Source organism: Pogona vitticeps, chromosome 3, assembly GCF_051106095.1.
Source record: "Pogona vitticeps strain Pit_001003342236 chromosome 3, PviZW2.1, whole genome shotgun sequence".
Lineage (NCBI taxonomy): Eukaryota > Metazoa > Chordata > Lepidosauria > Squamata > Agamidae > Pogona > Pogona vitticeps.
Genome location: NC_135785.1, coordinates 36076861 through 36143108, shown reverse-complemented (window position 1 = coordinate 36143108; position 66248 = coordinate 36076861). Strand labels below are relative to the sequence as shown.

Here is a 66248-nt window from a genome sequence, read left to right as displayed (position 1 = left end):
TAATCGGTTTTCAATGCATTGTAGGTCAATGGAGACTCGACCTACAGACTTTTCGACCTGCAGCCACCGTTCCAATATGGATTAATTCCGTAAGTAGAGGGTCCACTGTATTTGAATAAATGTAGATGGTTGTACATGGGAAAAAAATAAAACATCCCCTGAAAATAAGCCTTAATGCGTTTTTGGAGCAAAAATTAATATAAGATCCTATCTTATTTTCGGGAAAACATGGTATATATAAATGCCAGAAATATGGGAAACAAGAGCAGAAAATCATAGCTCCAGAAGTTAAACACAGCTTGATACGGTCCTCTGAAGATGCTGGCCACAGAGACTGGCGAAACGTCAGGAAGAACAACCTTCAGAAGACGGCCAAAAAACCACGAAAAACCACCACAGCTTGATACTGATAACTGAAACTTGATGGGATAATTCTCATAACTGGAATACAGGAACTGAAGGATTTAGATTGTTCAAAAAGAACAGAAAGAAGGGAAAAGGTGGTAAAATCACACTATATGTCAAATATATATACTGTATTTCTGCACAGAAATACAGGAGGATGGGTTTCTGGATTAATATAATTGGGGTGAAAAATAAAAGGAACAAGGTAGTTGGTGTCTACTACCGACCACCCAATCTAGGAGAACATGTAGATGAAACCTCTAAAAAATAAATTGCAAGCAATTCAGAGAGAAACAATGTAATATTAATGGGAGATTTCAATTATCCTGATTTCTGTTGGAGGCAAATTCTGCCAAACATGGCCCCCCTAAGAAATTCCTGACTTGTGTGGCTGATAATTTTTTCCTACAAAAAGTGAAGGAAGATGCTAGAGGATTAACTACTCTGGACATCCAACTGAGATGACGTGGTGGACAAAGTGCCATTAAGAACTCTAGGGGAAAGTAACCATGTTCTACTGGAGTTCATGATTTAAAAACAAAATCAAAGTGCAGCCACATGTATATGCTGGATTTTGGGAAAGCCAGTTTTAATAAACTTAGGATAAAAAGTAAGGTCTCACAGCAGGAGATCCTAACATGTAAATGAGTCCAAGATGGTGTGAATTTTTTACAAAGGAATTTTTAAAGGCACAACTACAAACCATTCCAGCAAGAAAAAAGAAGGTGGAATGCAGTAAAAAAGACCACTGAGGCTTTACAAAAAACTGAGAGGATGTTGGGGGGGGGGGAGTGGGAAGGACACATATATGAAGTGGAAGAGAAGGCCACGCCACACAAGCATACAGAAAATTAGCAAAGAATTGGAGGGGTGGTGTTAGGATGGCAAAAGTTGAGATTGTGCTGAGGTTAGCAAGAGTTGCTAAAAGCAACAAGAAAGCATTTTTCAGGTACATGTGTAGCAAAAGACAGAAGAAATAGTTCACCTACTCAGTGGGAAAGTGGGAAATGACAACACAGAAAAGGCAGAAGTGCTCAATTTCTACTTTAACTCTGACTGTTCCCAAAAGAGAATCTATGACCCTCTAGTCCAGGCTTGTCCAACCTGCGGCCCGAGGCCTGCATGCGGCCCAGGTCGGCTCATAATGTGGCCCAGTGCAATTTTTTATTTTAAAAGAAATTCCAAAGTTTCAAGTTACACTGCTGGTGCTTGCGGCCGGAATGCGGCTGGGGCACGTCACAACGGGGGGGGGGGGAGAGGGAGTGAAGGAAGGAGTGGGAGGGGAGGGGAGAGGAGAGGGGGGCTGTGTGACTGCATTGTGCCGTCCCCGTCAATAGGTGGACCCCCTCCCGGCCCCATAAAGCCACCGGAGTCGAAGCTGGCAGCCTCTGCTGTCTGAGATCGCAGCTGCCGGTAAGCGCGATTGGAGCGGGGCTGCGGAGGATGGCTAGGGTTCCCCCCCCCAATGAGGCCCAAACCAAATTTATGTGCGGCCCAAACCAAATTTTCATCTTCTAATGTGGCCCAGGGAAGATGAAAGGTTGGACACCCCTGCTCTAGTCAAATATGAAGTACAAATGGAGGGGGCAGGACTGATGCTAGAAATTGATAAACAGATAGTATAAGAATATCATATTAGTTTGAACAAGTTCAAATTTCTAGGGCCTGTCAAACTGCATCTATGAGACTGAAGGAACTGTCTGACGAGGTCTCAGAACCACTATTATTTTACTGAAATCATGGAGGGTGGATGAAATGCCAGATGATTGGAGAAGGCCTAACATTGTCCCTTTCTGCAAAAACAAGTACTGTAACCTGGAAACTACAGACCAGTCAGTCTGGCATCAATTGAAGGGAAAATTCTGGAGCAGATTAAAGAGGTCACTTTGCAGGCACCTTGAAAACAATGCTCTAATAACTAGAAGCCAATATGGGTTTGTCAAGAACAAATTGTGCCAGACTAATCTCATTTTTTGATTGGGCTACTTCCCTGGGAAATGGTGAGAATGCTGTAGATGATAATAATAATATACTTTATTACGATCAACAGATCAGATGTGAATAACACAGAACAACCACACAAGAATAAACAGAATCAATACAACTATAATATACATTATGTGCGGCAGACTCTTAGGGAAACAAATTCCATAAATGTTAGGAGCATACCCCTACCCCCAGTTCATACATATTCATATATGCATACATATATGTATATATCTACAGGATTAAGGCACCATTTCTGCTGCACAGAAACTGGCCACTTTAATCATTACTGATGGGCATTGGTCTGCCAGCAGATAACATGTATAGTACTCATCATCTCTACCGGGAATGCTTTGCAAAATTGGACGAATAAAAGTGTCACGGATACCAGTATAGAAGGAGCAATACAACAGAACATGACCAACCATCTCCACCACACCGGCCTTACAAGAACATAAGTGCTCTTCATAGGGAATGTTCTTGTATCTACCTTCCAGCAGGACTGAAGGAAGTACATTAAACTTTGCTAATGTAAAAGCTTTTCTATATTTTGGAAGGGTCAGAATATTCAAATAGCTAGCAGGTAAAAATGCCTTACCATAATCTCTAAAGCCAGGATGGGTCATAGCTATGCCGACATGGTGTTGCACCTCATTGTCTGTGATGCGCTGGTGTAGCTCCTGTTTTGCTTTTATATGGCCCATTAACAAAATAGCACTTCTCGAGAGGCCCAAATTATTTAATTTCTCATTCATAGATCTTTTCCATCTGGACTGAAACTTATCAGTTAGCACTAGGGGAGCCAACCCCACAGGGGTGAAGAACATTTTTAGCCAAAAATTCAGTTTAAGTATCCATGCCCGAGACTGTATCAATATCTGGCCTGTTTCTAGTCATAAAAGTGCATTTGACACACAACTCGGGAGTCCTAGGATAGTTCTCAGAAATTTCATTTGAGTGGACTCCATTGCAATAAAATTTCTGTAACTACACCATTGTGCACCATATAACATCTGTGCTAACACCTTGGCATTGAAAACCTGTATGGCTGATGGTATATGCTGACCTCCTTTTGCAAAGAAAAAACATATGAGTGACTTAATATTTCTTTGAACATTTGCAATAGTGTTGGATGATTGAGCCTTCCAAGATCCTGAGGACTGGAAGATCACACCCAGATATTTATAAGATTTAACTTGCTCAATTGGATGGTCATTTATTTGCCATTTATGTGTGATCCATTTCCTAGTAAAGACTTTTGATTTATCATAATTAATTACTAACTCCTCAGTTTTACAATAATTGCCCAGGGCCCTTAATAACTGCCGTAAGCCAACACAGGTTAATGTGTGAAGTACAACATCATCTGCATATAAAAGAGTAGATAGATGTCTATCTGCTAGTTTAGGGGATGAAAGTTGGTTCCAGATAAATTCTTGACAAAGGAGTTAATATAGATGTTGAACAAAGTGGGAGCCAATACACGGCCTTGTTTGATGCCAGCATATTTGGGGATGGCCTTGGTGACGTGACCTGCCCTGTTACATCTCACCTTCAACCTGGTTTTTGCATAGAGGCAGCGGATCAGGAGCAGGAGCCGCCTATCAATGTTGGTTGTCTCCAACTTTGTAGATGTAATATATCTCGACTTCAGCAAAGCTTTGGACAAAATGCCCCATGATATCCTGATTAACAACATAATTAGGTGTGGGCTAAATAGAACAACTGTCAGGTGGATGCAAAGTTGGTTACAGAATGGTACTCAGAGAGTGCTTATCAATGGCTCCTTCTCAAACGGGAAGGTGGTAACTTTAAGTGGGATTCCACAAGGCTCAATCATGGGCCAGGTGCTCTTCCAAATTTTTATTAATAACTTGGATAAGGAGATGCAGGGAACACTTACCAAATCTGCAGATGACACAAAAACTGAGCGGAATAGCTAAATATCATGGAAGATGGAAAAAAAAAACCTCACAAAGATCTGGTAGGCTCAAGCACTGGGCTGAACACAACAGAATGAAATTTAACAGGGATAAGTGCAAAGTTCTAAACCTGAGGGGGGGGGAACACCCAGTCACAAGATGGGGGATACAGTACTTGGCTCAGTAACACAATATGCGAGAAGGATCTTGGAATTATAGTAGACTAGAAGTTGAATATGAGCCAACAGTGCAATGAGGATGCAAAAAAGGCCAATACTATTTTAGACTGCATTAAAAGAATTATAGTCTCCAAATCCTTTGAAGTTTCCTTCTATTGGCACTGGTTACGCCTCATCTTGAGTACTGTGTCTAGAACTGTGAACAAGTATTTTAAGAAGGATGTCAACAAACTGGAGCAAGTTTAGGAGAGGGGAGGAGCCACGAGCAGCGAAAACAGGGGGATCCCAGAGCTCTGGATTCTCCTGGGTTTTACTCTGAGACAGAGGACCCCCCCCCAAGAGAAGGAGGGGGCGAGCTCCATGGGAGAGTGGAGCCTGATTGCAAGCGGGGGCTTCAGAACCACCAAATCGCAGATGGCAGTCTGTTTTCAGAAGAGTTCCTTTCCTGCAATGCGACCTGTCTCGTGAGTCGCCATTTTATGGTGAGTTAGCTGTTCGGGGGGGAGGCATCGAGACTTATTTGTCTGACTGCAGAACGAAGAGAAATGGACTGCTGCTAAACCACAGCAAGTAACAATTATAAATCAATTATTGGTAACCTGATGAGAAGGTCTCAAGCGGCATTAACTCTAACGCCCTGATGATTGAAGTCTTTTCCACCTACGCCACAGTGCAGAAACGAAACCAACTGCTTTTCTTCTTTCTCCCTTCTGAACCCTCCCCCTAGAGAAACTGGCTTCTCAGAACTCTAAATAACTTCTCACAATTTAACCTAAGTGACTCTATATCGGGCACAAGGCACAGGCGCCTAATTACCCCACTACAAGACTTTAAGTGTGGATTAGCCAATAAATCACTTGGGGAATTTGAGCAATTAACCTGTCGATGACTACGGACATGGAAGGAGGGGGAGAATTACCATCGGAACTCATGATGCACTACTTTAAAGAACTTCTTCAAGAATTCCAAATGAACATTGTTGACCATTTTAAAAAACAAATTAATGAGTTTAGAATAGATCTGGACATGGCTCTCCCTGCTCAGCGAGGAAAGATCGACTGCAAAGATAAAGAACCTAGACAAATTTTGTTGGAGCAACCTTTGAGGCGAGAGGGGGAGGTCGCTTCTCAGCAGGACGGAACCATTAAGAAGCAGCTGCTGTCGTCAGAGACAGGCGAGGAGAAGAGAGACATTCCTTTTTTTCAAAAGATGCCAAAAAAAGATGAAAGGGGGGGCAGGGAAGGGGGTATGATTGTCAAGATTGTTTTGGTAAGAGAAAATTTAAAGAAAGGGAATTGGGCGAAGCTGTGGGCAGAACTTCACGACCAGGGACCATATACTATCCTATTCCAAAATTATATCACTGGCTGTACTGGGAGAAAATTAGTTAACTGTTTTGAGGATGTTTTGGATAAATATTATAGATGGCATTTCAAAACTGGGAAAATATTTTGTTTTGTATAATACTCTGTATAATATTTGACTGAAAGACTAATCCCAGGTTCATGACATTGGAGTTGATAAATAAAAATTAGAAAGAAAGAAGTTACTTGCTGAAGAAATAATAGAAATCAATTGATTGAAGATATAAAAGCAAATTCGGCTAGATATGAATTTTGAGGCTAGACGATGATGAATAATAATCTTAGGTGCATTGCTTGGAGGCAAATATATGGGAATATCAAATATGTGTGAACTATAAGAATGCTTAGGCTTACAATGATTAGAGTCAGAGGGATGGTATGCAGATGAGGGAATTTATAATACCTTTCTATAGAGTTAGGATGTTTAGACACTCTGTTAGATATATTAGATATATAAGATAGGGATGTGGAATATAGCATGTATAGATGCAAATGGATATATTATTTCTGCAGTTAGAAGTTTTATATAATAGCTAAGCTGGTATGGGAAATGCCTCCCCATGGTGTGTTTTGTTTAGTTTTGTATTGTTTTGTTTGTTTGTCTGTGTTACTGATTTGTAGGTATTTCTGGTTTGTCTTTTGGTTCCTGCTTTGTATTTTGTCTTTGTAGGTATATATGTTATAAAAAAATAATAAAATATATAATTAAAAAAAAAAAAAACAAACTGGAGCAAGTTTAGAGGAGGGCAACAAAGGTCATCAAGGAATTGGAAACCAGCACTCTTCAAAAATTTTAAGATTGTCATGCAGAGGAGGGGAAAGGTTTGTTCTCAAACCAAAGTGCAGGGCACATAATAACGGGCTGAAGTTAAAGGAAACTAGATTTCAGTTAACTATCAGGAAAAATGGCCTGCCTGTTAGAGCAATACGACAAAGAAACCAATTGCCTCAGATGGTGAGTGCTGCAATGCTGGAGGTATTTCCAACAAAATTACACAACAGTCTATCAGATACACTTTGATTTGGATTCCTGCATTCAGTAGGTGGTTTGACTCAAATAGCTTACATGATACTAAATTATGTGAAAGACAAGACATTGGAGAAAGTAGTAAAATTTTATTCCATATCATATCTGATTTGCCCACAAGATGGTGCTGTAACCATTTTTTAAAACTCCCAGATCAAATCTCAGAAAACGTTATTTACTACAAAGCAAGTTAGACAATATTATTTATTAAGTCAGTTTAAAATATATACAATCTGCCAGCTTTCTTGAATCAAAGTCCACTTGCTCAAGCCTTGTACAACCAACTATCATGAACTTTTGGGAATTTTGATTTCTCTGCATTAGCAACAAGACACCAGCGCAAGCCTGAGGAAGTGGACATTGATCCATGAAGGCTAGCAGATTACATGTTATTTAAGGGTCTGACTACACTAGCAGCAGCAGGGAGCAATCTAGTGCAGGCTGCTTATGAACCAAAATTATCCCACCCCCACATGAGAAAAGCAGCAGTCCCTTAACAGGGGCCAGAAATGTGAGGATGGGGCCACTCTGGGGGAGAGCAAGTGTGCTCTAGCAAAGACGTGTGATCGCCCTCTTTAAGAGTGCATCAGCCCCTCCCTGCAGTGCTCCAAACAGCAGGCTAAACAGTCCTATAGTCAGCCTCTAAAACAGTGTGACATCAGTTTGCACCTCATTTGAAAGATGTATTTGAATTTTACATTTTATAGATTTAAATACAATGCAAGAGACTTCAAGGCCAGGTTCCTATATATACTAGCAGTATCAGTATGGATGGGTTCAGAGTGTTTAATTTATTTTATTTATTTATTTATTTATTTTATTTCTATCCCGCCTATCTGGTCTTATTAAGACGGCAACTCAATGGTCCTGAGACGCTAACAAGCGACAAAAAGCTGAACCATCTTCAAGCAGACTTCTGCTAACAAAATATGTTAGATATGGGGAATAACAGGATCGTTTGGAATAACTATCATACAGAATCTCTGCACCAATTAGTATAAGCTCTCTCCATGTTGTGCTTAACATAATTTCTTATTTGAAGAATGAAACACATAGCACTCTATTTAGAAACATGGTAGTTAGTGGCAGGTGAATAAGTCCACAAACCTAAAGGTCACCATAACAAAAAAAGGAGATTAAGCGAAAAAGAAAAAACAAAACAAAAAAGTATAATTAGAACCCATGTGGGAAAGTCAGTAACATTAGAATTTGGCCTGGAAATCCAACTTCTAGTGTTTTAACACCTGAATTCACTGGGTAGTTAATGACAAAGGTTCCCTTAGGCTTAATTTTCACTTGTAGAATGGACCCACTAGCTTATGTAATGTTGTTAGGTTAAACTATAAAGTAAACATTTCTAGAACTTTAATTTAAATGTGTGTCCATGTTTCAGTTTAAAACCAAGTGTTCCTGGCAATAACTGTGTACTTGCACATTGTGAGTTTGGAGACTAGTCTTCCTTTCACTCTCATTTGCAATTTGTAACATAATTTTCTAAGCCAATTTCACTTGGGCTGGCATTTGGTAGCTGATGTAATACAGCTGCTATTTAATGAGCCCAGATCCTCAGAAAAATCCAGATAAAATTTTAAATAGACCCCCAGCAATACATTGCACACAGCGTGCAGTTGTAATCAAGTAATATGACATGTTCAATTATCAAATCCTATGCTACTCTGAAAGTAGTTCAGTGCCCTCTCAATGGCTCACCTGTTCTGCTTCCGATGTTCCCATTCCAAGTGTCATGAAGCAACTGGCAGACAAGTGTAATGATCTTACAAATTCTTTTTACCTACCAGGCTAATCAACACTGTATGCCTTCTTCTATTGTGCCTTGAATGCATATGGAGGAAAGTGGGAAGAACCACCAAATACTTTAAATGAATATAACCATTAGAAGGCTGTAACATTTGAAATCTGTGTTGAAAGTCAACCTTTTTCTGTTAAACACGATACATTATTGATCCTTCCACACTGTTGGCTACCATGAAGACTGCACATGAAGTTTCTTTCATTTTATATGGAAGATAGAAAACACTAGCCTTTCGTAGTACACATCCCTACCGTAAGAGACAATATGCCTTATGAACATGTGAAATTTGGAGGAGACTCCACCCAGAAAACACCTTGTCTGGTTATAGAATCTTAGTAAGGTCAGACTGATGAGCACTTGCAAAGGAAACCACAAGGGAATATCAATTATCTCCAGCTAAACCTGGGAAACCATCCTACCTGAATCCCTGTAAAAAGTCAACCCAGTGAGAGCTGACAATACTGAACAAGAGGGAACAATTGTCTGACTTAGTATAATACAGCAATTTCCTAATGATCCTAGCATATCTCAAGAACTACAAGTAAAGTATTGTGTCTCAGCTGGAACTGTTAAAGATTCATTTAGCAAACAGAGAAGATGTCTCCTTTTCAGAGTATACACAAAATCAACAGAGCCAACAGCCTGCAAAACTCAGTGGTTTGTTATTTTATAAAAAATGCTTCAATGTCCAAGTAACAGAAATTTCTTCCACAGTTAACATGGTACTACATTAGTCATGTATGAGTCTACAGATTGTTTTTAACGTACACATGGGTTACAGGGAGAGATGACAAGACATGATTTTTCAGTAGTTATACTACAATTCGGAACATTTCAGAATACTGTATTGACTGAACAGAGGTATTCTACACTGCACGTCATTTTTGCAGGAGTTGATTACCACTTAGGCAAGCACAGCACAATTCCATCAGAACTTCCACTCAGCAGCTCAGTTCATATTTAACTATCTGAAATATTTGCCACCAAGATTACTTTGACACTATGCTTTTTTCATCTGTTCATAATGCTTTTTATTTTTCTCCTTTGTACAAAAAATATAAAATTTAAATCCATAGAAAGTGTAGACTAGCAAGGACAAGTTTACATTACACCAATGCAAACGCGTTAATCGGGACATTAGTTGTTTAAATCTTAGCATACATGCACAATATAAAATAAATTGGCTAAAGCATTAAATTTATTTCTAAAGGCAATGCCTCATCAGATTACTCCACTGGCAATAGCAGTAGTAGAAGGGCATGTACAAACCAAACAAAAATCAAACTTGTCCCTTTAGTTCCAACTCTGGTTAAAGACTTCTCAAATCACAGAACAAAATACTTGGAACAAAATTTTAAAAATTATTAGCACAGGGGTCTAAATCAGTAGTTTTTAAGAATCTTAAACTGGTTTGAAGAAGGCATTTAACTTTTCACAAAGAACCCCAGACATATTTAACTCCTTTTCAAAACCTAATTCACCAACCACACTCAAAAGCTAGTTCCTAGCCAAAGAATAGTGTACAAAAATATATAACAGAACAAGGGCATCAATCTTTAAAGTTGCTTCAGAAGGAAAAAATCTTCTCACGTTCAAGGTTTGTTGACTTGTCCCATAAACAAAACTGCACCTGAATAAGAAATAATGTTATTGGACATATTATATAAATTCACAAATATCTGATTTTTTAACAAAATAAAACAAACCTCCAATACAGTGAGGTTAGAAAACTTTAAATTAGACAGCAAGTTTTAACCAGATCCTCAAAAGGCAGAGAAATCTGCATCAGCACAACTACTTTATCTGCCCTCAAGGGTTATGGTGCTGCTGCTGTCAAACTGTAACCCAGCCTCAGGTTTAATCTTCCACAATACTCCATCTAGTATCTTTCTGGAGCATTGTGAAAGGAGCTACCACAAAATTTATAGAAGAAGTTTAGAAACCATTGGGCAAAACATACCTTTTCATAAGGTGTTTGGGGAGGGGTGTGCTTAGTAAAGCAATCAGTATCTTGTTAATAAATGACAATTTGCTGCCATGACTCACATAATTTCCCTTGTACAAGTATAAATTACCAGTTCTGGCCAATTGCTAAATTAATGTTTCCTAAGTAAGCATACACAATGTTTCAAGGAAATTTAAGCACTTTTAAAGTTCTAATATTTCAGGTGGAAAGCACACAATTAAACAGCAAATATCCAATGCAGATTAAAAGTGGTTAATATTTTCTGGCTAAAATCCTGCTCCCAAAAGTTACATGGTAAATTTACTTATTCAATTTATTTAAAATATTTTTACCCTGCCTTTCTCTTTAAAAAGAACCAAAGGCAGCTTACATAGTTAAAAAGACAATATCTGAAATCTAAAAACAGTAAGTTCTACAAATATTTTTTTAAAAATAAACATTACATCAAAACATTAAGATAAAAAGATTAATAAAATAGATTTTAAAACAACAAAAATACAAAACCTCCCATTTAAAAAGCCTTATTAGACAGACCACCACTAAAGAAAAGCCTGGCTGACAAGAAATGACTCTTCAGGCAGGTGTAAGAAAAAGATGTACAGCTGATGATGGAAATTAAGTATCTTCTACTTCCGCCTCAAGACACCCACCACTCCTGCACAATCCCTTTCATTATCAGGAGCCCATGGGGGGGACAACACAGGACATAGGGAGGAAGTTTTTAATTACTGAAAATTACTACTGGCAGTAAAGTACTTTCACAGCTACATTAAAAAACCATTTTAATGAACAACCAAATTAAGTAGATTTTAGGACAAAATCATCATGACCCTGAAACCCAGACTATTTCACCTATAACTCACTACTAGAAAAAAAAGTTTCTATGAAGTATGTATTCAGAATACATTCTGAATTAAAATGTCAATGCTATGAAGTACTATCAAAGGTATCCTTACATTGTTTGGTGACTTCCTGAATGTTTCAGTCTGGCTATATAAAGTGTGCTACTTTTAAGTCTAGTTTCTCATTTGAAAAAATATAACCCCTGAAGCCCATCTTTTCTAAGAAGCATTTTGCCATTCACTGAAGCACTGCTAGAAAATCTACTGAAAGTATGACACTTCTATATATTGATGATTATGGCATTTTAAAAATATTCTGTTTTTTCACACGTGTTGTTTTCAACCTGCCTTTTGCAAGGAGTAGGGAGCAAACAGAGATAAGATGACTGCATATAGATTTAATTAAGATGTTGTAGTACTCCAATCGCCTTCTGAATCATTTTCCCTAAGCAGTTAGCTTATGCTAGGCCTAGAATATCAATTAGAGGAAAAGCAGAGCTGAGAAGTAGAGCAAAGGAAAAAGATGGGTGTTTTGACAAATGGCCAGCAACCTTCTTCAGAATCGCATAATGTTCCTTTGATGTCCTAAGCTGCTCATGTCTGGGAAATGATGCCAGAAGTCTTCTCCTTCCACAGTGCTGGCACTTCTACCTCCAGCATACATCATACATGTAGATGAGCTAATCAATATGCTGGTGAAACAGAGGGGCTATTAATTGCTGGCAACAACCTCTGAGTGTTGAAATCCTGCACAGCTGCACACTGCTCTTCATTTTAAGGGAAGAAATGGCATATGCACAATATAGAACTGAGGTCTTTCACACCCGTATTTTGTAGAACAAGACAGCAAATTTGAAATGTTTATTTCTAGCTTCAGGCATCTGTCTCCTGGGAAATGCTGTTTGCATTTATCCATTCTAAAAAGAACAAAGTCAACAAGAAACTAAGCAACACTGTTTACCTGTAGGATTGTGTCGTATGAAGAATACAAACGGTCTATCTACTACGAACCAAGGGGGTGACGACCTGGCTATTAAAATTGCAGCTTGGAAAAACAAAAACAGAATCATCAGTCACTTTACACTGATAAACTAGTACCAACTGAATCAGAGAGTTTAATACATTTATTCTCCAAGCAACATTTAATTCCTTATTACAAAGACTAAACATGTTATTCTTGGAATACTGTATATTGTAATCAGGTAAAATGACCTGGCAAATGACGCCAACCATAATGTATCCTTTCTTAGATTAGCGTCCAACCTTCATTGCTTTAGGCTGATTTTTCTTTATTGAAAAGTACATATAAATTAGACTTCAGGGACACGGTGATTCATGAGTGCTTTTCTGAAGTCTGTCAAATTATTCTGGCTTGCAGTAACAATTTGATTGTGGCTAGTAGTCCGCTGCTAGTTCCAAATAGTGCAACCCATTGAGGCAATGAGATTTACTTAAGTGTTTACTTACAAGTCAGCAATTGATTTACGTGTTTAATCTTAGTTGGGACTAAATCAGTTTACTAGCACATGTTTTAAAATTGATTAAATAGAGAAAACAAAAATAATGCTAGACTTTTTATGTATTACTGCTGGTTTGGACGAAACAATCAAATACTCACTGGTTGCTGCAGAAGCTTTGGTTCCATCTTCACTAACTTCAATTTTTGTTTTTTGCAAGATCTGTGATACATGAATGCTTTCTGTTCCTGTTGAAGTTGAACATAATAGATCCACATGTTATATTCCTCAGAGAAGCAAATTCACTTCACTTTTAAAAAGCCAAAGCAATATGAAACTGATACAAAGCCTGATTTTAAGTAGTTACTGCTATTAAAGATATATTTTAAAGTATCACAATGCTAAAAACAATGAAATATACTACTCCAGTGTGATATCCCAAAGAAAGTACAAGAACAAATTGAAATACATACTAGAATATAAGAAAGGAATTGAAAGGAAACATCATAAAAAAATAATGAAAGCAATCAGTAGAATGAAAATTATGTCTAAAAGGCTGCAGGAAACTATATATATAAATATTTCTTTCAGACCTCTGGTGCTAAGAACAAAAACAGCAGGGTGGCCTGTCTGAGAGTATGGCATATAAGTAATATTATGCACTATCTACTGGATCATCACTATCTATATAAAGGGTGGACAACCTGTGCTCTTACAGATGTAACCATTCTATTTTACTACTGGCTATGCTTTTGAATTGTGGTGCTGGAGGAGGCTCTTGAGAGTCCCCTGGACTACAAGGAGAACAAACCTATCCATTCTAAAGGAAACAACTCTGAGTGCTCACTGGAAAGACACATCCTGAAGCTGAGGCTCCAGTACTTTGGCCATCTCATGAGAAGAAAAGACTCCCTGGAAAAGACCCTGATGTTAGGAAAGTGTGAGGAAAAGAGGAGAAGGAGACGACAGAGGATGAGATGGTTGGACAGTGTCATGGAAGCTACCAACATGAATTTGACCCAACTCCGGGAGGTAGTGGAAGACAGGAGGACCTGGCGTGCTCTGGTCCATGGGGTCACGAAGAGTCGGACATGACTAAATAACAACAATGCTAGCTAGAGCTGATGGGTATATGGCAGCTGTAGCCAAAGAAAATCTAGGTGGCTACAAGTTGCTGTCCCCAATTTACAAACTGGTGATGCACAAATTATTTTGCAGAAGCCATGAGATATTTCTTCACCAAGAATTATTCTTATAATGTGTTAAGAATTATTAGTGTAAAGCCTTGTATCAGGGCAAACTATAGGCTGACAGCCTATAATTTCTTAGTTCCCTTCCCCTGGGGGACCCATTTTTAAGGACTGATATCACATGTACTACCTTCCAATCTTTCTGTGTTAAAAAGAAGTTTTTGTCCAACTCTGCCTTACAAAGCTGGGGAAGGATGAAGTTAGTTAAGCATACTTCTTGTGCCTTCTTAAGTTACTGCAGTGGCAACATCACTGCTTTTAATGCAGAGAACACAAACTTCCATCCAATTTATTAAGTGCTACAAACCTCCTGGCATGCAGTGCCAATGTTTTTCAGCTGCTACTACAATAAACAAAGCATTGCATACATCATTGTGAGCAAAGGGTGCATTATTTCTCAAAAACAAGCTTTCTTTTTTTCATTTCACAGGAAAGAAAAACAAACTCAAGTACAGTGTTTCAAACCACCTATATATAAAACACATACTTTGATGGATTTCTATTAAGATGAACCTATAATGTCACTACTTTTAAGTATTTTTTACTTATGTGAGGGAAACAAGATTTCAAATGCAGTATCTTGATTACATGCATAAAACCAACTACCTAATATTGTAGGGGCAAGCATCTTTAGAAACATCTTTCCCTTCATGACAAAGAAAGATTATTTACGAAAAACTGAAGTATACTGCCACACTGGTCAATATGTTTTATTAAACTGTTACTTAAAGGTTGGCAAAGGTTGGCAACAGTGACCCCTTTTGGCCTATATAATAAGCCCTAGTCAGCAAAGTTTGAGGGATTACAACAATTGTAGGTAAAAATATTTAGAGGGCCACAACTGTCCATTCCCAATTCCAACCCACAAATCCAGGATTTAAAAATATCCATGTATCTGTTCTAAGCACCAGTTCGTGTACAATATTTTAGCATGCTCTACTTATAATGGGTAAAATCTTGATAATCCAACTGCAAATCTATGGTTCTAGGACACCATATGCAAAAAATAGAACTCACTTGTTATTTTTGCAAAGTTTGCCTTTGACTGATCAAACATATCTCGAATGCCAAGTTCTTTTAGAGGTTCTTTTAAATCGGTTTCTGCTTCTGCTGTAAACCTGGTGGGCACAACAGAAAATCACTCAGTCAAAAATTCATAATTTTTTCATTCAGAGTTTCCCTGTATCAGATGGAATGAGAAAAACGGCACATACTTTGGTAAAATAACCTGTACTCTCTTTTGTACCATAGTTGTCATCCAGCTCTGTATAGTCTTCGTGCTAATGTGAGGAATAATAGCAGACAAAGGAGTTGTACTTTCTGTGGGCAGAGCAATCAACATGCTGATACTTTCACCATGATACGGCAACTCAATAACATTGTACCACAAATCATTAGGAGTACTTGTTGTACCTAAAAGGGGGAGAGGGAGAGAGAGAAGGGAAGAGGGGAAAATATATAAGATATAACAAATCATTTAGCTTTGATTTAATAGCAAGCTGGTTAATGACTCTAGAATAAATATTTGTTAAATCAAATTTGATTGCTGTAAAGAAAGAGAACTGAGTTTCCAAAGCTTTTCTGTTGCCAGATTTCCAGTTGATTCTACACCACAGCTCTCCACAACCATAGGGAGAAAAAGAAAATTAGGGATTCAGAAGGACACTGCAGGAAGGACAGACAGAAATAATGTTTTCCCTTTCCTTCTCCCACTTTACAACCTCCTACAGGGTCCTAACTTGTTTCTGTTCCTTTTTTATGTAGCTGCTTACCTGCCCTCCATTTCATTCTGCAGTGAAGAATACCAAGCCACAGAGGATAGCATCTCCCCTTTTGTCCAGTCTCTGTGGCTGGCTTCTTCAGAGGACTGGAGCAGGAACTCTGTCCTACTCCAATCCTCTGAAGATGCCGACCACAGAGACTGGCGAAACGTCAGGAAGAACAACCTTCAGAACACGGCCAAAGAGCCCGAAAAACCCACAACAACCATTAGATCCCGGCCGTGAAAGCCTTCTCGAATACAAAATCAGAAATGTTCTGAAACCTGTCAAGCTATGCCAACTGTCTCTATGAAGTTTTCAAAGAAAACAGGACAGCTTCTTCCCATGAATCAGATATTCTGAGAACACCAAAAAAGTTTATAGGGCACTCAGCAAGTGTCACAGACATTTTACTAAGTCAGCAACAAAAAGTCTGAGATAAGCTGAGTGACTGCACAACTAAGACTTCATGTTGCATGCAACCTATATCTTGCTATACAGCAATCAGTTCTATGGTCAATGAGCATACTCAGACCACACTAGTCTTGTTTTGTGTGGGTGATCCCTTTTGATCATTAAATTTTGGCAATTTGTAGACTTTGATATAACTCTCTTGTGTCTCAAGAGTCCTCTTTTAGTTCCACAGCTGTCAGGCATAGCAAATGGCTTTTCCTTTGTTCCAAGGATACAATAGCATACAAGGAACTGTTGTGTTGCTTTGTCTTGGTCAGATTTAGAGTTAATACTATAAGGAGATTGTAACTGTCCTAAGATAATGAGTAGGAATTACATCTTCAATAGGATCATCAGAGTAGAAAGGGATTCACAGGGAACATCTATTCTTGACTTTCCTTTTAGTTGGCTTTAAACACTCAGCCAATTTAGATTCCTGCAGGAACTCTGCAAAAGATGTCAACTGGCTTGGCTAAGGCAATGCACAAATATTCAAATTGCTTTGGTTGTTTGTTTTTGCTGAAATATACTAATATGGTAACCTCTCTGAAAATTGTTAAACACAACTGTGCCAAATGTATAATAAACATGCTACCAAACCAGGCATATTCCAATAGCTTAACTGGAAATTCAACACTATACTAATAACAATTACACGTAAGTGCTTTACTGACCATCAAAATTAGCACATTAATGAAACCTATATAAAATATTAATGGAAAAACTAAGTTGGTTTCCATACTGGTTTCTCTATATTATGAAAGTGGTACTTTCTACAGAATGATGGCAAGTTTTTTTCCCACTGGAACTCAGTGTGTGTGCTGCTTACAGATGCCTGCTCAGCACTGCTTGCATCTGGCACAGGTAAACAAAGCATTGATTCCAGCCAATGGTCTGTTTACTGTGGACATGCAAAGCCAGCAGCAACCAGCAGGCCAGGTCCCTCAACAAGGTGGAGAAATAATCAATGCTATGTTCTATGGTTTCTTTCTCTTGGTTGCTGTGGGGAAAAACAAGCAAAAGTACCGGCTGCTGCCAGGTCCACACATCATGCTAAACAAGCCAGACTCAAGGTCTATGTTTGTTTAGCCATTTCCACTAGAAACACAAGGATCCGGAACCATGCACCAATCTATATGATAAAGCAAAGCTTTCTAGCTTGCTGTGATGTGCACAGTAAGGTGGTTTTTCCATATATTTCTTTATCTTTCTTTGATAATCATTGTGAATAATCATTGTGATAATCAGTGAAACAGCTTGTATCTGTCCAAACAATCAATATTTAAAAATGGTTGTACATTGACTGAAATCCCTTTGCCATAAGTTGCACTGCATTAGACTAGTAACGTGTCAGCCATGGCAATTTTTCAGAAAGAAAATATTTCAGATTTCTCCCCTGAAAGTTCCAGGGCTCCCACAGAAACCCTTTCATAGTCAAGAAGATGCTGGGGGCTGTAGGATGTTGGGGGGAGTCTTTAATTACCCAAAATCACCACAATCAGGATGACTTTACCAAACTTTTATCTATTAATGCCTTACAAATCACTCATTAATTTTCTATATTTGTTTAACACATACTATGTAATCGGGGCTCTCCCTCAATCTACCATAAATACTTGCCACTTTTCTTCAGAAATGTGAAAAGCTCAGATTTGTCAGTACTATACTCCTGTGAAGAATGAAAATGCCAAACTCTGCTTGTTGATATTCACAAGGCAACTTACATTTTGCATGGGGAAACAGACAGTGTAGTCTCACTCAGAATGAATTCTGAATGCAAAAAAAATTGGGTGTCTACAAGTTTGGCATCCTCCATTTCTTTCATCTGCCTTCTTCAGTAAAGGGGAAGCAACAGACAGGGGAAGATGGTGCTTTAAGAGTGAATTCCACTACAAAGCAAACTGTAACAGCAAAATCTACCAAAGGAAGGAAATATGTTCATCATTACTGCAGTATCTTCTCAGTGAGATAACTGTTGAATCCATGATTGTGGTTATTAAGAGTACTGAAACCTTCTCTCGCCCAACCATCATTTGTCCTAAAGGCCTCTCCTAGGAACTTGCACCAGTTATGACTAGGCATTAGCCATATTTACAGTTCCTCCTCCTCCTTCTCTGTCTCTTTCTCATACATACACTTACTTCCATGTATAGTTCATGGTACCTTCATCTGATGCATAGTTGTAACAAATAAGAAACATTAACTGCCAATGGTTCATTCTGCAAATCAATATTAAGGATACCATATGAATCATATGTCAATCAGTAACAAACCTGTTTGCCACTGTTAACTACAATAAACTCCGGAAGAATGGAATATATATGCAACATCTAGAAAACTTATTTCCAAGCAACTATGTTGCGGTTTAAGCCCTCTTCTAAAAGATATCAAGTCATCCAGCTATTAGGTTCCATTTTTACCATAGCTATATTCAGTATTTTTTCACCTAATGATTTAATATAGAAGTTAATTATTTCATAAAATACATCCCCACGTAAATATGTTTGCTAGAATGTAACAAATCTAGAAAGAAAATTCTACATTTCTACAGATTAACACCATGCTTGAACATACCACATCTGAACACTGACAACTGAGCCAGCATAGGCACTTGGTAGGTCTTTCCATCAGCTCCATTAAATGCTCTGTTTTTTGTGTTTTCTGGCTGAAAACGTGACTTCCATAATCCCTTGAAATACACTGCATTTACCAACACTAATCTGGTCAGATCACTATCAATAGCATCTGGAGATAGGACACTGTCAATCATACCTGAAAACAACAAGAGAGAAACCTATTCATTATCAGACCAAAAAAAAATCCTAAATCAATAGGAGGCAGGAAAGAGTAAAATGTAATTTGATTGCAAGCTGCATTTTTTAAAAAATTGAAGCAACTTTTACAGGAAGGCAGCCACATACACCAACCTCCAAACCTTGATGGCCTGTATCCATTCCCACACCCAAAAGTCCTTCCCTTTAAAAAAACCATTACAAAAATGAGGAGTTACTCTCCTTTTCTATAGACCTTTTGTATTACTGTTGCATTTGATATTTTTCCATAGCAGCACATAATGTAATATTAAGTAATTCATTGAAACACTGAACTGCTGGATAACTCAGGTTATTTAATTCCCCATTGTGCTTTCCTGTAGTTCTAAGATTATTATTATTATTAAACTTACAAGCAGGAAGTCAGCAAGCTACAGAGGTGTTCTTTCCTTTCCCTACATACTTCTCACATACTATTTTACCTACCAGCCACTCATATAGTTTTTCTCTGACATATATAATTAAATAGCAATCAACAGAGAAAACTTAAAAGAAAAGCACAGTGCTAGGACCTGCATGTTGATACAGTTGACAGAAGGTCTTTTAGAATGGAGATTATAATCTTGGCCAACATATCCACAAGGGAATTATCAGTATTCTATTATTATACAGCATATAGTTAGGGAAGGTGTTCCATAAGAACATAAAAACATAACACTGCTAGATCAGGCCAAGGGCCCATCTAGTCCAGCTGCCTGTATCTCACATTCGCCCCACCAGATGCCTCTAGGAGCACACAAGATACCTGTCTCCCCTCCATACAGAGCATGTTGCCATAGTCTCTCAAGGCTGAAGGATTCCCCTCCCCTGCATGTGGCATTTGGAGGTACCTTCCTTTAAAGCCTGGAGATTATACATCCCCATTATGGCTTGTAACCTGTCTCAATCATGTCCCCCCTCAGGCACCTTTTCTCTAGACTAAAGAACCCCAAACACTGTAGACTTTCCTCATAAGGGAGGTGCCCCAGCCCAGTCATCATTTTAGTTGCTCTCTTCTGCACCTTTTCCAGCTCCACTATGCCTTTTTTCACAAGTTTAGACAATAAAAGTTTGCTTTAATTGGAACATTTCAGCTTAGTTTTATGTACAGTACTGAAAAATAAGTAGACATGACCTAGGAAAAACTAAAAGCAATCCAAATGTTTTCCATTTTTTTAAAATTTTGATTTTTTAAGAATCTGGAACGTCTCATTAAGGCATTACAAGAGGAACAGAAGAAACAGAGTGGTAATAATAAGGGCATCAGGATTACATGTCAGAGGAAGAAATATTGCTAGACCTAAGAGATTTATACTACTCTGCACTATTAATGTCCATAGTATTCTACAGAACAAATCAAAACAGTCAATACTTTGCTCCAAGTGACTTATTACATTTAGTCCTATAGAAGAAAAGAAGGAAGGTTAACAAGTAGGAGAAGAACAAGAAAGGGAGGGGTAACAAGCAGAAATGCAAGCCAGCTGCTTTATCATCACATACCCTTTGTTTCATTTTTAACCCACTGATTTATAGTATCGCTGACTGTGTGCCGGTCCCCGAAGTCAATGTTCTTGACACTGCACTGAAATACTTCATTGTTTCTGGATACAAAAGGCACTTCCATTTTCAAGCCTGTCTTTGCAAAGACTGCATTTGCAATTGTCACAACATCTTTATTCTTCTTTGAGACTATGGCTTTGTTTATCTTCTTCAGTACTTTACCAACTCCTAATACAAGAGGTAAGCAAAAACCAATGAGCTTTTTTAAAATCACATTTGAGTGGCTGAAATCCAGTAGTAATTAATAACCAAAGCAGAGCCATTGCATCAGTGGGGATCTTTTGAATCAATTCCTCTGCAAATTCCACTGATTCAATGGGCAAGAAGTACAAAATAAAAAGCACAAAGCAAGGAAAAAAAGATGTTGTAGCACCTTAAAGATTAACTATTATATATTAATGTAAGTTTCTGTGGAACAAGCTTGCTTTTTCAGACATCACAGTGAAAATACAAAGACTACATGGTAAAACATTCATGCAGATATCTAAGATAAAGGGACAATGCAGTCAATGGGGCTACTCTAGTCACAACTTACTACTGATTTCAGCCAAGAAGCCATACGTTACAGATCAGTAACTTTGTCACTCTATTGCAGCAAAACAGAGAGGACTACAGCACCTTAAAGATTTTTTAAAAATCATTATGGCATAAGCACTCATTGACTAGAGCCCAACTCATCAGATGCATGGAATTTTGTCCTAAGTAGAACAATGATATGATGCATAGTTATTTAAAGAAAAGTTTCAATTATACCTAAGAACCTACTCTTAAGTAATATATATGGGATGTTTTATAGATAAGGTCTTAAAAATGAGAACGGTTTTATAATTGAATTTGAAATATGGATTGGAAAGTATAAGATAAAAAAGAATGACAGGGTCCAAGGGAATGGAGAGATTACTAACCACAGATATTCTGGAAAAATGGTGATATTGTTTTCTTTTAGTGGGCGATTTCCCTTTTTAACATAACTGTGTTTACCCTTTCATTCTCTGGAACTGTACCTTTTCCCTGTCCTTACCTATCCCCCCACCCCCTTTTATCCACAGCCCAACTCCTAGTCTCATTGAAAATTAATAAAATATTTTTTTAAAAAAGAGAACCTCTCTCAAGTAAATGTTCTTATGGGTTTATTTATTTGTATGTTTGTTTCATTTATATGCTACCTGATTTATAAACACACACTACTCTGGGCAATATACAGGGTAAAACATGAGTCACCCTACCTCCCCACCTAGGTTCCACTCCCTTATCACATAATCACAAAAACAAGGAAATATTAGACATTGTGATATTTTTGGCATTCTTTTGAAATCTGTACCTGTAAATTATCAAGTACTGTTAATAACCTCTTTTATTATTGTATCTATTTCTGATTTGAATTGGTTGTGATGGCTGGGTCTATACATCACAGTTACATTTTTATGGTTAGGAGAGGTTTTAGATTTGCTCATTAGACACAGTAAGTACTGGAGAAAATGTTGTTTTATTGTTTCTTCTAGGTTTGTGTGGATCCCATTTTATGTACTGTAGTTTGTTTTTTGTTGGGACTGATATACTGTTTCCCCTCTTGTTTAGCATTATGATACATCCCAACCAAAACCATAACACTTTGTAGCCATTTTACAACTGGAAGAACTGACATTGCTATCTTCTAATGTTTCAGTCTCTTCTGCAGTGTTTAAGCACTGTATTAAACTAAGAGACTGGACCAACGCACTTAACCAATAGGGAATTGCTGGGAAGATGAACCATCCTTGGGAAAGTCACTAAAATTTAATTTGAAAATAGGGCCAGAATAAAAAGTTACAGTTCTACTGGGCCCTGCTCCTTCAACTAGTTATCAACAAACTACTCCTACTCCTACAGCATCGTTCCCTCTTAGGCATCCTAAAGCTTGCTCTGAAGTTCTTGGAAACCATCTGAAGTAGAAGTTTAACAGCAGTGTGGGCTGAAACAGAAAGGAAAGATCAATCTCAATTCTACCAGCACCGAATTCTGTGTTACACCATTGGATCTTGGTACAGTGATGTGCCTACGGATTTGGTTTCAACACCACACAGCCTTGCAAATAAAATTCTGGAATCACGTAACAAACCAATAAAAAAGACCTTTGCATTATCCCCAATGTTCTAACTAGAGGTCTTCAAATCTTGAGACTTGATACGGTTGTGGTATTTTAATTGTTGTTAACTGCCCAGAGTAGTGCCCTGGCACTAGATGGGCAGGATTAAATAAATAAATAAATAAATAAATAAATAAATAAATAAATAAATAAATAAATAAATAAATAAACAAACAAACAAACAAACAAACAAACAAACAAACAAACGCACGCACGCACGCACGCATACATTTTCATAAGAACTACTGCCATGCAACCATGAATGTGTTCTGCTATCCAGAAATCTAATAAAATATGCTTAAACTTTTCTGTATGAGCTGGATTATTTGAACAGAGCCAAACAGATAAAATGCTGTGGTACTGGAGGTTACTCCATTAAAAAATTCAAATATTCACAGCTAAGAGAAAGCCTCTCATATGAGTAACTTACTTATTCCTAAAAGAAAAAAGCAGGCAATGGGATAGCATACTTGCTACACACAGTATTTTAACTTCTGTAAGTATGGAGAAATGTTCCCAATCTTTTTTTTAAAGTTTCAGTTGAATGAACTAGTTTACAGTTCTGCGTGTACTCTAAGATGAATTCAGATGTGCTAGCACTTGCAAAGCACACTCAGCATGCTAAGGGAAGCAACAAGGTCCAGGAAACTCCTGCCATGAGAGTATTTCTGGCTGGGGAATAAAATGTTGATACCTGCCAACTTCAGGAGGAGAGCGTAGGAAAAAGCAAGATCCTGAGCACAAATGAAGAACTCTGGAAAGGCTACATAACCATAGTAAGGAATTCAAAACAATAAAGAAGCAAGCAAGAAGGATGCGGCTTGAATTTTTTACTATATACAGGGCTTTTTAAATTGAACAGCATCTGAATACACACATCAGTCACACAAAGAGGACCTTTTTATGCTTGCCACAGAACCCTGACAATGAAAATGAATACTACTTGCTTTGGAAGCTTACTGTGTTTAGCTTCAATGTACTGTAACCACTGATGCTTTCTGATATGAGAGATAGAGCTTCACTGCCACCTATTTAATATGCACTAGACCAAGATAACTGCTTAATGTTCTCAAATACAGTAGTCACTGTTCTGAATAAAGATTCCACTTTGTGCAATTACAGAAAATTGCAATATAATTGAGATTTATTTCAGAGATTGATCAAGATCTCAAAGCTTGCCAACAAAGCAGAAGAACTGACCATTTACACTGTATCTCATGACTGTTGTCAGCTGCTTCTTTGTCTTCCCATCGGCTCCAAGCTGAAGCATTCCAAGTACTGATGCAATTCCATGTGGAGAAACCACAACATTATCCTTAGGTCTGGTTTTGACCAGCTGATTGAAAACTTGGATCCCAATGTCTGATCCCAGTTCTTCAAGAGACAGCGGATTTGGTGGGAAACACATACACGTTGAAGCCAAGGCAGCAAAGAGAAGAGAGAAATGCCAGTTCATGGTTCAATCCAAGACAATCTAAAAAGGAGAAAGTAAAGTTAATGAATGGTTGGAATCACTGCTGTTTTCCACCACATTTATTTGTAATTGGTTACCTTGGTTAAATATAATATTTAAAGTGACTTGCTGTGACATGTAGCTCCACACATATTCAAATTAAATACTCTGTTTCACCATGTAAAAGAAAAATGAAGCAAAACACACACAAACAAAAACCAAAGCCTCATGGCATCCTTAAGAGTTAACAATGTACTTCAATGAGCTTTTGTGGATTACAGCCCACTTCCTGAGGATATGAGATCATATCCTCTCACAGTATGACATGCTGTGGACAAGATCCCAGAAGTAAATAAAATAAGATTCCGTACACTTGCCATTTAGAAAGTAATGCAGAATCTGAGGCCAGAAAAGGCTCTTAGGGTTCCATATGATAACATCTGCCAACATACATCTCATTGTTTTAGCACATGGGGAATGGGTTCCTCTTATAACAGTTATTTGGAACTTCTGGCTGTTCAGATATTTTGTACTTCAGTTTCCATAATCTTTTACAGCTGACCATGCAGAATTGGGCAATGCAGTTACATATACAAAACCCATTACTGCCTTATATATTAATTATAGCCCCAAATCTTACTGCCAGTGTAACTCCCACGGTATAGCTTGTGGCAGTGGTCTGTAAGTTACGAGATCTGTACATGCATTATTTGCTGCATAGAGAGTTGCATGAATGGGTTCACAACAGATAACATCCACATTCACTTTGCTTGTGAAAAGTTATAGTATGCTATCTGCATTAACCTTGTTATTGGATTTTAGCCTATGTAAGAAGTGTGTGAGAAAGAAATACTTAAAGTAGCAGTCTAGTTTTGGAAACCCTAATTTGCTTGCTAAGTCAGGCTTAGGTATTAGTCAAAGCCTAACCAGGTTTTACAATATTGTTGCTTCGTCTCAAATCCAAGAAAAAGTAAAACATTGTTTTACTCATAGTTATACAAACTACAAGATAAGGAGTAAATAAGATGGTAAGAGTTTACATATACCTTCTACTGTTAAGAGTTTCTGAATGTAACTTTTTTGACTATAACTGCCCATGCTGTATACAGTATTCCAGAAGCTGTTGTTTCTCCAAGCAATTTTACTACCCCCATCGCTAATGTACATTGAAAAGTTATAGCATTAGTCTTCGATATGCTGTGCTTGTGGCCAATCATTTTACACATCTGAACAATGTATGGTGCATTCCTGGACATTTTTAAGAGGAAGTTTCTGCCTTGGTACAATTTATCAGGCGAACAAAAGGCTCCTTGTTTTCTCCCAGATCATCTGGTTATCCCACATACAAACACTTAACTAGAAAAGGAGACAGTACAGTGGTAGAACAAAGAAAGGTTAGGACTGAAAAAGTTTCTAACAGTAGCTTGTCTCCTTTTCTCCTAGATTTCTGTACAACTGCAGAGGAGCGGGCAGAAAAATGCATCATCCCTTGGACTTCCAAATGCTGCAGATGTACAAACATATTAACATTCTTAGTCTACAAATGATGTAATCAAAATACTAAATTAAGTCATAATATACATTATTTTACTTTTGTATTTTAGAACTGAACAGGCAATTTTGATAGGAGGAACTTTCTATCATATCTGAGAAGAGGGAGTTTGCTCAAAGGGAAAAAATAAGCTTACTTTTTTGCCTATAACAGATCATCTTAGACTCTGACAGTTTCCGAATCAACTGGATTGACTCCTCAGTTAACTTGTTTAACAATGATTGCAGGGGGACACATCTGGAGGGAAGAATCAGGGGAAAATCACCATAAAAAGGATAATTTCCCCACTTCGACTTTTTCATTTTTCACTTCAGTGAGAGGCAGTTTACCATCCAAACTGAGGATCAAAAATGAAGGAATGTGGTTACCTTCTGCATTGTATACAAGTAAGCACTTACTATTCAGTACAATTAGGAATAGGTTTCTTTTCAGTTTGGTTTTAATAAGACTTGTCCAAAACTGGCAAATCTACTCATACTCTGGTGGACAGAGCTTGAAATTTGAAAACTTCAGATGTTGGAGAAACTAAAACCAACAACTTTGGCTATCCATGGAGAGAACTCTTCAAAGTCTTGGTTTGAAACCCCATGTGTTCAACCACGGTTAGCACTGAATTATGGTTGCCATCTCCTTTTCCTGATAAATGCCTCATCTTTGATACCTCTATGGCAGGTTGGGCCAATATAATTGTTTCCACAGCTATGCATATTGACTTTGATCAGGACAGATCAAAGACTTAACTTCAGTAAAGAGGAAGGGGGAAAAGAAGATTATAGGAGGATGTGAGTGCATTTGTTTTGCATACTGAGTCTCTTATTAGTGAGATTTAACGTAGCTTATGCTTTCTTGAAGTGCTATCTGAATTTGCTGCTTCATTGCAACAAAGATAATTGCTGACTAAGTAACAACTGTGATGTGCCCTTCATACCTAGCTGCAGATGTGTGGGAGCTGATTTTCTGTGATGCAGTATCATGTCATATGCTGACTGCGTAGAAAATGTCCACTCAATCTGTTCTGAGTTTTCTAAGGGATTATTCTCACACAGTCCACAATTGTGGAAAAATGCATCATAGAAAAAAGTCTGTATGTTTAGAGGGTAACTCAGGCCAAGAAAAAAAAATGCTGCTACACCAGAGGTTCCAACCTTGGGTAACCTAGGTGTTCTTGGACTGCAATTCCCAGAAGCCTTTACTAACATCTGTGCTGGCAGGGGTTTCTCAGAGCTGCAGTCGAAGAACACCTGGGTTATCCCAGGGAACCATTATGCTACACTGTTTGGATAAGACTCCTAAAGGTGCTGATAGTCACTATCATTATTATGACAAATTATGTTAGATCCAATTACCTAAATTTAGAATTTAACTAAACTTTATTCTTTCTGAATGCTTTCACATTTTATATTCCTGACAAAATTGTTTTCTAAACTCTTCACTGGAAACTTATAACTACAAACAGCTTCTGTCAAGCTAAGGTCCATACTGTAAACATACACAGTCTCATACACACATTGTAATATTTCACCCTTTTTGCAAACCAGGTGATATACCCTAAGATATGGCATAGAAATAAAAATATTATGTCAGAGCTTCCATCATCCAATACAGCTTATAATATAGTATGAATTTTGTCAGAAATTCAATAGCTTATACGACATATGAGCAATAACTTTACAATACTCCTGCAGGGTGCCAGCGGCATAAAAGTCAAATAAATAAATTAAATAAATAAATATATAATGTATTACACTATGTCAATGGATATGTCTACTGTATGTCCTTCTTTCCTTGTACTGGACAGCTTATGAAGACTTCTGTTTCATAGATTCAATAATCGGTATTGGAGGAACACAATGTTACATAATTAGCAAACATTTATTCTAGGGTGCTGTACCAAACAAAACCTTAAAGTGAAAAAAGTACTTTTTTACACATCAAACAAGCAATCCTGAAGTGAAGTGATATATATATATATATGAAGCTCTCAAATATGCTCTATAGTCTGGTTGAATAAAATTTCAATTTGCTGTAAAGCTACTGAATAGGAACACTTCAAGCTTCCTAACTAGACTTTAAGAAAATCTTAGCTATGCTCACTTTTTTTTAAAGTTGGGCCTAAAGGAAATGTGAAGCTGCCATCTTTCTCCAGCACTTGGAAGGTGCTGACACCTGCACTTAGAAGGTGTAGGTATTTGGTCCCTCAAATTCCCAGAAACTAAGTAAACATTGGCCACGAGCAGATCAACAAAGTGAACAAAAGTTACCTTACTATGAAAGAAATGCCAAGTGCATTCAATCACATTCTGAAGAGTTAATGCACAACCACAGAATTTGCTATAAACAAGCTAGTCTTATCTTTGCCTTCCTCAGCCAAATTTTATTGGTTAGATTCATTTTATGTAAAATAACTACGGGCATTTATTTCCAAGAATAAAAACAGAGGCAAACCAAACCTAAACACTAGACTAGGTTGCAGCCTAATTACTAATCCATTCACATAAGGATGATATGAGATTTCTGCCTATTCCCTATACTATATCCATGGTATTTCCAAGGTTTCCCAAATTCCAGGATCATATGTTGTTACAAGATGCTGCAAAAGCTGTACAGCAAGCTGTATAGACCCTAAAATGTTGCCTGGCTGTGGTTATGGACTGGATGAGAGCAAATAGGCTGAAAGTGAATCCTGACAAGATGATGATCCTGTTGTTGGGAGGGCATCCTGATCGGTTAGGGGGGGGCTGTTACCTAACCTTGATGGGGTCACACTCCCCCTGGAGAATCAGGTGCAAAATCTGGGTGTGCTTCTGGACCTGGCCCTCTCAGTGGAGAAACAGATCCTGGCTGTGGCCAAATCTGCTTTTTTCCATCTGAGGCAGATTGTACACCTCCGTCCCCTTCTCAACAGGAGATCCCTAATAACACTGGTTCATGTGTTGGTAATCTCAAGGACTGACTATTGCAATGCTCTCTACATGGGGCTGCCTTTGAAGGTTGTTTGGAAGTGCAAAATACAGCAGCCAGCCTGGTCACTGCTACATTTAAATTTGACCATATTTCACCTCCCCTGGCTCACTAGCACTGGCTGCCAGTATGCTTCCGGGTCAAATTCAAGGTATTGATGCTAACAGCCCTTTACGGTTTAGGACCTTGCTACCTGTCAGAGTGCCTCTCCCTCAGGTTATCTTCCCATCCTACCCAGAGCCACATTCATTAAATGGGTGGGGTATAAATCTAAATAAATAAATAAAAAGATTGGGGAATGTAGGAATGTTCTCCACAGCAAACTCTGTTCTACTAACAAATGACTTCAAGCAATTATCTTTGCTGAAAGAAAAAAGAACAAAATATTCAGTAAATTATTGCGAGGTTTTTTAAAAACCTCTCAATAATTCAGAAACTCCTGAAGGTACTAACCACCTCTTTCTTAACTCCCCACACTTTTACTTTCCTTGGTTTACTTAGTGCAAAAATGGATATTACAAATAACTAGTGATTAGATATGAATTTGTATTGGAAACTACTCCATCAAACTTCAAAGGATTCCTCCACTTAAGTCCTGAAAGCCAATCACAAAATGAAGAATTAATTTACAAAGTATGCCATGTTGCTTTCAGGACTTCCTCTTTCAATGCAGGAATATCTATTATTCTAAACCTGTCCTTAAACAATATTCCAATCCTTCACAACACTTGCCAGTCCTTTAGGATGTCTGACCCACCACTAACTTCTTCTTTGTTGTTACCACTAACAGAAGAAAAATGTTTAGCACTTCATTCGTTTAGTCATTCAGTCATGTCCGACTCTTCGTGACCCCATGGACGAGAGCACGCCAGGCCCTCCTGTCTTCCACTGCCCCCCGGAGTTGGGTCAAATTCATATTGGTTGCTTCGATGACACTGTCCAACCATTTCATCCTCTGTCGTCCCCTTCTCCTCTTGCCTTCACACATTCCTAACATCAAGGTCTTTTCCAAGGATTCTTCTCTTCTCATGAGATGGCCAAAGTATTGGAGCCTCAGCTTCAGGATCTGTCCTTCCAGTGAGCACTCAGGGTTGATTTCCTTTAGAATTGACAGGTTTGTTCTCCTTGCAGTCCAGGGGACTCTCAAGATCCTCCTCCAGCAACACAGTTCAAAAGCATCAATTCTTCGGCGGTCAGCTTTCTTTATGGTCCAGCTCTCACTTCCATATATCACAACAGGAAAAACCATAGCTTTGACTATGTGGACTTTTGTTGGCAAGGTGATGTCTCTGCTTTTTAAGATGCTGTCAAGGTTTGTCATCGCTTTCCTCCCAAGAAGCAGGAGGCTTTTCATTTCAGGGCTGTTGTCTCCGTCTGCAGTGATCATGAAGCCCAAGAAAGTAAAATCTGTCACTGCCTCCATATCTTCCCCTTCTATTTGCCAGGAGGTGATGGGACCAGTGGCCATGATCTTAGTTTTTTTGATGTTGAGCTTCAGACAATTTTTTGCACTCTCCTCTTTCACCCTCATTACAAGGTTCCTTAATTCCTCCTCACTTTCTGCCATCAGAGTGGTATCATCTGCATATCTGAGGTTGTTGATATTTCTTCCAGCAATCTTAATTCCTGCTTGGGATTCCTCCAGTCCAGCCTTTCGCATGATGTATTCTGCATATAAGTTAAATAAGCAGGGAGACAATATACAGCCTTGTCATACTCCTTTCTCAATTTTGAACCAATCAGTGTTTCCGTATCCAGTTCTAACTGTTGCTTCCTGTGCTACGTATAGGTTTCTCAGGATATAGATAAGGTGGTTAGGCACTCCCATTTCTTTAAGGACTTGCCATAGTTTGCTGTGGTCCACACAGTCAAAGGCTTTTGCATAGTCAATGAAGCAGAAGTAGATATTTTTCTGGAACTCTCTGGCTTTCTCCATAATCCAGCGCATGTTAGCAATTTGGTCTCTAGTTCCTCTGCCCCTTCGGAATCCAGCTTGTATTTCTGGGAGTTCTCGGTCCACATACTGCTGAAGTCTACCTTGTAGGATTTTGAGCATAACCTTGCTAGCCATGTGAAATGAGTGCAATTGTACGGTAGTTGTAGCATTCTTTGGCACTGCCCTTCTTAGGGATTGGTATGTTGACTGATCTTTTCCAGTCCTCTGGCCACTGTTGAGTTTTCCAGACTTGCTGACATATTGAATGTAGCACCTTAACAGCATCATCTTTCAAGATTTTAAATAATTCCACTGGAATGCTATCACCTCCACTGGCCTTGTTGTTAGCCAAGCTTACTTCTGATTTAATACTTTTTTAGTTCACTATTTTATCATTCTTAGAATTTATTATTCTTAACAAGCACAAATAATATCTAAGAAACAATTATCCATTTCTCCTATGTTTTAAAAATCAAGCTGTTTTCTCTCTTTTTTGGCAGACTGAAACATGCAAGATCCTGAGCAAACATTCCAAAGAGCTTTAATCAAGTAAAATATTGCAGCTGAGCAACATTTTCAGAGGCCAGAAGTTTTTAGTTGTTTAAATACAATATATTTTTTTTAAAAAAATTCAGGGAATTAAGTTTTATGCTGATAGCAAAACAAAAACAACAAAACAGTTTCACCTATCAGTTAAGTGGTGGCTTTTATGCTAAGCTGGCAACTAAAATCTGACTTTTTTCCCAACCCTGAAGGACTGTGTTAAGTCAGACATAAGCCACAAGTACAGGAGAGAGAAAAAACCACACTGCATAATCTACAAGGTAGCCCACGCTGTAGCGTGATATGAAACTGCATGAAACAGCCTGGGTAAAACTCCATGCCAAGTAAGTGTCATTCTGTGTGAGTGGTTTTGGCCAAAGACAACAGCTCTGCCCACACAGCAGTGCAAGGCAAATCAGACAGTTCTTCTGCCAAAGTGGCTGAAGTGACAGATAAAGATGCCTTGGCCAGAGCAGTGTATGCTCCCCACCAAAGAGAGAGACACAGAGAGTATGTGGGGTATTCTACTTCCAGACATCCAAATTCTGCTCCCTGCTTCAGCTATGCAAACTACATAAACCCAGATAGTGTTCATTCTCCTTTTGCTTCACCTGATTACAGACGATGCTCTACACAATGAAGCACTGGCCTTGGACTACTGAAGGTTTCAACCATTCATTTGACCTGATTTTGGCAGACATTCTTTGCACATATTTAACTGTACCTTCACAGCCACAAAGGTTGGTGATTGTTTTAAAATTAAAACAAGGAAGCTGAATTTTACACGCAAATTCCAGTCTCCTGAAAACTCACTGGCTTCTTTCAATATATATGCTTTGCTAAATGACCTCCCATTCTGATCCTAATTTAGAGAACAGACAAAACACATGATTTCTGAGCAGAGTGAATTCAATTTAAATCAAGCTTTAAACCAATTTGATTTTCAAAATGCAATGATTTTTATCCAGCCTGTTTTTGGCGTGACATTAAAATACTTAGAACTCGCGAGACAAGTTGAGGGCAGTCAGCTATAGAGCTGCTACAGCACTGCTCTGCCTGAAAAGATAAAATGGCTGCTTTGCTGGACAGGCACCAACTAACTAGTCAAGCATTCTGTTTCTATCAATGACTAATCTTTTCAAAGAATTAGTTGCTTTTATCAAGGGAGCTTTTGATAAAAGGAAGATGTAGCTGCCTTGATTATTTTTACTTTTTAAAAATCCTTCTGTACGGCAATAATAAGCTTTTCGGAGTAGAGTGTCCAAATACAGTATTCAAAAAATTGATAACAAAATGTTATCTTTGCATAGTCTTGAATTTTACATGCCATCCTATTTTCTGAGCTTTTCAGTTTGCTTAGGATATCACAATCCTGAATATGTAAACACAAAGCTGCCTTGTACAGAATCAGATACTGGTGTGCTAGCCCAATATTATCCATCTTCTACAAACTGTTGTCATTCAGAGATTTTTCACAGCCCTAGTACAAGCCCTTTAGACTCAGACGCTAGATACTATATCCAGGACCCTCTCCCATAAAAGACAAGTGCTCTACCACCAAGCTTTCCTGGCCTTGCAGCCAGATGGGTGGTATGTATGTACGTACGTATGTATGTATGCATTTACATACATACATACATACATACATACATACATACATACATACATACATACATACATACATACATACATACATACATACATACATACATACATACATACATACATACATACATAGCTAGAATGGCAATTGAATTAACTAGTACCCAGCCCCAGAACTGCCTTCTAAAGGAGGTCAGGCTGCCCCTGCCCCACTCTGTTGTCCTTCCACAAGGACTAGGAGGCAAAGGTCTTTCTATTCAGGCAACTCTTCAGCTGTTTTAACTCAACTGTACTTTAATGTTGTACCTCACTGTAGGTTTTTTTAGTCTTTATAAAAAAAACCAATCCAACAAATTGTATAATTATGTTGCAAGCATCCTTCAGCCCTAGTACTGGGAGAAAGGAGGAATATTAAATCATTAAGTCAAGAAGATAAGCTGTATTTTAGATATAGAACAAAAATCAAAGAAGTAACTTAAGCTAGAGTTATTAAACCCTGCCTATAATTCTCACTTCAGGAAAACATTTTCATAAGAAGCATTAAAAGATACCACATACATTAGACAATGAACTACTCAGTTCAACATGGTTCAACTCCATTTGAGTCTTAGAAATGTTACTCACTTAAGTCGACCTTTCATGGTAAACAAATCTGATCCTACTTCAACTAATATAAGTCATTTAGTTATTACAAAAAGTGTATTCCTTCCATATTTTCTGCTCTATAGATAAAAAAGCACATGCTAAAAACACCCTGAATAGAATTATTAAAAGATCACCACAACAATTTGCCTTCCTCAGAACAGTGACACTCTTACGAGCCAGCATTTTCTTCATAGCATACTTTAAGCAGCATTCAAGAACTGAACACAATATAAACCATCTGATATGTCTTTATTAAAGACATTAGCCCCCACCATCACTATACAATAAACTTTATAAAAGGTTTTTTTAGTTCATTAGACAATGATTGAAAGCCTGTTGCTTAACACAGTAAGAGTAGGTTCAGTGAATCAGTGAGGATATGAAAAATAAAAATTCAAGACAAAGAAGTTGTGGCACCTTAAAGATTAACTGCTAATATGAGCTTTCACGAACAACTCCACTTCTTCAGATCACTTTTTCACAAAAGTGCATATTAAAATATAGCGGTTAGTTTTCAAGGTACCACAATGTTTTTGTCTTCATTGTTTATTTTTTCTTTTTGTCTCTTTTCTTTTCTTTTTGCTAGCACAAGCTAACAACAACTTTTTCTAAAACTATTAGTGAGGATTTGGCAAGTTGATTCCTCCACAATTTCCACTGAGTCAAACTGGCCTATTCTAACTGTGATTTACTTTAGTGCAGTAAGTTGCAAGTAGTGTAGTTTTATTTGAATCAATGAAAATTATGGAGGGAATAGACACACAAAATCTCCACAGATTCAACTGTATACTCTAGTAAAACTCACTACACTAAGCAACAGGATTTCAGCCACTGGTTGGGTGAAGATAGTCAAAATACCACAGAAATGCCTTGAAAAGAAAATTTTATACAAATACCCATTAATAGTCTTCTTTCAAAAAGCTTCACAAGCTTTATGCATTATTTGCTTGTTGTCTAGAAAGAACTGTATAGAACATATGGGGACTTTCAATCTAATTTGAATTAGGGTCAGACTAGCTTAGACATTCTTTGTATGAACGCAATCAGAATGCACATTTTTAGAATGTAAATGTCACTTTCAGAGGCTTCCCTTGAAATGCAAACATGAGTCTTAGAGAGACAAATTTTTGCTGAGATCTTGGCAAGGAGAGAGTGATAATCTCCTCATGCCACTGTGCCAAGGCTGCTCTAGCTTTCCTGGGGTTGTTTGCACAGTCTTAATTGCATTCGATAGTGGTATTTAGTTTGGCCCACATCCTTATGATTTCAAGGCTCACACATGATCTGGTGAACGTTTAAGATCACCAAGAACCACAGCAGTTAATATTTTCTTTAGACAACCACTTTTTCTTCCATTTCTAGAGAGGATTCTAACCTTTCTCAATATTTGGCTCTGATATTAGTCTAAAAAGCTCTTATACCCTCTCCTCCAAATGCTAATAAAATTCTACCCATAAGAATATGACAAAATTCTGGAAAGCAGCTATGGCAAACAAAGATGTTTAAACCTAGTGCCTTGATTTTGTATCATTCCAGGCACTTTAAGTGAATAAACAAACAAATATTTTGTCACTGTAGATTTATCCCAGTCAGATGAACTCCTTCCCCTCTCTTCTTCACAGGGAAAGAACTCTTCCAGACAGCATCCCATTCCATACTGTTCTGTGGACGGTATTCAGCTTCCTTGTCTCTACAATCATAAAGGGCTAGCAGTACAATGTGAAAAAGGAAGGCTTTAAAACAAATTGCATCCTTTACCCCATTAGGCTGGAAATGTCAAGAGAGAAGAAAAGCTTCAAAAGTATTACATGGGGAAGAGATGGCTCAGCTGATCCAAGAGTAACTCATCTATAACAATGTCCCACTTTGCTCAGTAAAATAGTCTGTGCCTTCTATTCTTCCTAGTTCCATACTGTCAAGTATATACAAGGAAGAATGTTGTGCATTCACCCTCCATATCAATGCCTAATCAAAACATTAGAAGTCCATTTAACAGTATACTATCATTAATGCAAGTCAAGTCAGTATTCAAGTCATAAAGATTGTGGGGAGCTTCTAAATGTTGACTATCCTCCATGGATCTATTTGGCTTTCAATCCACTATATTCAGTTTACAAGCAGATTATATGCTTCTGTACTCACACATTCTAGCAAACCTACTCTCTCAGACAAACTGAAAAGTGAGAAAAATGTCCTATCAGCTCATCATACAACTATTCACTACATCTAACACCTTAACCTACAATATTGTCCCCCAGGCTGTATACGGCACAGTAACAGGCAACACTATGAGGGCCACATGAAACGCTGAATCCAGCCTGCCTGGCCGTTTCATGTGGCCCTCATAGTGTTGCCTGTTACTGTGCCATATACAATACACAGGCACTTACTCACCCATAAAGCTCCACAAGGATGCTGGGAATCTGCCCAGCGGGATTTCTAATCCCAGCATTTGAAACAGCGAGGAGTCAGAAAATGCAGCTGCTTGGCCGGCATACAGCTCCTTGGGAAATGTAGTCCTCGCTGTCACCCACTCCCATTCTAATCTGCTTGCCATTATTTTTAGACGTTGATCATAGACTTTTACTTTCAGTTATCACTTGGGTTATCACTAAAACCAGTAATAATTGAATGAGGAGGATTTTATTTAATATTAGATTAGCTGGGTTGGGAGTTGGGGGCACCGTTTTACGGTGGTTCCGCTCCTTTCTGGCTGACCGTATTCAGAAGGTGGTGCTGGGGAACAATGGCTTGGCCCCATGGCAGTTATGTCATGGGGTCCTCCGGGGCTCAATATTGTCCCCCATGCTGTTCAATATCTACATGAAACTGTTGGGAGAGGTCATCAGAAGGTTTGGACTAAGGAGTCAGCAATTCTCCACCAATTCAGGTGAGGCAGTTTTGACCTGATAATGGACTGGATGAGGGTTAATAAATTGAAGCTTAATCCAGACAAGATGGAAGTGCTGTTAGTGGGTGGTTCGTCTGACAGGTTAAAGGGCCATTTCCCTGCTCTGAATGGGGTTGCACTCCCCCTGAGGGACAGGATGCACAGTCTGGGGCTGCTCGGGACCCCAGTCGGGCCCTGGAGACCCAGGTGGCCAGGGACGCCTTCCTGCAACTGTGGAATTTGTTCCAGCTGCAGCCCTGGACGAACGGAGCCTCATGACAGTCACACATGCACTAGTAACAACCCATTTAGATTATTGCAATGCACTTTACATGGGGCTGCCCTTGAAGACAATCCAGTGACTACAACTGGTTCAGAATCGAGCTGCGCAACTGGTGAGTGGAGGAACCGTGAGAGACCATATTCAGCCGATTCTGGCCAGGTTACAATTGCTGTGGTGCAATTCAAAATGCTTGTTTTGACATTTGTTGTTGTTTAATCGTTTAGTCATGTCCAACTCTTTGTGATTCCATGGACCAGAGCATGCCAGGCCCTCCTCTCTTCCACTGCCTCCCAGAGTTGGGTTAAATTCATGTTGGTCGCTTCGATGACACTGTCCAACCATCTCATCCTCTGTCGTCCCCTTCTCCTCCTGCCTTCGCACTTTCCTAACATCAGAGTCTTTTCCAGGGAGTCTTCTCTTCTCATGAGAGGGCCAAAGTATTGCAGCCTCAGCTTCAGGATCTGTCCTTCCAGTGGGCACTCAGGGTTGATTTCCTTTAGAATGGATAAGTTTGTTCTCCTTGCAGTCCAGGGGACTCTCAAGAGACAGCCCTAAACAGTTTGGGCCCTGGATACCTGAAGGACGGCCTCCTTCCATATGAATCTACCCTGCAACTGAGATCTAGTCAGAATGCCCTCCTAAAAGAGCTGTCCCTCAGTGAGGTGAGAGGGATGGCCTGTAGCCAGAGGGCCTTTTCGACAGCTGCTCCCAGTCTTTGGAAAGCCCTCCCAAATGACATCTGACTGGCCCAACGTTACTGACATTTTGGCACCAGGTTAAAACCTTCCTGTTTTTTAATTGAAGGTTTTAAATTAAACTTCAATTTGGGATGTGGTGGCGCTGCGGGCTAAACTGCAGAAGCCTGTGCTGCAGGGTCAGAAGACCAAGCAGTCGTAAGATCGAATACATGCGATGGAGTGAGTGCCCGTCGCTTGTCCCAGCTCCCGCCAACCTAGCGGTTGGAAAGCATGCAAATGGAAGTAGATAAATAGGGACCACCTCGGTGGGAAGGTAACAGTGTTCTGTGTCTAAGTTGCACTGGCCATGTGACCATGGAAGATTGTCTGGACAAACGCTGGCTCTATGGCTTGGAAACGGGGATGAGCACCGCCCCCTAGAGTCGAACACGACTGGATAAAAATTGTCAAGGGGAACCTTTACCTTTAAATTTTAACTGATAGAGTTATGGATCTAGATTGTTTTTGTAAATTGTTTTTGTTTTATTTTTGCTTTTGTAGAGTATAGATGTAACTGTATTGGTTTTTAGTGTGTTTGTTTCAACTGAACTGTTTTAATTGATGTTGGAAGCCGCCCGGAGACCCTTGCAGGGTGCGGGCGGCATACAAGTCAAGTCAAGTCAAATCAATCAATCAATCAGTCAGTCAGTCAGTCAGTCAATAAAAGATACATTTATATAGTCTTACAGATACAACTGGCCCTTTGAGGTCAACCATAATGCCAATGCAGCCCAAGATGAAATTGAATTTGATACCTCTGCCCTAACCCAAACTAACTATGGAGTAACATGAAGCAGTAGCCACACAAGCTGAAAGAAAGGCAGGAGTAGTTATGCCTGTGTAGATCTAGCACCAATGTAGAAAGACATTCTGCCAAAGGGTTCTGAAAATGTTACTATAGTCAAATTTCAGACTCAGAAATTGTGTTTGAAATAAACAAATTTAAAACTCCATCCAGGTGATTGGCTACTGATAATTTTCTGTCCTGTAAACACAGTCCAACATGAATTTGACCCAACTCTGGGAGGCAGTGGAAGACAGGAGGGCCTGGCACGCTCTGGTCCATGGGGTCACAAAGAGTCGGAGGCGACTTAACAACTAAACAACAACAACAAACACAGTCCACACTACATTTTGCCATCCATCACAATGATTCTTCAATAATCCATTGATGTTATAATTGAGGAAAGTGTGCACTAGAATACAGAACATATTAGAGATCCGCATGATGTTTTGAGACAGAAAAGTGTGATATGTTCCTTGCCATTATCCCTAAATCTTTCTATTATCTACTGACCTCATTCAATAGTTTTATACACCCATCCAACCCATTCACCAAAAGCTAATTTCTTTCATTAAGTTAAATGTTGGTACTTAATACAGAAACATATTATCAAATTGTTTTAAAGCTACACTGGAAAAAGGAAAATGTTCACACCTAAAAACTGAAGCTGAATCAAAGAACAGTGAGATTCATACCATTTAAATTGTAAGTAAATTCACTGATAGTACTAACCTGGGTACACATTCAAAACCTGGAGAATAAATAATTTGTACACAAATAACTGCATTTCAGAAGCTTCTATTCTACACAAAGAATTCTTATCCATATCATAACATGGTATGTAACAGAATCAAACATTAACATAAATATTCATGCAAAGACACTACAAATTAGGCATCAAGAGATATTTGTACCACACATTTCAATTGACATTTGAAATAGGAAAAATGGGGAACAATGTAAGTAGCTGAATTCATTAATTCACACTGGAAGCAGCATAGGGCACACCTACATGAACTGCTTTATTCAAAGTATGTTTGAAGCATCATTCACTGCATGCAACTGAACTATTTGATAGTTCTACTGCCAATTAAAATATCCTGTTTTGTGCTTTCAAATCTCACATAGGCATCCTTCAGTCTCGAGAGACTATGGTAACATGCTCTGAATCGAGGAGTGTCCTTTCCAGAGCATGAAGCCTGGGTAAAGTAATATGGAGGATAGGCTGTTACCCAAGCAGCAGATCCCCCCTCTTCACGTTGCTGAAATGGTCCAATGGAAAGGCGAGAGCCAATACAACTGGTTCCAGCAACATAGTTTTTTAGTGTCCCCTGCTTTAAGAGACACTTAAAAAATCTACATATCTTTCTAATCTACAAAACACAATGAAGACTGCATGTGAAAACAAAATGATTTTTATCTCTTCTGACAATGTATGCAAATCTTGATAGTAAAAGTATAATTAAGTTACATTACTTTTATACTCATGGGGCAAAAGCCAAAGAATGCATATTCAACAAATTAATGATTTGGCAAACTAGTAGGAAACAGGTATAAGGGATGTCCAGGGGAAAACTGGTTTGATTTGCTCTGCTTCTTTTGGGAAATGCCTCATTCATTTTTGGGCCTTTCTTTTACCGGTCCTTTTGTTAAACATAAAAGGGATGATCTCCTTTAGGTTCCTTTATTTCAGTTTGTCCCATTCAGGACATCACAATGCAAGATTTTCCACCACTTTTGTAAATACAGAAAATAATACGTCCCCCGCATGATCGTGACACACACCCCACAGACGTGACATGTCCCCGGGCATGTGACACGCCCATTGCACTGTGTGCGGGGGGGGGGGCGCGGAGATCCGTATCTGCCGCCCAGTTCTGGCAAGCCCACAGACCAGCACCGGGCTGTGGACCAGGAGTTGACAAACCCTGCTCTAAGGACACTAAAAATTATCAGCAAGATATTGAATGTGTGTTTTGCACTTTATAACAACACCTGCTCATTAAAGACACACACAAGTAGCAGTGGAATCACAACTTAAAAGTGTGCCAGCTGTACAGCACTGGGAAGAGGTAGAAACCCTTCTGCTGGCAGTAATGCTCTTATGCTGACAGAACCTTCTCCTCCCATTCAATCTTAAAGATCTACTGTACAAGCAAATGGATTTGACAAAACCACTCAACTGGCAGAAGTCCAAAAAGTAGCAGAGAAGGGAAGGGATACAGCCAGTCCAAACCTTCTCCAGCCCAATACAGCCATCATTTCAGCGCAAAGTTATATTAAGGTAATTGCAGTCCTAAACTATTTTCAACATCCCTAGGTTGGAAGGAATTGGGATTTAACACAGCTTTAACCTCAACCAAATTGGCTATTTGAGACTGCGTTCTCTAGCACTCTCTCATTTATAGGCCTCCTTTCTCCCAATCAGGGAATGCAAAGCACTTCACTCTAAAGGTTTAGTGTTCGAGTTTAGGAAACACACCTGCATACAAATATCAAGTATTTAAATAAATAGCCACGTAAGCACAGAGTTGGTTCAGATCTTCAGAGAGACATCATAATATGTTTACATTTGATTTATATTATACAAGATACATTTTTAATCTTCATTTTTAATCTACATTTTAAGATCTGAATTTTGCTTTAAATTATCCAGACAGCCTCCAAGTAGTTTTGAGGGAAATCAAATGTTGCCTTTCTGGAGCAAACATTTTGTGGCTGACCTAGTTCTTCACTCCCAGCACTTTCGATGTTGTCAGCAACTGCTCGTTAGAGAGCCAAATGCCTTGCCAAGCTTTAACTAGAAAAGACATTCCAGTTTCATGACAGACTGAACAAAAAGTCCATCTATTTCTGATTAATTTAGTTTCCCATTGACAACCAATTTATTCCATTCAGTTCAGATAAGCTAGCAAATGGGGCTGACATAGCTCCTTCTCAATGAAACAATTTTTCTTTACTCAGTCAACACAAATAAATATCAGTGTGCATTATGCCACTTATATGTATTAAAGAACCTTCCTCAAAAGTTGGAAGAGTAAAAAATTATAATCCCTTACCATGGGCCATGCTGGATGCAGGCTAAAACATCTAGATATGGCAATATATCACAAAGGTACCAGAATGAGGAACACTCGCATTGTGTTCACTATAAACTGCACTTCTTGTCCACACTATCTTTTAGTTAAGATCCACCCAAGAACTATATATGTATCTGATGTTCCACAATTTGAGAAACACCTGAGAATAGTATATTTCCTTAAGGAGAATGGCAAACACTTCAGAAGTCAATATTGATTAAGCATTCAGATAGAACAGACTTCGAAGATCAATATATGATTAATATTTTCTATACATTTCAAGGCTGGCAGTGTCCCACAAATAAATCAGTAAGATAGATCATCAAAATTTTGAGAAACAGAATATTTAACAATAATTGTTGTATAGCTGTCCAAATACCTTTTAAACAAATAAAATCAACTTCTGGTTTTCATGAAATACATACAGAATCATTTACCAGGAAATATTAAGCAGCTTTTCAAAAAGAAGAAGTAGAACTAACGCCTATTTAAAAAAATCACTTCTGGTTCTGCAGCAACGCTAAACAACATTCAAGTTACTTTAGAAGAATATATTATTAGGTTTAGAACTGGAAGATTTTATATCAAAACATAAAAAGTATTAAAAGTGGCTACATTAATAGCATGCAAAATCATATCTAACTGGTGTTGAGACAAATTATACAGGTTTAGGCAAAACCTACATGCTTTCCCCTCCTTAATGTACCAGAATAGTGATCTTATACATGTAAGATCATGAGATGGAGAGTACCATGTCATTTCATTCAGCTTTAAAGTTCTAATCAATATTTCACAGTCAGACAAGAACATTTGTCTTTATAAACAATGTTTTGGAGGGTTTTTTTAACATACCTTCAAATACCACTAACACAGACAAGGCAGCAGGGGGAGACATAGCAATTATAATTTTCCAATAAACACAACAGATAGAAATTTTATAAAGTACTGTACAGAAAAAAGCTGAGGATATATTTTGCTGGTCTTCCCAGTCTCCTACTGAGAAACAGAGAAAGAACAGAAACAGCATAAGTGAAGATGCTGTTAGGTAGCAGATGCAGCTCTTCTATAGGAATTATGATTCTTAGTGCTGTTTTTTTAAACGTCACTTGTTCCCTATCACCTGAGTGCATGCACATCTGATGCCCCAGGATGTATCTGCAAAGACTCTTGACAAGTAAGAATTACCTTTGGGTTTTGTAACTGGATAAGATTACGTTCCCTTTTTTAAGTCCAGGGAGAATAGAATAAGAGTCTATTGCTGGTATTTGTGGGCTTCCGGGCTAATGAGCGTTTGAAGGGGCTAATAAATTCTATCTGTTTGTAGGAGATAACAACTTCTCTAGTCAATATTCAAGGCTGCTCTGGCCCCACAGAGAAAAAGTGACATGGGGCGGGGGCAAAACAGGAGGAAGCACAGCACAAAGGGAACCTCTGTACTGTATTTCTAGACGCGCAAGAACGAAGTCTCAGGAACGAAGTTAAGAAGGGCAATACTAAGGAAAGGGCACCGATGGTCTTCTGCCAATTCACATTCCGTGGCATGCGAACACCGTACTAGGTTTTAGGGATATTTACATTTCTGGTCCCAGATTGCGGCTAAGCTGATGGAGTCGCAGGAGGAGAGACGTCCCTTAAGACTCTACGCCTTTCTGATTTCGACCCTCAGCTTTCGACACCCTAAGGCGTTCATTTATGTCCCCTCATCCCACAAACACAACTTTCTGTCCTTCCCTCCCTCCCTCGCGTCGCCGCAACAACGACCCAGCCACAACCGTTAAGAAACCAAGGGAGGCATAAACGGAACTTCCCGAAAAACTTAAAACTAGAAGATTGGAGGGGGGGGGGGGAACAGACGACGGTGTGTCCTCCACACAGGAGAGCTGGGGGGGGTTCCTGAGACCCCCCTCCCTCTGAAAGGAGAAATAGCAAAAGTAAAAAGTCACGCAACTCCTATGGGGAGAGCCCGGAGGGAAGAGAAAGAAACGGCCACGAGAAAGGGCCAGCGGGGCGGGAAAGGACGCCCACCTCAAGGGACCCGCTGTCCCTCCCCCCCCTCGCCCGCCCCCGACGCTCGGAGGCAAAAGCCCCCTCACCTCAGCTCTCGTTTGGGACGAAACGGCGGCGGCGGCGGCAGCTCGGCTCGCTCCTATCCCTCGGCTCAGTGACTAAAGGGAAAGGGCGTCCGGAATCCGGCATTTATCCCTGCCGCCCGCCGGCGAGAGAGCGCAGAAGCGGCCAGGCGGCACCCACTGCTCTTTCCTCACTCCCCCGTCTCCTCCCCTCCTCCGCCACAACGCCCGCCTCCTCTCGTCCATCCCCACAGCGTCCCGCCCTTGCTCGGGAGAGGGCGCCGCCAGAGGGCCTCTCCTCCTCGCCTGCTTCGGCCTCAGCCGCGTCCCCTTCGTTCCTTCCAGGAGGGCAGGCGTTTCCTCGGCCCGGCAAGGGAGCTTTTTTTTTAGAAGGGGGGGTTTAACACAGCCGGTCCCAATTTTCAGTGAAGTTGGTCAGAGCTCAGGTTCCCGAGAAATGTCACCTCATCGGTGGAGGGAAAGACTTACCTGCGTTCGAATATAGAAAAAAAAAGCATTCACATTGAAAGGCTGGTGGGGCAAAATGAGTGTCTCACTCACTCACTCACTCACACAGGATGTATGCATATACATCCATGTGCAATCCATGTATGCTGCATGTTCATATTGCCTCAGGAAGTTCTGAATGAGAATTTTATAGCTACAACTTTTAATTGTTCCAGGTATAGGAAATGATTACAACAATGCAATGCAAGAGAATAGCATTAAGTGAAAGAGTCAAATAATAAAACATCAAGTGTCAGGATGTCTCACTGGAAATCAGGGCCAAGATCATCCATGCCATTGTATTCCTGGTTAATTATGTACAGGTGGTAAAGCTTGGCAGCTAAGAAATCTGGCAGGGGGAAAATGCTTTTTTTTTTTTTTTTTTTTTTTTTTTTTTTTTTTTTTTGGGGGGGAAGCAAAAATGGTGGAAGAGAGCTTTGAGCATACCCTGGATTGCCAGAAAGATGAACAAGTAGGTTCTAAATCAAATCAAGTAGGAGCTTTCTCTGGAACCAAAAAGAAAAAGAAAAAGAAACACGAGTCCATTGTACTTTGGGCACAAGATTTGTTGGAAAAGACAGTGATGCTAGGGAGAGTTGAAGGAAGTAGGAAGAGCGAGAGACCAAATAAGAGATGAACTGATTCCATAAAGGAAAACACAGCTTGAGTTTACAAGAGCTGAGAAGAGCTGCTGAAGACAAGATATTTTGAAGGTTACATGGGATCACCATATGTCAGTGACAACATGATACATAACAACAACAAATAAATAATCTATTACAGTATTTTAAAGTCATGGAGTATATGCAACCTTCAGCAAAAGGTTGTAGCATGGATTGGTTCTGTTTAGGATACTAGTCAGCCATAGCTTTTTAAAAGATACCCTGTTTGAGGCATCACCTATCTTCTTAATTTTATGTTCACTTTCCCAATACTTGGAGTCTGACTACACTGTCAATTAACCTGTTTGGTATACTGCAGGGATGGGCTGGCTTGCTCCTAAAAACAGTGATCACATAACGTCTTTGCTGGAGCAAACCAGCCCAACCACAGAGTGTTACTGCCTGCACCTGTCTGGCCCACCAGTTGCTTCCACATTTTTTAGTGTGGGCACGATTACTCTCTTTTGGTCTGTTTCCAGTTTGGGTGTGATTGCAGGAAACAAACCAAAAGCTCTCCTTTTTTAATTATTTCACAATATTGTGAAATGGCTTAACAGAGCCACTTCAGGATATAAGCTAATTAAACACTGCTCCTTGGCAGAGGACCAGAAGAAGTGAATTTTTTTAGCCTCTATTACTGCAGTGAACTTAGAATTTTTTTAAAAAAAATTCCCTTGTCTTAAAGGGCCAGTTCGAAAACTGCACACAGCTGAAACTGCTGCTGTGACACTTTCTTGACCAGTCCTTTAAGACGGGAAAGAAGTACATTTGTGTACAGTATTGGTGTATATACACTTCTTGACAGGGTTTTTCAGAGATCTTTTAAAGATCACTCATTTTCATATACCTAATACACACACTTTTTGAAAGCAGCCCAAATAGGGTAGCTTGGAGTCCGTATGCCATTTGGATGTGAGGATTGCATGAAATAGCATACTGGACCTCCTGGCAATCCTACCTAGCCCACTCCAGCCAGCTCCAGTACATTCCAACCCAGCCTTGTAGAAAGCCATTTGTCAGCATTTCATGCATACTCTTGGCTAATTTAGGATTTGTCACAACTGGAATATTCATTTATAAATACAGTATATATTAAATGTAAGTATTGAAAAATTGTTTTCAATTGGTGATCTTTTAATACAGTGGCTAGCAGGAACATTTGCAAACTTTGGAGAAGTGTCCAAACAGCGACAGGCATATTTATGTGTTTCTGCATATGTTATAGGGCAGTTCAAGAAGCTCCAAATGGATGTGGGGATAGAAGTCTCTTAGGTCTCTGTATTTAACAGAATGGACTGTAAAGAAGCTTGCAAGTACTTTCAGTTAAACCTATATACAGTATTGTGCTTCTGTGCTCAAGAGCCCTGCCATACAATCAATTTCCAGTTGTGGGAATAATGGAAGGAAACTCAGCTGAACATGAATACAAATTTCTTTGTGAAACATTGTGTTGAACATGAAAAGGTCAGAGATAGTTCTGGATGGGGTGGAGATGTACGTACGGAAAGATAGAGAGAACAAGAGGCAAACAAACAAAGAAAAACTATAATAAGGGGAAATAAGGGCAGGATCTTATTTTCATTTAGAGATGGGAAATCTTGCTAGGGCAGGAGGAAATCTCAGCATGGTGAGGATCTGGAACAAGAATGAAAAATGAGTATTTGTTATTAATGATCTGCAGTCCACTCTAGAGAACAATACTCCCTTTTCCCAGGTTCTAGATGTCAGGCCTGTACTTGCAGCAACTCCCAAACCTTGAACAACTATTGACACACAACATGGATAGGGAGACAGAACAAGATCCTGCCATGTCCCTATATCCATTCTAGCAGCACCATTATGGGCCCCAACAATATCACCCACAACATCAGGGGGCTTATTTATTTCTTCATGTGCTAACACCTGGCTACTGCAAAGATTTTTGCCTGCAGCATCACCAGCTCCAAGTCAGCATTTCTTTCTAGCTGGCATGAACCAAGCTCAGAAAGCTTTAGTGATTCACAAGTATATAACAACTCTGTTTTGTCTCACTTAAAAACAAAAATTACTTCGATTATTTTAACAGTATTTTAATTAGAATAAGACTAAAGCTGCACCTGTGAAGCATGATTTTAGGGGGTATGCATTTTTCTTTCTCTCTGAAAAAGTTATATTCTAAGCCTATAATTCAGAAAGCTTTATTGCATGTTTATCGAGCATCTTTATAATTTTGCATAAGAAAGTCCATAATGCAGTTAATGTTTTTATAAAGTAATGGACTCAGTCTCCTTGACTTCAACAGCCAATTTGTTGTGCATATTGTTCTTAGCACCAGTTTCCTAAATACTTGACTATAGTTGCATTCTGTTGTAATATTACTCTTCCTCCGAACTATTTACACATATATATGTAGGAGTATTGCCGTGATACAAGCTTAAAACGGAATTTTGAGGAAACTAGGGCTGCACTAGTTTTAAACTAATTTGACTTAATACTTTATTGTTTTACTCCTTTCAAAATCCTTTGTTTGCTGTATCCGAAACTTGCATTTTTCTTCTTTAAAAGTTATTTTATTTCCCGGTATTCATCTGAAACATTCAGTGGACTTAACCTTTACATAGCATATTATGTAAATTAACAGAAGCTTTGCATCCCTTCTGCTGGCCTGGCCCTAAGTGAGGAAGTGGGACTGGTTGGCAGTTCTTCCTATCTCACCTAGAAATGTATTATAAAAATAAAACAACATAAAACAAAAAACAAAATATTGTGCCTGTATCCACTAAGCTGCACAAACTCTTAGACGGTATTACTGTAAACTAAACAAGATTTCATTTAAGGCATGTCTCACCATAGCTAGATGTGACATCTCAAAGAACAGGCACACTTGATGCATTAATTTAAACTAGAAAAATTTTTGTTCTAGCCACCACCAAGACCTGACATCTAGGCTCAGATGAATCCAGGAGTATGTACAAGTTGGGAAAGTAATGCCATCCAAAGGGAGATGTGATTTTCCTTTACTTGAATATTTGTGTCCTGCACAAGGAAGAAGACACTATTCTATTATGATTTATTTTGTTTGTTCCCCATCTTGTAGAATTTTCTAATTCTGTAAGAATTCCATTTTTATGCTTGTTTGTATTTTGTGTTGTAAGCTGCCTAGAGTGTCGCAATGACCAGATAGGCGGGGTATAAATGGAATGAATAAATAAATAAATAAATTTAAGGAATTCTTCAGTAGTCAACTGTACAAACTGCGTGGCTTGTGTTGCTTTCCTGCTTTGTTGCTTAGGGCAGATAATCCAGTCGGGTGGGCTGAGAGACAGCGACTGGTCTAAAGTCATCCGATGAGCTCCATGACAAAGCAGGATTTGAACCTAAACTGAGCTCCCTATTTAGTTTAAATGGATTTTCTTTGTGGCTATTGATAGGATTGTAGCCAAAATGGGGCCAGTGAGAAACAAAGGGAAACTAATACCATGTTTGTAGAACCAAACATTTGTAGAACTGTGCATACTGCCATACTGTGTGTGTATAAGGACCCCCCCCCCCCCCGATGAAGACATACAGTAATAAGGCATAGTAGTGAAGTGCCAGGTAGCGGGGGGTGGGGGGGTTGGTATTTGGAAAATTCAGTAATGTATCCTGGAAAAGACTGCAGAAGAGGCTGGCTAGAATCAGAACACTCCACACTGAGATCTTGTTGGTGGTGCTACAGTACTTATATCATCAAAGTTAGGTCCCACTTGCACCACAATCCTTCTCAACAAATAAGGGTGTTTTCTTTTATCACTGTGGTAGACTACTGTTTTTGAAATGTCATACTTCAATTTTTAAACAGCTATTATGCTGCAGTAAAGGTTCCTAAAGAAACAGAAACTATGCTTTAAGCAAATCTCTTTAAGGCCCATGGGGTTTATTCAGATTTAGAGATTTAGTAGTCATGGTATGTACGTATATGTAGACAAGCGTGATCAATGTGGCATTTAAAAGTCATCATTTTACCATAGAAAAAAGTAAACAGTGGAATTTCCTAAAGATCAATTTTGGGACTAATTGTAGCTAGTCAGGAGGGTGAATTACCAGGTGGCAAAACTTTGGATTAGGCTGTAAAGCTGGTGAAGGGCTTAGTACTGCCTCCTTTTGCCAACTTTATACAGTATATTGCTTGCCAGAAAGATTTTTGCCTCTTTTTTTAGTACCAAATACATCCTTGACAACCCAAACAAATGAGCACCTTGTCGGCTGATTGAATGTAGCAGCAAACTTTACAATTCAGATCGTCAGAAAGTCAGAAACCTTGTCAAATTGGGATTTTCTACTTTGGGAGTTATTTTCTTAGTGCTCAGCCACTTGAAGAGAGAGGTGAAGTGTCTGTGGCAAGTTTGATCTTGTCATTTCCTAAAAATAGCACTTGTTAAATTTGATGCCTGAGGTTCTGCTATGCTGGAGGGATGAAACACTAATGAACAAATTCATAATAGGCTGCTTTCATTGATGGTTGTCTACGGAACATTATATTAAGCCATTATATTAAGCTCAATTAATATGCCATCTATACTTGTTACTGGAAGATGGAGACCTGGCCACTTTATCTGACAGATCACCTTTTCTGATACATCTGCACTGTGGCCCTCGTTCAAAGTGCTGAGTTTAATCCTTTAAAGTCAAGTCATAAACACCATAGGCCCCTATTATCTCAAAAAATATCTCCTGCTGTAAGTGAACTCTCCCAGCAGGTAAAATGTGCAAATCAAGGTTTGAGCTAAATTCCATTTCACATCACTTTTTTCACTGCTGGGCTTTTTCCATTGCCATTTCCTTCACCTTCAAATGTTTCTCTGGAGAGATTGTTGTGCACTGTTCTCTTCTGCCTTTGCTAAGGCAAGTCAAGATGTTAACTGCATATCAATTTCTAAGGCAAGTATTGCCCATGCTGCCTGTGATGGGGGTCACTTCGAGTGCTCCCAGTAGGCTGTCTGACCCCACTCCACAAGTCCAGGGAAGCTCAGGAGAAAGCAAGTCTCCTGGGCCCCTAGCCAGTAGAATGCACTGCCACAAGTGGAGAAAGGGCACTTGCCTGATGGGGAGAATAAAAAGGGCTTGGGGTAATCATCAATCACACATGGTGAAGGAGAGACATGGGAGGAGATAGTAAAGTACTGGAAAACCAGCTTCAGCCTTTCCATGAAAGAACAAATGGGAATAGAGGGCAAGTGGAGCTGCCTCCTCCTGCCAAGCCCTTTTGGCCATGGAGATGGGCCAGGACCTGAAACCAGCAATGCAGCCCACAGCTGATCTAGTGCCACTTCAGCCTTGATGTCCACACTACCTGAGAAGATGCATGGCATATACTCCAACCCAGCTTCAACACTGGACATGTAAGTTGCATCAGGCGCTGTACAGAAGGCTCCAGGAAGAACTATTTTGTAGAGCCCTGTTCCCATCATCTGCCTTTATCAGCTGTACCTAAAAAGACAGCATTCCAGATTGGGACTCATACCTTTCAGCTGCTTCTCTGAACCTGGACTTTCAGGGACCTGAGTGAAGTGAAGTCAACTGGGACACAAGTCAGATGGACTGTATCCAGGGGATCGATGCTGGAAATTCAACCCCCTTGGAACGCAAGGGCAGAGACAGTAGGGGCTGACTATATGTCTTTAATAAAAGCTCCTGTGAATGGCAAAACCAGGCTGGAACCTATGGATTTTTTTTCCTTAGGCCTCAGTGGTCAGCAGGGCTCAAACTTGAACAGAATTCGATCGTAGTAGTTTTTGTTGGTTTTAATTGGACATCTGAATTTTTACTTCAGGATTCTTGTTTTGTTTTGTTTGGTATTCTGATTTGGAATCATTTAAGTAAAGCAGTACTGTATAGAACCGGCCAGAATCCAAGGGATGATTGTATCAATGGAACTTCTCCCACCAGTAGAACTGGGAAATAGTTCTCTTTCCCTACTGTGGCCTCATGCTTTTACCCATAGCTTCTTCCAGCAGACTGAGAAGCCCTCCAAAGTCAGTTTTCAAGGGGTAGTGAGGGATAAAGGAGGTAGGGAAACAGTGTCAAGTGCCAGATTTTGTACACCTAATTGCCTATAACTGTGTAAAGTTCTAAAGTCCTGTGCAGTGCAATTAGCCTTTCTGGTATTTAACTGAGGATGAGCCTCTGGAGTACCAGCCAATATCTTATGTGTAAATTGGTATTCAAAAGCAATGTCACTCTTATTCTAAAATCTAGTACACTGATGTATCTCCACTTAACAGATGCTGAGGCCAGAGGCTGGGAGTTCGATTCTCCCTTGTGCCTCCTGCAAGTAAAGCCAGCTTTTGTGGCTTTGGGCAAGCTGCACAGACCCAGGGCACCCCCACAAGAAGGGAATGGTAAACCACTTCTAAGTAATCTCTACCTGGAAGACCCTGAAAAGGGTCACCATAAGTCAGAATTGACTTGATGGCACACGATTATTATTACAATGAAATAACAACAGAGTTGTTTGATCCAAAACAAAGTTGAATTCAATCATGACTTCAGAACTTATACACATTCTTTTTTGAAAAACAACTCTCAGAATTCTTCAGCCATTAGTGGCCATGCTGAATGGAGGATTATGGGTGCCATAGTCTAAAAGGGAACATTCACAAACTCTGTACCTAAGGGCTCTCACAGACATAGCTTTTGGTTCACCTAAACATGTAGATGATATGTACAGTACATTGTTCTTACTGGAACTGTCCCCAGCATCCTACCAATAATCCTCTGACTTCATTATAGTTTCCCCCTACCCTTAATTATTGCCCACACTTTTATGTCCCTTCAGAAACAGGGGCAGGGAGAGGGTATAGTTCAATTTTACACTGCTGAAGTCTGTGCCTCCATTTGCTGGGATGCATGTCCCTGGCAGTTCTGTGCTATTGTTGGGTTTGTCTTCAAAGAAATATGCATTGTGGGGGTGATCTCACTTTACATTTCTGTAATCTTCTTCCTCCTTTGTCTTCAGCGTGCTAATATAACACAGAGGCACTTTCACATTAGGATCTTTGCAGTAAAGCAAGCAAGCAAGCAAACAAAAACAGATAATATAGGAAAATACAAAAAAAAAATCAAGACAAAATGAAGAAATGAACTAAAAATCCAAAGTTAAGTTAATGGACATGCCCCCAAACAGGTCACTGAGATAGTGGGAGGGAAACTATAGTATTGAAGCTCTTTAGTGTTAGACTGTGAACAGTTTAAAAGTGAAAACAAAAGGAAGCCTACAGGAGTGCAGAGGAAAGGAAAAGAACTACAAGTCTAACCATAAGTTAAAGGACACACCCCAACATACCCCAAAAGAAATCCATTGAGATGGTGGGAAAGAAACAAAGTGGGATAAAACTGATGATGTAAGAGCATTCAAGCCTTTAGATTGTGCATTTACAGTTACAGCTCAAAAATCATGCTAGACATTTTCAAAGAATTATTTAATACCCAATAAGATGTAAAGAACTCCTTGCATTAAGCTACTTTTTATTGAGTAGAATTATAGATTGGATAGTAATTTACTGTGACTTACCAAAAATTGTTGAGCTGATTGTTTTGTACACGATTTGGAGTCAATCAACATCAATTGTTGAGGAACAACTGAAATGAAAAATCATGCAGTGATTTGTACTGATGTGGGAGTAAGGAACTTCAAGTCAGGAACGAGTTGAAATAATAATTTCAGAACATTTAGTAACCTGCTGACAGACATTCACTTACCACTATGTGTAGCTCTGCTGATTTATGTTCTTTTGAGATTACATTATTTTATTTATCAGTTCACCTTCAATGAATCCATTATTGAAACATTTCAGACAGTACTTCTCTCTATGTTCTTTCTAACTGTGTTCCTCCTAGCAGAAGATAATAACACTTTTGTTTAAAGGAAAAGGCTATGTTTAAAGCAATATCCTAAAATTGAAGCAATTTTTACACATTAACCACCACCTCCTTTCTCAAAACATAGGCATATTGGTGTACCCTAACTTACATTGCAAGTTAAAAGAAGAGACAAACACTGTAATTTTGTAGAGAAAAATGGGGTGAAGAAACCTCTCTCTTACATACGTACTACTAAACCCATTAAAAATAAAAAGACTTTGTTTTTCCAAATAGAGATTAATTGGACTGGCTGAATGAAGGCTATATAAGTGAGGATAGGCGTGTGGTACAGATTTGCTGTTTCTAGATGTTGGTGCTATCAAAACCTGTGTTTCATTTCAGTTCTTCTATACCATTCATGATGTACTATATAGAGGGTGAAAGATCCGGGGGATTATGCTGTAGCATTTACTTGGGGTGGAATTTAAGGTACCAAAATGGTGCAATGGTGTTTTGATGAGGAGGTTTGATCCATGGCCTAAATTTATTTACTTTTTGGAGTGTGGCTTCAACTGCAACTTGATGCTTTAAACCAGTGGTTCTTAACCTTTGTTACTCAGGTGTTTTTGAACTGCAACTCCCAGAAACCCCAGCCAGCACAGTTGATGGTGAAGGCTTCTGGGAGTTGCAGTCCAAAAACATCTGAGTAACAAAGGTTAAGAACCAGTGCTTTAAACCAAAGTATTTTTCTGTTCAGGGTATTTCCATGTTGTTTTTTAAACACAGGACCATATAGACATCAGGGCTGGGCAAAGGACATCTGCTTACTGATTATCTAAATTAAGAGGGGAATGGGAATTTAAACCATCTTAATAATAAATAAAGCAAACAGACAACAGCAAGGTGACACAGGACGTGCCAACTTCTCCCAAACCATGATAGCTGGATCTGCAAGGAAACGATACCACTGTTCCAAAGAGAGGGAGTCACCTTTAAAGATACATGTCCTGCATGCCTGCATGAACACAAATCTGTTCTCCTGCCCATGAGCAATTGTTGGTTGCCCAACATTTTGCCTGAGGAAACACATTATATCGGTGAGATCATATCTTTGTCAGCTCTTGAGCTGGAGCTCATGAACAAGGTGAGCAAATGGGTGTTTTGCATGGGATTGGTGGAACAGACAAAAGGGAGTGAGGCTGTGCCTCTTGGCTTGAGATAAACTGTTTGTCTGAGCTGATTGTGGTTTGTGGCTCTTCATCTGATTACAGCTATGTAATGATCTTCAAGCATATGGCGCTGGGCAGGGGAGATTTATAGACTGGCACCCGGGTATGACTAACCCTTCAAATTTGTGGAGACCCACTGCTATCCCCATCATGAACCACCCTCATCCCAGGGGGAAGGGGTATGGTTGAAAGGGAGTGAGTCATTGACTTGATTTGGGGAGGAGCTAGCAGCTGCCAGGTCTTTAGGTACACTCAGAGTCTCTGCCAATTCATGATCATGGGGTGGTGATGATTAACTATTTAAACTGCATTTATATTCTGCCTCTCCACTGAAAGATAGCTGTCAAGGTGGCTTTCAACCTTCTTAACATTAAAAAAGTGGATGAAAACATTTGTTGTGTTGGATTTAGCACAAGAATTTGAGGCAGAAGCTAGGAGTGTTGTATAGCAGTAGTAGGCATCCTTCAGTCTCGAGAGACTATGGTAACGTGCTCTGTATGTAGGTCTTGGAACAATGTCTAGTGTGGCTGAGAAGGCCAATTTGAGAGTGAGAATCTCTTCTAAATCTTCATCTAGACCAGTGGTGTCGAACTGTGGCCCTCCAGATGTTCTTGGCCTTCAACTCCCAGAAATCCTGGCCAGCAGAGGTGGTGGTGAAGGCTTCTGGGAGTTGAAGTCCAAGAACATCTGGAGGGCCACAGTTCGACACCACTGATCTAGACAGTCCACAGATGTTCTTGGACTAAAACTCCCAGAAGCTTTCACCATTAGCTGTGCTGGCCAGGATATCCAGGTGTTGTAGTCCAAGAATATCTGGGTTACCCAAGTTTGAGAACCATTGATTAGAAAGTGGTGCTGGGGAAAGGGTGAAACCTCATCCCACGGCCCTATAGCACTAACAGGATTCACTCAGCTCCCTATGGCTGATAATAAATACTTTAAAAAAGAGCTACGGACCAACTCATTCACAGATGCCATGTCTTATTTAATTTAACCAGCATTGCCAGTTGATTGGGAACAACCCCTAAGGCAAAAATAGATGAAATAGTTTGCCCAAGGTAAATGAGGAAGCTATGAGAGGCCAAGAAATCCAAATCTAAATCTCACATTTCCGCTACAAATCCTGGAACAATGAATGATTCTTCTTAAAATAGAAATGGGAAAGTAACAAAGGAAAAGAGTCAACAGAAGAAAAATGAAAAGAAAACAAATTGACAACAGTTTTGCAGCATCTGACTCAGATTAATAGCAGCCTAAAGCAACAAGGAGACAATTGTGGGTTTTTCTTCTTCTTCTGAATAAGAATGGTAAATGTATAAAATCTTTCTTTTCTTTTTGCTACAAAAGTTAAATATTGTACCAGCATTAAGATAATTTACTACCAGAAATAAATGAAATATAAAGATGCAGTGTTACAAAATGTTGAAAGCTGAGCTGTACAAAAAAAGAAACAACATTCTTCTGGGAAATGACACCCCTGGATTTTCCACAATGATGTACAGTTCAGTAGTGGGAGCATTTGCTGAGCTGGGTAGGACAGGAAGGAGAGAGAGAGAGAGAGAGAGAGAGAGAATTAAAGGAGGGGGGATTGTTTTTACAAGAGCTGAAAACAAATATTAACAGTTCAGGAACCTTAAATCTGAACCAGACAGTAAATAAAAGTATTTTGTCAATAAAATTTTCAAATACTTTTTTCTTCTGCAGATTTTTATCAGCCCACAAGAACAAGAGTTTAAAGAGCTCCAGGCTGGACATCTACAATACATTAAGTAAATAAATAACGAATTGCTGAAATGAGGATTGGCTTCTACTAATTGCAAGTACACTTTTTGTTTGTGGGATGTTGCTACCAGGCCTGCCCTTTCCTTCTGTTCCTAAAAAGTCATTCCTGTTTGTCAGGAGACATCTCTTCTCCACCTTGGCGTTAGCCACAATTCATGTTGCTTGTTCAACAGGATGTTGAGTCTCATCTATGGTGATGTAATAAACGGGGGAGAAGTAAGAAATGTCAGCTTGTCATTGGCTTCTGTCTATTAATACCAAGTTTGCTATTCACCCAAGATCAGTCTTTCCTCCTCTACCCCTAACCTGGGAGAAAGCTCATTGCGAGGATATATGCAAGTCAGTCAATTAAAGATGGGAGGGAAGAAATGAGGGAATGAGGGACCTTGCTAGAATTCTAGACTTGCTTATGACATTGGCCTAAGGAGCCCGTAAGAATTCTAGTGAAGGATTGGAGAAAGGGCGGCCTGCAGGCCAAGCATGCATCCTAAGGGGAACCTTTGTGATTGCTCTCAGGGCCAGCCACCCCCCATGGATGGATTTTCTGATGACTAAAACACCTTACTCAGGGAAGATCACTGGAAGAGGGGGGAGCCCATACCATCACTCTTTATCATTTTCTGTTCATCCTGCTTTAATTACCCAACGAGTACCTTTTAACCAGATTACTAGAATACAAGAAAACTGGCTCAAGAATCTTCCATCACTCAACAGGTTGTAAAACCATTTTGAGGACAAAGGATACCATTTGTAGAAAGGAGCAGGCTTGTTGGCTTGGTTCAGCCTGATCCGTTATCTTTGCAGATTCTGATTAGGACTGGATAGTGAGTCAGAGAGTGGATGTGGCTTAACTCCTGAATGAGACTCGTGGGACAGGCTCATATCTGCTGTACTGCAGCCAAAATTGTGCTCACAACCCAGGGTTCAATCCCAGGTAGCCATCTCAAGGTTGACTCAGCCTTCTATCCTTCCAAGTACCCAGCTCACGGGGGGGAGAGCAACATGTAGCCTGCATAGTTAACTTGCAAACTGCCCAGAGAGTGCTTTAAATGCTATGGGCCAGTATATAAGCAGCACACTTTGCTTTTGCTTTGCTTTTTTGTTTTTTGTTTCATGTGTTCCATGCAGAAATGACGATGAGGGACAAGGAAGCCAGTAGCCTCCAGCATCATGCAGTGAATGTTGAGGACAACGATGACAGTGTTCTGGCTGTTTCTCATGAGCTGCCCAGATCAGGACTGGATCAAGACACCACCTTGCTTGATGTAGAACAATAAATGAAAGCTCTGTCCACCCATTAAACTTATCCAAACTAAGGAAGTTACTGTGGCACCTGGAGCAGAGAATCCCAAAACTTCATCCTTGGCTGTAAACATAATAAATTAAATAACAAACAATTTGCTGTCTGTTCATAACATTCAAATGCACTTCCTAAAACTGTTGCCTCACTTGTCTAATGATTGGGCTGGCCCTGCCCCAGGTATTTCCTTTTGTTGGAGGAAAGAACCATCCAGGCTCTTGTGAACTAGCCTGTCTGTCCACACTGGCGTATAGATATGATACATGGATCTCTGAGGGCACTGTTTGGATTTAAGAAAAGAAAAGAAAGTTCCACAAGTGTTTCTGTTTAGAACGATCCCTCCTCCCCCTTTAAACGCTGTTGTGCACCTTTGTGGCCCAGCAGTATCCTCTTGTTTGGCATGCTCTTTAGCTGGGAGATAGCAGCCTCCAGCAGCTGCAGATTCTGAGGGAAAGTTTGAGAGAGAAAATGAGGGAAGAATGAGGGAAGGAAAGTATGGAGCAGGGAAGGGAGAAAATAAAGAGGGAGAGGAGCGATGTAATTTTTCCCCCTTTGCAGATGATCAGGGAAGCACTTAATTGACAGTGGATTGGTCTATAAGGGGTACTTTGCTGTTCAGGCAGGAGGTGCACACCAAATGGCACATCACTCCCATTCCCCCCACCCCCATTTGTAGCCCAATCCAGAACGGGCAGTCTGGACAAACCCTTATTGTATCAAGTGTTGTGGACTCAGCTCCTCCTCCAGAGAGCACCTCTAAATGGAGTGGAGACAGAGTCCTCTTGTCCTTTATCTTAACAACCAAAATGTTTGGAGACTTCAATGATAATAGCCTAATTAGGGAGGGGAATAATGATTAGTACTGATAATGAATGTTCATAATAATTCTATTCCTGCCTGGCAACCACTTGGTAGAATATGATCATAGCAAAACCTATCAGTACTAAAACAGAATAAGGAATCAACCTGTCCAACAGCATGTGTGGTTTTGTTACTAGAGAAAATATTTAGTGGGCCATATGTATTTTTTGAGCATGCAACAAACTTTAACATGCCAACCATTCAGCTACTTTTAGCTCCAGCTCTGAATATCCACTTCTGTTATTCTCTGTGGATAGTGTCCTACTTTCAAATTGCAGTGGCTTTCAATCTTTGTAGCTTTTTCAATGCCCATTTTACTTTCCCATCTGTCCTCCATTTCCCCTTATTTTACTCTCTGTACTCTCTATTTTGTCACTCAGAAGGTTAAAACCATACTAATCTGTGGCTTGTCTAATCTGTGATGTTTCTTAATGGCACCTTTAAAATCTGTGCTGGATTTCTGTGTTAATGATGTGGGTGACATCAGCCATACTCTGACCTTGCATCTCCTGGGAACTGTGGTGGTATGAAAAAGAGGGACGGAATATTCCAAAAAAAAAAAAAAAAAAGAGGATAAGGAGAATCATGAATAGAGGTTAAACAGGTGGCTATGAAAGAACATGCAGAAACATTATCTGAATAACATCTTTTGATGGCATCTTTTTTTTTTTTTTTTTACATTTACCTCCTTAAAAGCTAAGGCATGCTAAAAAGAAATTCTCCAAAACCTAGGAAAATGTTGGTTTTTGGACTAAAGCTCCAGGAATCGCTCAACCAGAATCCTTCATGGCCTCTCGAAAAAGGTTTTTTTAAGCTCTAAATTTGTGCAGATTTTCATTTTTAGTCCATTCTATTTAACTCCACAAAAGAATCCATCCCAAGCTTATTATTTAAATGTTTATCATTTTGTTTTTATTACAAGCATTGATGAACCCCTCTTGAAGTGGTGCTCCATATGGAAATCAATACAAAACATATACCACAAAAATTAATAAATACATAAGGAGTAAATAAATACATAAGGGGTGGTGCCAATGACAGTCGACCCATCAAAATGAATGGGGCTTGTTACAAATAATTGCAGTTCCATTGTTTTCAATAGGTATAATCCATTTGAGATTGGATAGAACTTTGAAATTAGTTAAAAAATAAATAAAACTCCCAGAATCTCTAGCCAGCATGGCCATGGATTCAATAAACATTCAGTAAAACAGGAATTGCCAAGAAAAACGTGTGCCTGCAAATAAGAAAAAATCCAGTGGAAACAAAACAAAAATATATTGTTTAGCCAAGAGCTGCATTGCAAAATTTGGAAAAGTTCAAAGTCCAGAGGATATATTAGCTAGGGAAGTAGCTAGGGAAGGCTGGTTCATTTTGAAATGCAGACCAAGTGAAATCCTTGAGCATCTCTACATAAAACCTATGCTGAGCAGCAGAGATACCTCAGAAATACTTGCTGAACTGGTGGTTTCCACGTTCTCTTGAGATAGTTTGACAATTATGATGAAGGTTCAGCCTGTTGTGATTATAGCCAGCAGGAGACTTAGAAATACATATTTGAAATAAACAGATACATATTTTTCCTTCTTTAAAGGAAACCATGGAAAGCATATAAATGACTTTCCAAACTGCGACATCTGGAAAAAACCAGGTATATTATTCATTCTGTATGCAGTGCAGTTCATACATCAGAGAAGGAAGTTCAAAATGTTTGGCCAGCTTCCAAGCAACTGCAATTAAGTCCCCTTGCATTTCTTCCCACCCCCACCCCAAGAGCATTGCTCTAATTACACATTGAAAACAGAGAGCTGCAGGTGATGTGTGAAGCAACAAAATGACACATTCAAGTCATTATATTTTTATAATTACACTAGAAATAATGTCCTGGAGCATCAAGAAGATGCTGTTATTGGCAGTCTCCCTATTATTGAGCTCCTGCAGAAATGTGTGCTGAATGACAATTAAGTCCTATGTAGTGTCACTGTTCTTCTTACAAGCCAGACAGAAATCAGGTGGAAACCATTAGTGTTTTTCTCAACATCAGTTATTGCGAGGCCGGCTCGAAGAAAGTGTGTGCTGAAAAATAAATGACTCCCAAAGACAGAAGACTTCGCTTTGTTTAGCTCTTTCAGTTTGCTGGGGAGAGACTGTTCTTTCTGTTAGCTGGGGAGAAAACTGAACTGCCTCACAGCTTCTCTCTGCAGTGTTCTTCTATTTTCTCTTTCGGTTTCTCCCTCAGCTTTATCAGCTCAGCTCTCTCCAGCCACTGTCAGAGTGATTTATTGCCTATAAGAACGCCTACTTTCAGCAGTTTCAGCCTATCAAACAGCTTATACAGCAAAACCTATCCTATTACAATGCAATAGGAAATAAGGAAATATGCTTCTTCCTGTTGCCTATAGATATATGGAGAGTACATAGACTTATAGATATAGCTACATACAGTAATAAACTCTCTTTTCTGCTGCTGCAGAACCATTTCCCAACATTCCCTCCGTTGTTTATTTAAGCAAAGGATTATAGTCATCTAGCCTGATACAATCGCTTAGGGCTAAGAGAATCTGATGGGATGGTTCAACGACAGTAGGATAGCAGTGTAGATACAAGAGCAGGCAAACATTGAATAACGCAACATTAAATAACTAAAATTACAATTATAATAATGATATACATAACAAGGGTACGCAACCAGGTCCACTAACATGACATCTAAAGCTTGGCGATTCTGCAAAGCAACTGAACGTAGTTCGCTGAGCTCTGAATTTACAAGCTTTGAAGCACGGATGGTATCATTAAACATGGCTTCAGTGAAATTAGATAACTTTAGTAAACTGCGATAATTCCAGGTAGCGCCAATAAAAGGAGCAAATAGCGTGATAAACCCTCTGGTAGCAACAGGAAAGGAATTCAGGTCGAGGTTGCGCCGATGATGAACACGACCCAAAACAACAAGTGAAGCATGTTTAGTAACAGCAGGAACCAAGAAACCCACAGTGCAAGTTCCGCACCAGTAAGCAGGAATAAACTTAGGGATAGAATCATCAAATGCACGTTGAATACAAAATGTAAGGAATGTGTTCCAGAGTAGACCAAGCTTCCCACTCAGCAGTGGTAACTGTACCACCGCAAGATAACAAGGAAGCAGTACCATTAATTTGCAGAGTTAAATTACAGCCTATGTAGTCATAGCCAGACAGCAGTGAGTCTTGAATCATGAAGGTACAGTTGCACAAAGGGAACGTACCAATCTTCACAGTGGCATTAGAGGAGGAAAGGTTACCTGCACGAAAACACCAAGATGCAGCAATACTAGCTCCTAGACCTAAAGGTATAGTGTGGGACATATGAAGGGTGTGACGAGGAATACTAACATTATTGGCATTGGAACGCCTATATATAAACCACAGAAAAAGCATTGCTAGGAATGTGAGCACAAATATAACAGTTAGTCCAATTCAGAATTTCAGACCCCTTAATAATTGTCCTGCCATGGTCCTAAAGAAATACTCTGACCGCAGGAAAAGATCAATAATAACACTAAGCACATTATGAGTCCACAATGTCCTTTGGAAGCGCAGTGCGCCATGGTCGAACACATCGTGCAGGAATCCACACAGCTCCTTTGTCCAAAGCAATCGCAGCATATCCACGTCCCCAGGTGATCAGCTCGGCCGGGCCTTTCCAGGTAGGGTCCGGTGGCTGACGATATGACACCAAGGGTCGCGGCAGCTGCTCCTGGGACCTAAAATGAAGCTCAACAGGAGTGTGGTTCCTATTGTGAGGAAACAGCAAAAAGTTTAATGTGTACAATACATGAGCAACAGCTATAGGGATGTCAACTACAGGAACATTCTTCCCAGAGGTCTGTTTCTGAAGAAGGGATTTAAAGGTTAAATGAGCACGCTCTACAATTGCTTGACCTGTAGAGTTGAAAGGAATCCCATGTTTAAGCCTAATTCCCCATCGTTTACAAAACTGAGAAAAGGCATCTGAAACATAAGCCGGCCCATTGTCAGTTTTGATCAAGTCTGGTCGGCCCATGACAGCAAATGTGCGAACACAATGCTGGATGACGTGTCTAGTAGTTTCTCCTTTCATTGGTGTCGCCCAAATAAAACCTGAGTAAGTGTCAACAGTGAGATGAAGCTTAGAGAACGGGGACAACAATGGAGTATGAGTTACGTCCATTTGCCAAATCTCATTAGAATGTTCTCCACGGGGGTTAACAGCATCAAAAGGCAGATTCAAAGGAGAGGTAGTACAGGATGAACAGGCTGAGACAATGTCCCGAGCTTGAGCCATGGGAATATTAAACTGTTTATGAAGAGTCTTAGCAGATTGATGAAACATCCCATGCGAAGAAATAGGATCATCAAAAAGGTGAAAGGTCTCAGGGATGTCATGTAAAAATGAATCCGCCACCGCATTTCCCTGGACAAGGAACCCAGGCAAATTAGAATGGGAGCGAATGTGAAAAACAAAACACTGATTGATGCGTGACTGAAGCAGAGACTGCAAAGTGGAAAACAAGTCATACAGTTCCTTGTCCATCGAGGGAGCAAGATAGGAGAAAGGCAAATGCAACAGTAGTCGAAATACGTACTGAGTGTCCACAATTAGGTTAAAGTCCTGGTGAGCAAATATTTGAAAGGCAAGAATAACAGCAGCAAGTTCCGACCGTTGTGCAGAAGTATGAGAAGATGTAAATTGAGGAACCCAGTTACCACTTTTGTCCTGCCAGGTGACAACGCCCTTGCTTGGTGAGCCATCCGTGAACACGGTAGTCGCTGTAGGCAATGGATGATCTGCAAAGCAAGTAGTTAAAGTATAGGGAACAAGAGACAGCAAAGTTATACGTTTGTCCTTTGGAGGATTAGGAATGACTTTGCCGAGAAAGTCGGCGCATGCAATTTGGAAATCAACTGAATTTTGTAGAAGACGTTCAGCATCCCCTTGCCTGAAAGGAAAATAAACACAGTCAATATCAGAACCAATCAACTGAACACAACGAGAACGGGCCTTAGAAAACAGGTCTGCCACAGCTGTGACAAATGGATAGAGTTTGCGAGAAGGTGTGTGAGGAAGATGCAACCATTCAATTATGGCAATCCTTTCAGATGTGACAGGAGCATACAGGATGGCTGTAGGGAGTGAAGGAGTAGATAAAATAGCACATGAAAGACGAGAAGAGTCTGGAGGTAGTCGATCAATGGCTTGAAGTTTAAGGCGGTGAGAAACAAGTTGAAACGCTTGCTTCATTGGCTCCGTGATAGGAATGACATCCGCCGGCGATGTGTGACCAGAGAGAGCGTCGAATAATGGAGAAAGTTCTTTCGTGGTGAGAGCCAGGAAAGGTCTAGCCCAATTAATATTTCCTAGTAGGCTTTGTAATTGTACTAAGGTCAGAGTAGATGGAATCTTCAGTTGAGGAAGCTTTGGTATAGATGCTTGTTGTGCTGCAGCATACATAGCTGCCTTATGAGAAATAGACCCCACATTTTGACAGACTCTTAACATATCCTGAATAGTGGTTTCTGGGTTGCTATAAATGGGAGTCAGTGCCTTTCTGCAGTCATCATTAGCATTTTCAAAGGCCAGCTGTTTTTGAAGCATAGAACGTGCCTTATGGTTATCAATTTGCCTTTCTATTGCTGTAATCAGGCGACTAACAAAGTCAGAGAATGATTCTGTAGGGCCTTGTCGAATGGTTGTAAACCCAGGTGATGGCCCCTCAGTAGACACTGGCAACTTGGCCCATGCTTTTTTCATAATTTTGGCAAGCTGTTCAATGGCAAGGTCTGAAAGGCCAAGTTGTTGGGCTGTTGTTTGAAACTGCCCATCACCAATAAGTTGATCCCTGGTAACCCTGTTTATGACTGCTTGGTTTGACTGGGCATTTTGTTCAGCTTGCTCCGTTGCCAAGTGTCGCATTTCATCCAAAATTAACAGCGACTGAGCTGGAGGCAATAATGAATGAACAACCAGTTTCCAATCATTAGGTGTCAGCTTCTGTTCTGACAAATTTTCCAGTAAGGCTTTGGTGTAGGGTGCATGAGGGCCATATTCTTTAACAGCCTGCAACAAGTCCTTGATCAGTTTCATTGGGATGGGTTCATATCGGTCCGGGACCGCGGCTGCACCAGGGATCGCAGCATTCCCGCCCGCAGCAGGAATTGCAGCGACAGCAGGGGTCCCCCGGATGATGGGAAATGCAGAAATCATTGGGTGTGCTGTATCCCCAGAGTCAATTAGCGCAGCGGACAGAGAAGCTGCAATCGGGGTTACCACAGGGGTTGTTCTTAAAGGTGCATTGTGGTCATTTTGTAGAAATAGGTCAGGAGTGCTAAAGTCATCATTGTCCAGTCTATCAGGAGGCTTCTTCCTACTGTGGTAGGAATCATACTGAGAAGGCAATGGAGGTGCAGATGGCAATAGGGATGCACTAGGTGCTGGAGGTAGGATCTGTGGCAAAGGAGGGTACATGGACATGGCCCCACATTCCATTTGTTGATTGAAAAGGATGTTCCTTGGGGAAAGATACTTAAGAGAAGCCCTCACTTTGCACCAACTAAAAAGAATGCGTGAAGTAATTTTTGGGTCGTTTTGAAATGTGCTCCCAATCTTCATCCATTGTTCTAAGTCAAGGGTGCCACTCTCAGGGACCCATGGACAACATGAATATATGGCCAAAACTAAGTCTTCCAGCTCTTTCTTTGTGGCTGGGTGGCCATGGCTTGTAATTAGAAAGAACAGTTCATCTACGAAAGCCTTTTGGTCTTGGGATAATCCTGAGCCCATTGTATGTATCTGAATTTGACCAACCTACTCACCCTTTGGGATCCTTTAAAAGGATGTTTAGCGCGCCGAGCTCGTGCAGAGCGAGGTGATAGGGCAGAACACAAGTACCGTCGTTCTGTGGTCGTAACTGAAGATTGATGGCCCTTTTCTTATGTTCGATCACACGGGAGCACCACTTATTGCGAGGCCGGCTCGAAGAAAGTGTGTGCTGAAAAATAAATGACTCCCAAAGACAGAAGACTTCGCTTTGTTTAGCTCTTTCAGTTTGCTGGGGAGAGACTGTTCTTTCTGTTAGCTGGGGAGAAAACTGAACTGCCTCACAGCTTCTCTCTGCAGTGTTCTTCTATTTTCTCTTTCGGTTTCTCCCTCAGCTTTATCAGCTCAGCTCTCTCCAGCCACTGTCAGAGTGATTTATTGCCTATAAGAACGCCTACTTTCAGCAGTTTCAGCCTATCAAACAGCTTATACAGCAAAACCTATCCTATTACAATGCAATAGGAAATAAGGAAATATGCTTCTTCCTGTTGCCTATAGATATATGGAGAGTACATAGACTTATAGATATAGCTACATACAGTAATAAACTCTCTTTTCTGCTGCTGCAGAACCATTTCCCAACAATCAGTATCATTCCACGAGACAAGATTATTAAAAATGAGTTAAACCTACTGTATGTTGCCAGGAATTCTAATACACTGGGTGTGAATATCATTCTGCATAATGTGCAGAAGGCAAGCTGGTAATGAAATCATAATGATTCCAGGTATTTTTAACATGTACCACTCAGGATCAAATGAATCAATATGCCCAGCTTGTATTTAGAAATGGTTCTCCCTTAAGTAGTGGAAGGCATCTGTTTGTCTCAGTGTGAGCTTCTTTTACTCCTGTATCTTGCACATGTGCTTGCTTTGTTTTGTCAATCACATTCTTTAGCTCTGTGACACAATAACAGGGATAGTGGCAAGTATTTGGGTCTGGGTCCCAAGTTCAAGTCTAGGTCTTTAGTACCAAGGCCCGTAACAAGCCCCAAGTCCAGGTCTCTATTAAAAACAAGCTTCCCCCCCACACACAGAAAAAAGGGAGGGGTGGGTGGGTGGGTTCTGAGTCAAGAGTCCAGTCCAAGTAATAAAAAAAATCATAAACCCGAGTCGAATCACCAGTGTGACTTAAGTCTGACTTGATAGCAAGTCCCACGACTTGAGTCCCCATCCTTGCTCAATAAAGTTAAGAACGCTGGCATAGTTGACCAGTTTGGGGAGGTTATGTAGGGTACTCTAGAAGTAAACTCAAACATCAAGATTAATACCAACTTGCCAGACTGAAATGACACAAGGTACTGGGAAATCAATGAGCTGGGTGAAGTGCGGTAGAGCCCAAGCAATGGCAGGTCTTCTGGAAGACATTTTGGTACCCAAGACAAGACAAGAAAGTGTGCCATACGTTCCATATGCAGAAGCCACCTAGACTTGTACTGTAGTTGAACCATACCTCAGAACAGGCCCAATGGGGGAGGATCATCCCCCACTCCTGAGCTTTGAGAGGGTATGATAAGCTGTATGGAATCCACAGCTTTACCCCCAACAATAAGGAAATGGTCTGGGGGCTCAATAGGAACTGTTTCGGTATTGCCACTTGTGCCCTTGCCAAAGCATCTACCACTGGAGGTAGTTGCCTAACTCTGTTTAAAGGTAGGGCCAGATGGTGTAGGAGTATCAAAATCATACGTAGAAGCTATACGAATAAAATGAGATAAGGCAGATAAAGATAAAAATGGATGCTTGGGAATAAAACATCTGAGGAACAGCTGAAGAATAACATTGCATGGGGTATACTG

The 66248-nt window shown here is 39.7% G+C and overlaps 1 protein-coding gene and 1 long non-coding RNA gene across 2 annotated transcripts; one reads left to right on the top strand and one right to left on the bottom strand.

Annotated features, from left to right (window-relative positions):
* Positions 1–9347: 9347 nt before the first annotated feature.
* SERPINE2 (serpin family E member 2) lies at positions 9348–43619 on the bottom strand. Its single transcript, XM_020795489.3, has 9 exons — positions 43479–43619; positions 24120–24393; positions 20735–20962; positions 18999–19196; positions 15426–15624; positions 15229–15329; positions 13123–13209; positions 12466–12549; positions 9348–10326 (listed from the first exon to the last, which is right to left on the bottom strand). The coding sequence occupies exons 2-9, from the start codon at positions 24373–24375 to the stop codon at positions 10289–10291; spliced, it is 1191 nt and encodes a 396-aa protein (XP_020651148.3). The 5' UTR covers positions 24376–24393; positions 43479–43619; the 3' UTR covers positions 9348–10288.
* An 11751-nt stretch (positions 43620–55370) lies between these two features.
* On the top strand, positions 55371–58150 carry LOC110079973 (uncharacterized). The gene is made up of 2 exons (XR_002300693.3): positions 55371–55442; positions 56584–58150. It is a non-coding gene; the product is annotated as an uncharacterized LOC110079973 (long non-coding RNA).
* The last annotated feature ends 8098 nt before the right edge of the window (positions 58151–66248 follow it).

Bases quoted from the DNA above. Each gene is read 5' to 3' on its own strand.
- SERPINE2 (XM_020795489.3), bottom strand. From the start codon at position 24,375: ATGAACTGGCATTTCTCTCTTCTCTTTGCTGCCTTGGCTTCAACGTGT. The intron at 19,197-20,734 runs GTATGTGATGAT...TGTTGTTTTCAG, and splicing joins GGTTAAAAATGAAACAAAGG to GTATGATTGACAGTGTCCTA. The intron at 13,210-15,228 runs GTGAGTTCTATT...CAACTTCAACAG, and splicing joins AAACTTTGCAAAAATAACAA to GAACAGAAAGCATTCATGTA.